The 72089-nt window shown below is 36.7% G+C and overlaps 3 protein-coding genes and 1 long non-coding RNA gene across 5 annotated transcripts; 3 read left to right on the top strand and 1 right to left on the bottom strand.

The window, feature by feature from the left end:
- Positions 1-30607: 30607 nt before the first annotated feature.
- On the top strand, positions 30608-32980 carry LOC132603611 (uncharacterized). The gene is made up of 4 exons (XR_009568432.1): positions 30608-31302; positions 31917-31967; positions 32104-32193; positions 32555-32980. It is a non-coding gene; the product is annotated as an uncharacterized LOC132603611 (long non-coding RNA).
- A 139-nt stretch (positions 32981-33119) lies between these two features.
- LOC132603610 (inositol polyphosphate multikinase alpha-like) lies at positions 33120-37347 on the bottom strand. 2 transcript variants are annotated; one of them, XM_060316743.1, is made up of 2 exons: positions 37094-37347; positions 33120-34520 (listed from the first exon to the last, which is right to left on the bottom strand). In XM_060316743.1, exon 2 carries the CDS (start codon positions 34421-34423, stop codon positions 33341-33343), a length of 1083 nt encoding a protein of 360 aa, XP_060172726.1. In that variant the 5' UTR covers positions 34424-34520; positions 37094-37347; the 3' UTR covers positions 33120-33340. The 2 variants fall into 2 exon arrangements, with proteins under 2 accessions (XP_060172726.1, XP_060172725.1); XM_060316742.1 differs by having other exon boundaries at positions 33120-34442; positions 37094-37343.
- An 18782-nt stretch (positions 37348-56129) lies between these two features.
- On the top strand, positions 56130-56576 carry LOC132601641 (uncharacterized). The gene has a single exon (XM_060314717.1). It carries the CDS (start codon positions 56130-56132, stop codon positions 56574-56576), a length of 447 nt encoding a protein of 148 aa, XP_060170700.1.
- A 9556-nt stretch (positions 56577-66132) lies between these two features.
- LOC132603609 (pentatricopeptide repeat-containing protein At1g31430-like) lies at positions 66133-68854 on the top strand. Its single transcript, XM_060316741.1, has one exon. It carries the CDS (start codon positions 66144-66146, stop codon positions 68073-68075), a length of 1932 nt encoding a protein of 643 aa, XP_060172724.1. The 5' UTR covers positions 66133-66143; the 3' UTR covers positions 68076-68854.
- The last annotated feature ends 3235 nt before the right edge of the window (positions 68855-72089 follow it).

Below are 72089 nucleotides of genomic sequence, written 5' to 3'. Positions count from 1 at the left end.
TTTCTTTTGGAAAATAATCCTCAAACCTAAAAACCTAAAAGAACGTTATTCAACATACTTCTTAAACCTGTAAAATACTAAAAACGGATTACATGGCGAAAAGAGTAATAACATTGTTATAGAAATTTATAGACGTTGATGTAATTTGCCTTGGAAAACGTTAACTGAAGGTATTTTTGAAGGTTAAAAAACTTGGCCATATAATCTTTATCTTTGTATCTACTAATTTCGTTAAAAAGGTGAATCTCTATCTTTATATCTGTTTAATGAGGTTTTTGACAGCAAAAATCGAACTATAAGCTATTTACATTTTGTTTACCTGAAATAAAAAATTTATCTGTCGGTGGATATCGTAAAGTCAGAGGCTTTCAGTTTACCCTCGAACTATCGAAATTAGGTGGCACGTTGGCAGCCACGTCATTATTTCTTTCATGTTAGCAGTTTGTGTGGAGGTTTGTTGAATATAACGGTATATGTTGTCCCAAAATTAGACATCAGGGGTAAAATTGATCCCCAAAACTTAATGAAGGGTAAAAGTGGTCTATTTTCGATAGTTCGAGGGTATTTTTGACCCTTTTCTGTTAATTTTAGTAACATCCCCTTGATGAATAATAAGGTAAAATATTTATATCCTAAAGTCAATTTTAATTTTCATGACAAAAAAATAATTGTTTTTAACTTTTATTAAATAACTAAATATGTAAATTTTGATGAAATATCTGTACTGCGTGTACTACAAGAAAAAAAGGCAAAGTTTTCAATTTATTAGAGCATTAGACAAGCTGAAAAACCACATTATATTGATCGAGTATTTCAAGACGTGCTCAATAGACGATGAAACACTAATGTGTCTATACGAAGATAATTCCAAAGTATCATGTCAAATGATAATTGTTGGAATTGATATCATTAAGCCATTTAATATTAATACTCCTAAAACCTAAAAATCTCGAAGAGCATTCCTAATTGGGTAATACTAAATCCTATTCTACTAGGAACTCAATCCTATTTCTTCCCATTTTAAAAAATACTAATTTATTTCTTTTACAGTTGATATTTATGGACTAAGAGGTAATATTCTTTTGGGTATTTGTATTATATATCTTACTTATTCATTTTTTTTTATTTGGCCTTGCTATTTTATTAATATCAAATTATTTTTAAATAGACCCACAGTGTACTTTTCAACAAACATATTGAAAAGTGGAAAGATTTTTATCAAATACTTGATTCCTTTTGGGATAATACAACATATAATCTTATTGTTTAAAGGATTGTCTTTCCCAGGTCTTTATTTTATTAATATATATTCCATATGTTACATGTTGATAGTTACCGAATACTATTGAGTTGATCAAATAATATTTATGTACCTCATAAAATAAATAATATGTAATGTCAAATAACATTATCTAACATTTGTTATGATTGACAGGAAATAACGTACGAGGCACGTTCATAGAAGATAGTTCTATATATAAGAGGGAATGAGTGTTTTTTGTAGTCCTTACAGGGTTATATTCGTCATTTACCATAGTTCAAAATAGAAATTTGCCATATTTCAATATTTCTATGCTTACACATGGTTACAACAATTACCTATTCCAACTTTTTGGCCTCATTTATTTCTTAATACCACTTCCACTTGGACCCTGCTAATTGGTGACTTGTTTGACTTTTTGTGATCTTTTGTTGAACTTTATTGGGTTATTGTTATGTTATTTGTCCTTAATACAGTAAAATTGCAGAAACTTTACAACAAAAATTTCTTTTCCAATTAGAGATACATTTGTTTCATCATATGTGCTTACATCTGTTATAGAATTAATTTTAGTTATAGTTTTAAAAATCTTTTAATTTATGTGCTTTAATTATTACTTTTTATGTCCCGATTTATATGGCACGGTTGGAATTTCGAGATTCAAACTTCTAAATTTTGATTGTGCATCCGAACATAGAAGTTTTAAATTTTTTTGAAATAAAACTTATATATTTGAAAACTACGTAAAAAATACTATTAACAACAATAATTAACAATTTAAAAAATTTAAAAGGCATATAAACAAATTCCAGTAAAAAAAATGATTGACTCTCGAAATTCCCATAAATTGGACGAAGGGAGTTACTACTCTTATAAAACTATTAAGTAATCCTTTTATATATTACACATGATAAATCTGTCGAGTTCTTATATGATGAGCTTGTTAGTAATGACTTTAGGATGAATAATTAGAGTAGTGAATATAGTTTTGTGTTGTTTATTGATTTCAGCTAAAAATCGATGTTTGTATTTTTTTTTTTATCTCAAATTGTCTAGAAAAAAAAATGAACAAACAAACTTGGTTCCCCGCTTTAGAATGAGTTGAGAGATAATTTAATAGAAGTAAAAATACCCAAAGCGATAAAGAAAAATAGAGAAGAAATCTTGTAGACAAAATGATTTGCTTAGTGCTGTACCTTTTCAATTATTCTTGAATACCAAAATATCTTTCTACGATAATTAAGTTGGTTAGTCAATACTGGTTTAATTCAAAAAAAAAAAAAAGTGAAATTAATCCTGCATATAGTAAAGCTCAAGTCGAATTATTGAAGATTATATTCTTAAAAACTTTTAGTAAAATAAAAAGAATTTTTTTTATATCCTACATTTGCATTTGTTCGAAATAAAATGAAAAAACTCTAAAATAAGAAAAATGTTCATTTTAACTCCCAAATACTTTTGTATGATTAATTTATAGGAGTTTGTAGGAAACTACTCTTTTAACAACTTAATGTCACAAAGAATGGACCAAAAAAATAATTAACAATTTAACTTTTAATGTCGGTAAGCCCGGGCCAAATAACACTAGTGTATATATAAGAGAGGATCTCAAATTTTCAAGTCCTCACATGAATTTTTTGTCTCTATTTATCCCTAATATAAGTCTTAATTACTTGGCAAATTCTCACACATTTTTGTAAATTTTAAGAATGTTAAAGATTTTTATCAATGCCATTAAAAGTGATAATGCATGGAAAAGGTTGTGGCCCCCACAAAGCACACTCATGTATATTGAGTCTTTTATGTGAAAATATTACTGTATTAAATTTACTTTTAAACTATATTTTTCCTTAAGAATTTATTATACACATCTAATAATTTATTATGCCATTCAAATTTTATCATAAAACTGGCTTAATTATAGAGTTAAAATATTATTTATAATATTTTTTATTGATATTTTTTTATCATTTTCCATTCTCTATTTTAAATTTCATTCATCAGATTAAACATATTTTTTTAATTTCTCATGTAATTTTGTGTCGTACATGCTGTCAAATATAAGTAATTTACAAAGATTTCACTAAACGTAGGATTAAGTTTTAAATTTATAAAATAAACACAAATAACTTATATCATTACTGAATACTTTAAAAAGTATAAAAACAGTAAATTATAGTCCCACTGTCTCAATAAAAAATGTTCCAAATTATGGTAGTTAACTAATCAAATTTTATGTGCACACACATTCAACAATAAATTTATCTATAAAATTACTATATTAAAAGAGGAACCATAAATATTATTTCTATATATATTCTGAAAATGTTTGAAAAAACGGTAGTTACTTGTAAAAAGTATATATTCTATTTTTTTTTAATATTAAAATATTCTGCGAAGTATCAGATATTAATATCTTATATAACTTAGGACAACATAGTTAAGTTCGACATGAAAAAGTTATTACAATGTAGATTTCATAAAATCGGTCATTAAATTAAGAAAATGAAAAGAAGAAAAAAAGAAGAAGCTTAAAGTAAGATCAATTTAATTTCATTGACTTTTCAGCAAAAAAAACAAAATGTGTGGTTTAATTTGAAAGAACGTCTACAAAAGTATCTTATAATTATACGAAGACATTTAATTATTTATATTTATTTATAAGTTAACTTTATTGATTTCATCATATAACAATAATTTTTAAAGTATCAAACTGATGTTACAAAAACAGAGAAGCAAGAGCAGAAAAAAATTATATTTACAAATTTAATTTTCACAATTGACACTAGAATAAGGGAGGATCCAAAATTTTTGTAGTCCTCACAAGAATTTTAATCGTATGGTGTTGCTATACATGACTTTATTTTGTCTTTCCCTTGCCTATTAAACTATTATTTTTTGGACTCATTCTTTATCTTAAGTCAATTTTTATGTGGGCATATGTAATTGGTGTATATTAAAAGAAACTTTTTGTGAATTTTTTCTTGCTCTTTAATTCCTTCAGTTCATATTATATGATATTTTTAGATTTTATATTTTATATGAATAAATATTATATATATATATATATATATATATATATATATATATATAATTGAGAAGGTATTAATAGTTTCTTTTTACAAAATTTCTCATTATTTAGTAAAGTGAATTTTTACATAACTAAAAAATTGTAACTATATATAAGGGAGGATGTAATCTGTAGTTCTCAAGAGAACTTTAATCCTATAGTGTTGCTAGACGTGGCTTTATTTTATCTTTTCCTTGCCTATTCTCATTTTTTGGACTCATTCTTTATCTTAAGTCAGTAGTTATGTGCGCTTATGTAATTAGTGTATATTGAATTATAGTACAGGAACTTTTTGTGAATCTTTTCTTGTTCTTTATTAATAGTTTTTCTTTATACCAAATTTTCCATTATTTAGATAAGTGAATTTTTCTATAACCAAAAAATCGTATTAAATAGGTATTATTAATTAAGGTAATTTAGTGAAACGTTTCTTACTTTCTAGCCAAATTTAAAAACACTATATAATATGAACTGAAAGGATTATTAAATTACTCTTTACATTATTTGTTATTATGCATATTAGCCAAATTTAGGCAATCATGGAGCCACATTATCGTTTTGAACTGGAGCATTTATTAGATCTTACTATTTACTCTTGATCCCTGTATTAACTTATGTGTCATTTTTTATTTTTTCAGAGTCAATTTGACTAAGTTATGAAGCTAAATTGAATTAGATCAACTTCATTTTTAAATTAAAAATAGTATAAATTGCAATTTCAACTTAGAATTAATATTTTTAAGCATAAACTATATATGAAGAACTAAATTGATTCTTGGCGTCTAATTAATGAATTTATTGTTTTCCCCTTAATTTCGTCTAAAACTAAGATTAAAGCACCACATTTAGCTAGCACAAACTATCGTTACATGAAATATTATGAGTGAAATTAAAACTTAATATATACCAAAAGAACCATTTCTATCTATAAATACAAAAAATTACATGCTCACAGATTCATAAAAATGTCAATATTTTTCAATTATGATTTTCATCGAGTTGTAATTATTTTACATAATTTAAATTATGTTATTTTACAGAATGTCGAGTCGCTTGAGTCCTTTTGGTATTTGATAATTTTTCTGCCAAACTTCCTATCTCATAAATAATTTTTTAATTTTTAAATTATCTAATAAGTTGACTATAGAACATTAATAATAATGAAGACTTATCAACAATACATATTTAACGTGTCACTGAATTGTTAATTATGCGGTAAGAAAATAGATAATAGATTATATTTTTTAATTAAAATATTACTACATTTATATTTGAGGGCCTCAAGTAACTAGTAAGTTTTATATACACCCAAATTTCCTCAAAGAAATCCACTCAAATATTTCCAACCGAGATTTTAGCCTTTATTTTGGGATTGATTTTGCTTGTTCACGGGTTGCTTATATTTTTGTTAAAAATTCTACGACACCTTTGTGGGAAACTACTAATTAAGTCTAGACTAATGTGATGTTCGATTGCAAATTATGTTCTTTCCTCCAAGAGAATAACTGTGCAAAATCGAGAGTTTAATTGTAAACATAGAGGATGCAAGTGATCAACCCCAACTTTTGATTCCTTACACAATAATTAATATAAAATATTCATACCCCGTTTTATACCAACAAAAAGTGTGCGCTTGTTGTCTTGAAAGATTATTATCCAAAATTTACAATTAATGTTAAAATCTTCCAAATTTTCTTATAGGGAAAATAGTAGTTTTAGTCCCCGAGCTATTGCAATATTGTGATTTTGGTCCCTGTGTTATTCAATCGAGCACATTTAACTTTAATTAAATCAAGTGTGCTAAATTAGTCCTTGAAACTGACTGTTAAGTTTTCCGTCTGTCATGTATTTCTGCATTTCTTGTGACAAACTCCATTAATTGTTAATATTTCTCCTACCAAAACAAAACTGAGAAGAAGAAAAGGCACGATTTTTTCTTTTTAAAATTCTTGAAGAACATGGTCTTCATTTCACCATTTTAATTCTCCTACCAGATTGCTACCAGTCCGTTATCATTGCTCTTTTTACTAATATTGTTATTTTGCTTGTTGCTTTATCCATGTTCAACATTTTGAGCTCATCTTCACCGCCTAATATCCCCTTTTTTTGTCCAATTCCCTTTATATATAAAAATCATAAATATTTTTCTTTTCATTATATATAAGTGCGGTGGGGGTACGAACACAGCTTCCCCCACTTGCACAATGAGCTTCACAAATTGTACACGCATTGAATGTTTGTATCATGAGTTATATAACTTGTACACTTTATTCAATTATTTTTATATCCCACGTAGACATATGTCATAGTACTTAATATTTATTGCCTTCCCATGTATAGACGTATGCAATTCAATTTTAATTCTCCTACACAAATTTATTTCGTCCGTGCACTTTAATATGTTTACTTTTGACTTTTCACATTCTTTAAGAATTAATAAATCTCACGTGGATATATGTCATAGTACTGAATATTTATTCTCTTCTCATGTATACACGTGTGCACTTTTATTTTAATTCTCCGACACATATTTATTTCCTCCGTGCACTTTTACTTGTTCACTTTTGACTTTTACCGTTTTTGCTGAATATTTGTTTTCTTCCCATGAGCTTCACAAATTGTACATGCAATAAATGCTTGTACCATGAACTATATAACTTGTACACTTTATCTAACTATTTTTATATCCCACGTAGACATATGTCATAGTACTTAATATTTATTCCCTTCTCATGTATAGACATATACAACAACAACAACAACAACCCAGTGAAATCCCACAACGTGGGGTCTGGGGAGGGTAGAGTGTACGCAGACCTTACTCCTACCAAGGTAGTATAGACATATGCATTTCAAATTATAATTCTCCTACACAAATTTATTTCGTCCGTGCACTTTAATATGTTCACTTTTGACTTTTCATATTCTTTAAGAATTAATAAATCCCACGTGGATATATGCCATAATACTGAATATTTATTCTCTTCTCATGTGTACACGTGTGCACTTCTATTTTAATTCTCCGACACATTTATTTTTTCCGTGCACTTTTAATTGTTCACTTTTGACTTTTCACGTTTTTGCTGAATATTTATTTTCTTCCCACAAGCTTCACAAATTGTACACGCAATGAATGCTTGTACCATGAGCTATATAACTTGTACACTTTATCCAACTATTTTTATATCCCACGTAGACATATGTCATAGTACTTAATATTTATTCCCTTCTCATGTATAGACGTATGCACTTCAAATTTTAATTCTCCTACACAAATTTATTTCGTCTGTGCACTTTAATATGTTTACTTTTGACTTTTCACATTCTTTAAGAATTAATAAATCCCACGTGAATAGATGTCATAGTACTGAATATTTATTCTCTTCTTATGCATATATGTGTGCACTTCTATTTTAATTCTCAATCACATATTTATCTCCTCCGTGCACTTTACTTGTTTACTTTTGACTTTTCACGTTTTTACTGAATGTTTATTTTCTTCCCATATTTCTATTTCTAATATATATAAGTGGCTTGGGGGTACGAACATAGCTGCCCAAACTTGTACCAAAAGCTTAACAAATTGTACACGCAATGAATGCTTGCACCATAAGCTATATAACTTGTACACTTTACCCAACTATTTTTTAATCCCACATGGACATTTCTAATATGTCATAGTACTTAATATTATTCCATAGACGTATGCACTTCAATTTTAATTCTCCGACACATTTATTTCCTCCGTGCACTTTTACTTGTTCACTCTTGACTTTTCGCGTACTTGAAAAATATAATATGTGTGTGTCCAAATTACTTGTTCATTTATAAAACCAAAATAAAATTAACCCTTTCTAATAAATATTCTTGAAAATAGTCTATTGGAGAGAGACTATGACAAATGTCTAAGTGCGATAAAAAAGTAGTTGGTTAAAGTGTGCAATTTATATAACTTTTGGTACAAATTTGCATTGCTATTATTCGTCCTCTTTTCACGTTTAAAATATTAAGAAAGTTCGTCAATACTTTACTTATCTTACTCTCCCATAGTCTAAGTGGGATAAAAAAATAGTTGATTAAAGTGTGCAATTTATATAACTTTTGGTACAAATTTGCATTGCTATTGTTTGTCCTCTTTTCACATTTAAAGTATTAAGGAAGAAGGAAAACCGTTTTCCTTCTTTGTCAATAGTTTACTCATCTTACTTTCGTTTGCATTCTCTGATTATTGTTTCTTTACATTTATAAAATGTATTACTTTATATTTTTATTTCGGAATTAAAACTTGGTGATTTACGATATAACATATCACATTACTAATATGTCATAATACTTAATATTTATTCCATAGACGTATGCACTTCAATTTTAATTATCCGACACATTTATTTCCTCGTATTTTTTTTAATTAATTTAATAAAAATATTTTATTTGTTTTGCTTTTAAAAAATCCAATATATACAACAATGGTTCTTATGTTTGGATCTGAACAGTTAATTGATTGAGATGGATATCAACTTATCGGTATACATATAAGATATTAAACAATTTAAAAGAAAAAATCTAAAATCAAAACATTAATTTCTCCTCACCTTCTTACTAATTTTTGTTTTTTCACATTGATGAACAACTTTCATTGTCATGACTATGACAAATTTTTAAAAACTATTTACATAATACAAACCTTAAAAACAGGCTAATTAAAGTGAATAAACATGTTCGGCCCGTGCATCGCACGGGCATATATAGCTAGTATATTATTATATTATATTTATTATATATAAGGGAGAAGAGGGTACGAACACTAGATGCACGGGCATATATGACTAGTATATTATTATATTATATTTTATTACTATATATAATAAGTGGCAATGTAATGAATTTTGTAGGCCTTAGTTAGTTCTCAACTTTCTTGTTGGAGAGTTTCCTAACCAAATGGTTTGCAATTTCAATTTTACCCTTGTATTTGATATTTATTGCATATATATTAAAGTATATTTTCAATAAATCTAGACACTTTCAAACTTATTTTGGTAATACATGATCCCTCAAATTAACTTTTTGTTACTATTATATATAAGAGCAAATGTGGGGATTTTTGTAGTCCTCACAATAATTTTTAAATTTTTTAAAAACTTTTTAATTAACTACTTTTAGGTCCTAATCTTATTTATTTAAGTCAATTTTTTTGCTTTTTATTTTTAAGGTCTACTTTTCAAAAGCTATCGAACCTGGAGACTTTTGTAGTCCTCACAATAATTTTTAAAATTTTTAAAACTTTTTAATTAATTACTTTTAGGTCCTAATCTTATTTATGTAAGTCAATTTTTTGTTTTTTGTTTTTAAGGTCTACTTTTCAAAAGCTATCGAACCTCCTACCTCATTTTTCATGTTCTTTGATTTTCTGGTTGGTGCTTGATATCCGCATTTGAGCCCAATTAATCCAAATAATTCGCACTGTATCGCGCTTATTCGGGAGGAGCCTTCCTCCAAAGATTTTTTCCATATCCATGTTCGAACCCCTAATTCCTAATTAAGAGAGAAGCAGCTCCATCCGCTGCAAAAGTTAAAGTATGTATTTGTATTCAAAGTTCATTAACTATGTATAGATTATTTATTTGGAACTAAATAACTTCAGAAAATTAGGATACATAAGTTATAAATGTCAAATTCTGGCTCCACATTTGATTTGAAGTAAATAATTTCATCAAAATGGAAGTTAAAGTATTAAAGGAGTGGAATGAAAAATTTTGCTTTCATATAACTACCCACTTGCGGGACTACAATGGGTATATGGTGGTTGTTGTTGTTGTTGTTGTTGTACACTTGTACTAACACAAATTATATTTCTTTAGTTAAAATATCTACTTTTATATCTTGAGTTTGGGCCCGGGCTCAGCACGGGCCTCACATAACTAGTATTATATATAAGGGAGAAGAGGGTACGAACACTGCACTTTATAATTGAGCCCGGGCCTCACATAACTAGTATTATATATAAGGGAGAAGAGGGTACGAACACTGCACTTTATAATTGTACTGGGAGTAGTATTAATTGTACCATAAACTTGGCCAAATTTCATTGGTCATTGAATTTTTGTGGCTTTTGGACAAACACGCGTACTGTACATGTGTTTCACCAAAGCACTTCTACACACGCAATTTTCAGTTTTCACACTCACAAATTTCCTTCGTTTGCCACGTAAAGCATACATTTTAACCCCCTTTTTTTTTTATCCCACATGGACATATGTCATATTATTGAATATTTATTCTCTTTTTATGTATATACGTATGCACTTTAATTTTAATTCTCCAATACATTTATTTCCTCTGTGCACTTTTACTTGTTCACTTTTGACTTTTCAAGTTCTTTAAGAATTAATAAATGAAGTACTCCCTCCGTCCCATATTACTTCGTCACATTACTATACTACTTTTTTATCCCACATGGACATATGTCATAGTACTGAATATTTATTCTTTTCTCATGTATACACGTATGCACTTCCCATTTTAATTCTCCGACACATACTTATCTCATCCGTGCACTTTTACTTGTTCACTTTTGACTTTTAACGTTCTTTAAGAATTAATAAATAAATTACTCCTTCTATCCCATATTACTTGGCCACATTACTAAAAATATATGCCTAAATTACTTGTTCATTTACAAAATCAAGATAAAATTAATTAAATCTTTCTCATCTTACCCTCTTCGTGCCATATTACTTGGCCACATTACTAAAAATATATGTCAAATTACTTGTTCATTTAAAAAACAAAGATAAAATTATTTAAATCTTTCTCATCTTATCCTCAATAATAAATATTCCTGAAAATAGTCAATTTTGATTAAAATGTATTTATTGAAGATAGACAGGGTTAAGATAGTAAAATATATCTTTTATTTATAATTTTTTAAGGGGCGTGTAAAAGAGAAAGTGACAAGTAATATGGGACGGAGGGAATATATATTTTACCATAATATTCATATTTATTGGTGTAAGTCTCAATAGCCTTCGAAAATGATTTGAAAATGAGTAATTAATGTGAAGGGTAAAATTAATAATAAGAACAAAAATTTATTTCTCTTAATATGTTAACATGGACAAGTAAACGTGAACGGAGGGAGTGACTTTTATCCCCGTTTTCCTTCTTTGTCAATACGTTTGAAGAGAGGACGAACAATAGCAATGCAAATTTGTACCAAAAGTTATATATATTGAACACTTTAACCAACTACTTTTTTAATCTCACTTGGACATATGTCATAGTACTGAGTATTTATTCCCTTTCATAGTACTGAATATTTATTTTCTTCTCATGTATATACGTATGCACTTCAATTTTAATTTTCCTACACATATTTATTTCCTCCGTGCACTTTTACTTGTCCACTTTTGACTTTTTACATTCTCTAAGAATTAATAAATGAATATATATATTTTATCATAATATCTTTTATTTATAATTTGTATATATATTTTATCATAATATCTTTTATTTATAATTTTTTAAGGGGCGTGTAAAAGGGAAAGTGACAAGTAATATGGGACGGAGGGAATATATATTTTACCATAATATTCATATTTATTGGTGTAAGTCTCAATAACCCTGGAAAATGATTTGAAAATGAGTAATTAATGTGAAAGGTAAAATTAATAATAAGAACAAAAATTTCTTTCTCTTAATATGTTAACGTGGACAAGTAAAAGTGAACGGAGGGAGTGACTTTTATCCCCATTTTCCTTCTTTGTCAATACGTTTGAAGAGAAGACGAACAATAGCAATGCAAATTTGTACCAAAAGCTATATATATTGAACACTTTAACCAACTACTTTTTTAATCTCACTTGGACATATGTCATAATACTGAGTATTTATTCCCTTTCATAGTACTGATTATTTATTCTCTTCTCATGTATACATATATGCACTTCAATTTTAATTTTCCTACACATTTATTCCCTCCGTGCACTTTTACTTGTCCACTTTTGACTTTTCACGTTCTCTAAGAATTAATAAATGAAGTATATATTTTATCATAATATCCATATTTATTGGTGTATAGTCTCAATAGCCTTAGAAAATGATTTGAAAATGAGTAATTAATGTGAAAGGTAAAATAATAAGAAGAAAAATTTCTTAAGAAGAAAATTTTCTTTCTCTTGATATGTTAACGTAGACAAGTAAAAGTAAAGAGCGAATGCCTTTTATCCCCGTTTTCCTTCTTTGTCAATACTTTACTTATTTTACTCTCCTATGATTTCTATGATTATTGTTTCTTTATATTTATAAAATGTATTACTTTATATTTTACTTCGGAATTAAAATTTGGTGATTTACGATATAACATATATATTTCTAATTTTGATTTCTTTGTAACAATTCTTTTTATCTATAATTTTTAATATAATAAATTATAATATATATTTTAAGTAATTTAATAAAAATATTTTATTAGTTTTGCTTTTAAAAAATTCAATATATACAACAATGGTTTTTATATTTGGATTTGAACAGTTAATTAATTGAGATGGATATTAACCTATCGCTATACATTTAATATATTAAAGAATTTAACAGAAAAAATTTAGAATTAAAATATTAATTTTCCCTCATATTCTTATTAATTTTCTTTTTCACATTGTTGAACAACTTTCATTGTCATGACAATGAGAAAAAGGTCCGACTCTTTCCATCTCAAAGACTTAATTCCATCATATGCTTTTATTTTTTAAACTCCATTTTTTAATTATAACTAAAGTGATGGTACATAAAATACATATTGTATATGTTGCTATATATAATAACAATTAGAATGTTTTTAAAAGTTATTTTCAAAATTCAAACCTTAAAGACTTGCTAATTAAAGTGAATAAACATGTTCGGCCCGTGCATCGCATGGGCATCTGTTGCTAGTATTATATATAAACGGCTAAGGAGGACTAACACAGCATCACCAACTTGTACCAAAAACTTTACAAATTGTACACGCAATGAATGCTTGTACCATAAGCTATATAACTTGTACACTTTACCCAACTATTTTTTAATCCACGTGGACATATGTCATAGTACTTAATATTTATTCCCTTCTCATGTATAGATGTATGCACTTCAATTTTAATTCTCAGACACATTTATTTCCTCCCTGCACTTTTACTTGTTCACTTTTGACTTTTCACGTTCTTACTGAATATTTATTCTCTTCTCATGTAGACGTATGCAATTCAATTTTAATTCTCCTACACAAATTTATTTCCTCCGTGCACTTTTATTTGTTCATTTTTTACTTTTCACGTTCTTTAAGAATTAATAAATCCCACGTGGATATATGTCATAGTACTGAATATTTATTCTCTTCTCATGTATACACGTATGCATTTCAATTTTAATTCTCCGACACATATTTATTTCCTCCGTGCACTTTTACTTGTTCACTTTTGACTTTTCACGTTCTTGCTGAATATTTATTCTCTTCTTATGTATAAATGTATGCATTTCAGTTTTAATTCTCCGACATATATTTATTTCCTCCGTGCACTTTTACTTGTTCACTTTTGACTTTTCACGTTTTTTAAGAATTAATAAATGAAGTACTCCCTCCGTCCCATATTACTTGGCTTACTTGACTTTTCACGTTGTTTAAGAATTAATAAATGAAGTACTCCCTTCGTCTCATATTACTTGGCCACATTACTATACTTGACTTTTCATGTTCTTTAAGAATTAATAAAAATGAAGTACTCCCTTCGTCCCATATTATTTGGCTACATTACTAAAAATATATGTCTATTTTTCTATTCTATATTTTGCTTCTTCTTATATATAAACGCCCAAGGCAGACGAACACAACAATAATAAGTTGTACAAAAGCAACTGAAATTGTGCTCTAAACAGGGACTCACGTATGTAAATTTCAGAAGTTGAACATTAATTCCACCTCTTGTGTGTTCATTTTTTTAAGTCCCCACAGGTCCATAGTGTCTTAATTGTCCTTTCATTTCCTTCATTTAGTGATACAATCCTACTTGGCACACTTCACTTCAGGACATCCACCCAAGGCCAAGTCATGGAACTTCAAACTCTACAAGCGGCGTGGATGACAAGGATGACATGGAAGGCCTTTGGAGGCTCCTATAAGCCACACAAGATGGCTTATGATGTGTGGAAGGTTTCTTAGGAGTTGATTGAAAAAGAAGCTACTAGAAAGGGGACCAAATGCGCAAAGTGGCCAAACGTGCAAACAGGGACATTTCTGTAAAATTGGCTACACTTGCAAACTTGGACAAGATCGGGAGTTGGCTATTTGTGCAATGAAGGTTATGCTTGCAAGAAGGCCATGCATGCAAGTTTGATTAAAGGGTCATCTATGCAAGGAGAGGCGTGTTTGGCCATTGAAGGCCAATTCTTGAATTAAAGACTATAATAAGAAGACTAGCCAAACCAGGCCCTTACTTCATTAAGGGTAGCATTGTAATTGCCTATTAGTCTTCTTTTTTTGGCTTGTAGATATAGGTTGTCTTTCATTTGATTACTTAGCTTTTGATGAATTGATGAATATTTGAGTGTTTTAGGGTTATCTCTAGAGAGAGAAACTTGTGAGAGGCCTTTGGTAGGCTCTTGTTGATTCTTGATTGTGAGAGGATTGGTTGCTTGGGAATTCAATTCCCTTGAGGTCATCCTAAGAGGTTAGTGCTATCTATAGTGTAATTAGGAGGTCTTGGTTATTGAAGAACCTTGGTTGCCTAATTGTGCCTATTTTTGTGTCAATCTATCTATCTTTCTTTTCCTTTTGTTTATCTTCTTAATTTATCATTTTTGCGTATCCGTTATTGTATCAATTGGTATCAGAGCTTAGGTTAGAGTGTTGTTTCTACAATCCTCAATCCTAGGTTCAGATTTTGAAAATCTCAAAAAAAAAAACAATCTGAAAATTACAAAAACAAAAAACATTCAAAAATTTGTATTGTGTTGTAATTTGAGTGGTTTTTTTTGATAGATTTGAGTTACTAGAGGTCAAATCTACTTGGATCCGAAGTTTGAAGGTGTTTGGGCAAGTTTTGAGAAAATCGCCATTGATGACCTTCAAGCTTTTGAAGTACACAAAGTGGGTCTTAATGAATTAGGGTGCAATTGATTTCAATTTGGAGTGGGCTTTGTTCTCTAGGTTAAGGGGAAGCTAGATCCAAAATTTGGGATCAATTGGAGTTGAAATTAAAGGGGTTGAAAATTTGAATTATTCTTGGTGTTCATAAGGATCTTCATATATTCATCTTGATGAAGAAGTCAAAAAGGCGTGTTGATCCAAAAGTTTTCATCCAAAGTTGTGAAAAAGTGTTATAAGACCCAAAAGAGGAAGTTACTAGGTTAAGTGGGCCTAAGGAAATCTCAAAATTCAGAAAAGTTGCACAAAAATTGAAGAGGAATAAAAAAAATTTGGTAACTCACTGTCACAACTTGTGACTAAGATGCAGTTCGCATAACACATTTCCAGGACCTCACACTACCGCAAGACGTTACCTACGCATGTCCTCTACACCACCTGTGGTGGGCCGTAAGTTGATATTGGTAGCCGCATGTTACACCTGCGAAGCTACAATTGGTTCGCAGATTGTGACGGGAAAAGTGAAATCAGGTTTTTGATTCAATTCTCATTCCATTTCAATTTCTTCTCATTTCTTTGATTCTCCTAGCTAATTAACACTAGTGATTGACCTTACTTAGTTGTTGATTAGTTCTTGAGTCCTTAATTTCCTTCGTGCCAATTCTTTTTAAGCTTTTCTCGTTTTAATATCGTTGAATCTTCTTGGCTCAAGTCCTTTTGCTTTATCGAGTCGTCCGTTCTTCTTGAGTCAACAAGAATCCATTCCGATCTCGAGTAGCAATTGTGCACCTTGTAAGCAACCGAATCCAATCGAGAATCAACATCGGCCAATCCATTTGAGTGGTAAAAGGCAAGAGTGTGTGAGTTCATTTGAGTGATGCTAGCCGAGCACAAACGAGTGTAAACACGAGTGTGGTGAGGTTTCTTTACTACTAACGTGTTTGCTAAATGTTCTTTGCAGGTACTTCTCCATGGATTCTAATTCATGTGGTGGAGATTATGATTGTTATGACGATGATGGTTGTAGTTATGAAAGGGAGGACTATGGGAGCTATCAAGGGTGTGACAATGGGGAATATGAGGGCTATATGGGGAATGGTGATCATGAGAAAGTTCGAGGAGAGAATTACCATTTTGAAGGAGAATATGACGAAAGTGGTACTCATGTGTCTCATGAGGAAGATGGGGACGAAGAAGAACCTGTTATGATTCGTATGGTGAAGCTAATGAAGCTGAAAATTCTTGTGCGATACATCATGAAGATGAAGACGACTCGAGATATGACTCTCCTTCACACGTATCTTATAGGTCTTATGGGGGAATTCCTTATACAAATAGGACTTGTGAAAGGTATGGCTATGAAGATAGTGGGAGTGCTAATGTTGACTATGGAAAGTCTTCTAGTAGACATGCCTATGCTATGCCTTGTAGTACTTCCTATCTGAAGCAAACTGGCATAAGTGGGAATGCGAGTACTAGTTGGAGTCGTCCTATGCTAAAGAAGGTGGTTCCAAAGAGGCGATTCATGGAGATCAAAGTAAACCTGTGTGGTAGAGAGGGAATTCTTGTGCTTGATGCTGATTGTTACACCAACTTCATCACCCCTCGTGCGGTTGAAGAGTTGAGGTTACCTTGTGTGATTAGGCGAAATCCTTATTATGACGAGGGAAGGTATTGGGTTGATAGGAGAGTGATGGTATTCATTTCACTTGGTGAGTACCAAGAGGAAGTTTGGTGTGATGTGCTTCCAATGGATACTTGTCACGTATGTTTACGTGGCCCTTAGTTTCAAAGGCATGAGATCCCATATGAGCAAGAGTGGCATAAGTATGTCGTGGATGAAAGGAGGAAACCTCTATTTCCATACGCACTTCATAGAATGAGTCCAAGTGCAAAAGTGCGAGATACCCATGTGATATGGCCTACCTTGACTAGGGAAGCTAGTGGAGAAGAATATGAGAATGGGAATCCATAATAGATGAAATCTTCGCTAGCTACAACTATTCACAAGAAATGAGGATGGACTTAGCCGTTCAAACTTTTGACTCAAAGCTTGTCAAATATTGGGAGTATGTGAAATGTTGTGGGAGACAAGTGAAGAGTCCAATCAGGACCTGGGAGGATATGAAAAGGATATTGAAAGGCCAATATCCTAAGCCCTATGTGAGAAGAAATGAATCTTTGAAGGGTACCTCTTTTGAGAGAACTCCATGCTTGAAGGCAAGGACGGCGGCCCCAACCATTCCTTCCATTGGTCAAAGGAGCTTACATGAATATCAAGGTAAGATCACTTATCCTTATACTCCTACATCTTTGTGTGATTTTAATGTCAAGTCAAGTATGAAAGTTAGTCTACCTTGCATTAAACCTAATGCTTCTTTGTCGTGTATTGGTAATGCCATTGTTGAAAGTGTTCCCACACTAGTTGATCCTATTGATGACCGAATTGATCCTTTTTGTAAGGTTGATTTGTGTCCACCTAGTGTTGACACTTGTGCTTTGAATGATAGGGCATTATCGAATGAAGGTGCCCAAACACTAGTTGATCATCCGTTAGATGACCAAATTGATTCTTTTTGTAAGATCGATTTGTGTCCACCTAGTGTTGACACTTGTGAATTGAATGGTAGTATAATGTCATGTGGTCATCATGTTAGTAATTCTTGCGAGTTTGACATACTACCAACTCGTGTTGAAACTTGTGTTGATCAGCTTGCTTGTAATGATAATTCACTACCTGAGGATCTTTGTGATATGTTTAATGTACCTCTAGTTAGTGATGATGTTGATATAGTTGGTCAATTGAAAGAATGTAACATCTCACCCTTGTTTGTTTCATGTCAAAATAAGTCTCTTGATCGTACTTTAGTGTCACGTGATAAGACTCCAATTTGTAGTGGTGATATGTGTCATGTAGATAGTCATGTGAGAAAAAATGCATTGAAAGACGACATTGGTTCTTTTGAGAGTGAAATGACATGCTTTGACTCCTCATTGTTCATGGATTACTCTCTTGTAAAGGATAATATTTTATTTGAGGATGACATGACTATTGAGAGTGAAGTACCTAGTGGGATGTTTTGTAATGTTGAAAATGTGGCCACTTTTGGTGACTACATGGTATTTTAAAATCTACTATGGGATGATAACTCTCTTCCCTATGATGGAGATCCTCTCTTGAGGAATTGTGATCCACTTATTGGGAGGGGAAATGTTCAAAAGGAAGGTGAAACTTGTCTGCAAATTGCTAATTCTTCCTTGGGTGTTCCGAATAGTAGTAGTATGATTGACCATGCTTTTGAGTTTAATAGTGAAATTACATTTGAGGACACCCTAGATGAAGTTATTTTGTGTGACACCTTTCTTTATTACTTGTTTGCATATGATGACATTCTTGAGCATATAGGGAGCGCATCTTATGTGGGAGAAGGCTCTTATGATCTAGCCGATTGTGTTCTTGACCATACTAGATGGATGTCCGTTCCCTTTGATCCGGGTGACACCTTGTGTGATTTGAGAGAACTATCTTGGGGGATTCCTTGTTTGAAAAATGAGAGTGTTCTTGTTTGGACATTATGCTATATGTCAAATAGAACTAATATCGAGTTGCATAGTTCGTATTTTGAATCCATTGGTTTTATTACTCTATCCTTATGTCATGAACCTTGGAGGAATCAACTTCTTGATACCTCATGTATGCAAATGTTAGTCATGATTGTCATAGATGTGTGGTTGTACCACAAGTTTGTTCATCCTTGGCATGAATATGTGATTATTGCGTTGTGTGCTAACCCTCAATCCTTGAGAAGTATGTTTTCGTATGTCTTCCCTTGGGTTTTACTAGGTTCGGATTCGAGGACGAATCCGTTTGAAGAAGGGAAGGATGATACGATCCTACTTGGCACACTTCACTTCAAGACATTCACCCAAGGCCAAGTCATGGAACTTCAAACTCTACAAGCGGCGTGGATGACAAGGATGACATGGAAGGCCTTTGGAGGCTCCTATCAGCGACACAAGCTGGCTTATGATGTGTGGAAGGTTGCTTGGGATTTTATTGAAGAAGAAGCTACTAGAAAGGGGACCAAATGAGCAAAATGGCCAAACGTGCAAACAGGGACATTTATGTAAAATTGGCTACACTTGTGATGAGTCTTGAAATTACGCAATATTCGATGCTAATTCCTTAAGTTTTTGCGACTCTTTAAGTACTTTTGTTGTTACTTTTTGTGTTGTTATGTTGTTTTGTAGGAAAAGATGCCCAGAGAGCATAAAAGAGCACAATAGATCAAAATGGACCAAAATGGAACAAAATAGAGCAAAACAAGCCAAGTAGCTGAAATGAGTGATCGGAAGAAACCAAGTGAAAAGAAAGTCAAAAAAAGGCCAAACTGGATATTTTTGCAAAACTGTCAAAACTGGACAGTTTTGCAAAAACGGGACAGATTTGCAAAACTGTCAAAAGTGGACAGTTTTGCAAAAATGGGACAGAACTGCAAAAAACGGGCAGAACTGCAAAAACTGAAAGTTGGGGCATATTTTGTCATTCTTTTGAACTTGGAAGAATTAGAGGAGCTACAAAAAGAGAGCTTGGGGCAAAACATTATCATCTTTGGTCATTTTGCAAGTTTTGGAGGCTAGGGTTTCACCTACACAATTGGAGGAGAAGATTGGAGCACTTTAATGAGATAATTCTTAAACCTTTCTTCAATTCCTTGTTTTGTATTGAATATTTTAGTGTGTAGTATTTCATTTCTAGACTTGAATCTTGTTTATGAAAATATTCTTGATTAAAGTTTGGATTGAAACTCTTGTTTTGCTTATGTATTGAATGATTTTTATTGCTAGTGAAGTGGGTCTTTGTTGATTTAATTAATCTCGTTCTTGAATGTTTCCAAAGGGATTAGCTAACCCTAGGACTCACCCATTTACTTAGATTGAGCTTGAAAAAGGAAATCTAGGTTGGGAAAGATTAATTAACAAGAATTTGGGTCATTAAACTCATCTAATAACTTGAGCTCGGAAGAAGATAGTTACTTGAGGTTAAATTGATTGTGCCTAATATCACACTCCAAGGCTTGGAAAAGCTTAGAGTGAAATTCATTGATTTGGTTGGAAGACTTTCAATGAGATTTTAGATATCATTATCTATCAATACAAACCTGCTCTTAGTTGTAAAATCGTAAAATACGTTGAATCGTTACTTGAGTGTAATCTCCTATTATCCATACTTGTGGCCATTGATCATTTTACTTGCTTTCTAGGTTAGTTTACATTTCCGCATTAGTCATAATCTTTCTCAAAAACCCAAAATATCATTTATCCATTATTTGGCTTTAGCTTAGTTGGTGAAAGTTCCTTACTTTCTTAATCGCCTAGCATATTGTTCCCTGTGGGATCGACCCCGACTCATAGTTGGGTAAATATATTGCATACGACCGTGTACACTTTCTCTTTGAGGAGTGTATTTGGACGTTATCAACTTGCAAACTTGGACAAGATCGGGAGTTGGCTATTTGTGCAATGAAAGTTATGCTTGCAAGAAGGCCATGCATGCAAGGTTGATTAGAGGGTCATCTATGCAAGGAGGGCGTATTTGGCCATTGAAGGCCAATTCTTGAATTGAAGACTATAATAAGAAGACTAGCCAAACAAGGCCCTTACTTCATTAAGGGTAGCATTGTAATTTCCTATTAGTCTTCTTTATTTGGCTTGTATTTATAGGTTGTCTTTCATTTGATTACTTAGTTTTTGATGAATTGATGAATATTTGAGTGTTTTAGGGTTAACTCTAGAGAGAGAAACTTGTGAGAGGCCTTTGGTAGGCTCTTGTTGCTTATTGATTGTGAGAGGATTGGTTGCTTGAGAATTCAATTCCCTTGAGGTCATCCTAAGAGGTTAGTGCTATCTATAGTGTAATTAGGAGGTCTTGGTTATTGAAGAACCTTGGTTGCCTAATTGTGCCTATTTTTGTGTCAATCTATCTATCTTTCTTTTCCTTTTGTTTATCTTCTTAATTTCTCGTTTCCGCGTATCCATTATTGTATCATTTAGCATGTACTCCCTCTGTCTCAATTTAAGTGTCTATGTTTGACTAGTCATGGAGTTTAAGAAATAAAGATAGACTTTCAAATCTTGTGGTTCTAAATTTAAAATGTGTATAATATAATAAAATAACCTTTGAATCTTGTGATTATAAACTTGACATGTAGGATATTTGAATTGTCAACTTACTAAATATAAAAAGAGGCGGACATAACCAAAATAAGACAATTTTTATTTTTATTTTTTAACAACAAACACCCAAGTGGACGAACACAACAACAATAAGTTGTACAAAAAGCAACTGAAATTGTACACTAAGCCAGGACTAACATGTGTACTTTTCAGAAGTTTAACATTAACACTACATCTTCTGTGTTTACTTTTAAGTCTCCACGTGTCCGCAGTGTCTCAATTGTCCTTTTATTTCCTTCATTTGGCATATACTCCCTCTGTCTCAATTTAAGTGGCTACGTTTGACTAGACACGAAATTTAAGAAATAAAGATAGACTATCTTGTGATTCTAAATTAAAAATGTGTATAATATAATAAAATATCCTTTGAATCTTGTGATTATAAATTTGACATGTAGGATATTTGAATTATCAACTTATTAAATATAAAAAGAGGCGTACATAACCAAAATAAGACAAATTTTTAACAACAATTGAGAAATAAAGGGGAAAATAAGACGAAAAGAAAAAAAATATGGCACTCATTAAGGAGAATCGCGGTATTATTTGCAAAATATACAAACCATAAAGACTAACTAAATTGAGTAACTAAATTAATCATGTTCGGCCCCGTGCATCGCACGGGCATAGTTTGCCAGTATACAGTTATATCCCTTACTCTAATAGAAGGTTTAAGCACATTTTGAATAAATCTCTCTACTGAACCCACCATTCAAAAACCTTATTTCCGGCAGCGTCACCGTCCTAAAATCAAGTTGGTTAGATATTTTTCAGCCATCGTTACTGAAAAAAATTGTATTCCCTCCGTCTCAATTTATGTGATATAGTTTGACTGTGCAAGTTTAAGAAATAAAGGAATGTTTTTGAATCTTCTGGTCTAAAATAAGTCAAAGATATTTGTGTGGTTATAGATCACCTCGTTAAGTTTAAAAGGTAAAGTTAAATTATTGCCAAATAAGGAAATGTATCATTATTTTTTGGACAAACTAAAAAAGAAAGTGTATCACATCACTTGAGACAAAGGGATTAATATGGCTATTATTGTTAAATCTATAAATTGAACTAGCAGAGTTGATTTCACTACCTATCCTCTGCTATCAACTGAGCCATCGTCCTCTTAGAGAGCTAGCTCCTTCTTAGCCTTTTCTTGAAGGTGTTGGGAAGGAATTAAGGGAAGTAGATAAACTGGTGGTTGTATTCTAAACTTCTCCTTTTTTTTTCTTTCATATTTCTAAAAAAGATTGACATTTTCATACTAAAAAAAAAAAAAGGAGGTCTATAGTGGGCATTTTGGTAATTGAAAATGGAGAAATACATGGCAGATGGAAAAGTTAACAGCCAGTTAGTTTAAGGACTAATTTAGCACACGTATTCTAATTAAAGGTTAAATGTGCTTAGTTGAATAATACGGGGATCAAAATCACTATATAGCAATAGCTTGAGGACTAAAACTACTGTTTACCATTTCTTATATTAATTACTAGCCTTTTTAATTAATCAAAGTTGATTAATTATTTTCTTGTATAATAACATTATGATCGTAGAGTTTATAAAGAGATATTAGATGAGATACAACATAATATAATATATTGACAAGATATATTTTCAAATTTTAAACTTGCAGACAAATTTCACCCGAAATACTCCATCTACGGTCAACGGTCTGTTCCAATTAAACACCTAAACATAAAACAAAGTGTTTGTACCGACTCAAATTTTATTACACGCATTAACCTCAATAAGACTAAAACCTTAGGCCTATTTCAAATGTGGTGATATATTTTATGTGGTTAACTTAATTGTGTAATAAAGCGGAACTTTTTTTAAAACTGAAAATGTCTAATAAGAACATTTTATAGGTGTTTAAGTGGAACAGCCCGTAGTTCAAGACTCTAAATGAAATTTACTGGCAATTTAAAGGGTTGTCAATATATTCCACCTAACATATTTGTATCTTTAATAATAAAAGGGCAAATGTGCAAACATATCCCTCAACTTTGCGATTTAGAGCAGATATACCCCTCATTACAAAAGTGGTGTATATATACCCCTACCGTTACAAAATGGTGCAAACATACCTCTGTCATTACAAAATGGTGCAAATATACCCCTGCCGTAACAAAATGGTGCAAATATATCCTTTTCGCTGACAAAATTATTTTTTTTAAAATCATTTAGGTTGTTTTTTAATTAAAAAAAATGTCACGTGACTTTAAAAAAAGGGAAGCGGAAAAGGGCCAAAATTACCCCTAAACTTTGAAAAATAGTTCATCCATACCCTTCGTTATACTATACGGCCAATTATACCCTTATCGTTATACCATGGGATCAATTATACTCTTATGTTAAAAAGGCTGCCACGTGGCATCATCCCAGACCTTCAAAATTATTTTCCCCTCAAATAATTTTTTACCCACTAAAATAACCCAACCCGACCCGAATTTATTTTTTTCCAGCCAAACTTATACGGACACAACCCATTTACCCCTAAATACTTATACGATAGAGAGAGAGCGCGCATATCAGTGATTATTATACCTGAAAATACATTAAATGAGGGATGGGGGTGTTTGGTAACAAAAGTGGAAAACTTCATTAAGAGGAATGCAGAGAAAAAGGGAGCACTTATTACAACAGGGGAACTAAATCCTAATACAATCATTGGGAAGGGGAATTACAAAGAAGCTCTACATAAAAGTAAATGGAGTCGGAAAGAAATAGTAGTAATTAAGGAAGATGCGATGCTGAAGACTTCCTCAAACATTGATAACAGGAGCCTTTTCAGCAGATGTCTTATTGAGAGGTTCTGTGGAGGAGAAGATGCGCCAGTTCGCAATGATGTTCGAAATTGGGCCCAACAGACATGGAAGGTGGCTCAGAATGTTCAGGTGTATGAAATGAATGGATTTCTTTTTCTATTCAAATTTCAAACAAGGAAGGTTGTAGAACATGTTATCATGGGTGAATGGAGATGACAACGCTCGATCCTAAAAATCGACTGGTGGTCACCGACCAAAGAAGCTTACCCAGAAGAAACAAAGTTTGACTGGTTCTGGATAAGAGTGTTAGGGCTTCTATTGCAGCTCTGGAACAAAGAGGTGATGAAGAAGATATGTGATAATTGTGGGGGTTGGCTAGAAAATGAAGAGGTGACAGAACTCAAAAATCACTTGAGATGGGCAAGAATCAAAGTTAAAGGACCGAAGGAGAAGATCCCGACGGAAGTAGAGATAGTTGATAATGGGTTGATTTACTCTCTTCCAATATGGTGTGATTTGCCGACAACTTACAGACCGGCGATGGGGGATGAAACCTTTTCTCGAGATAACAACGTAGATGAAAAAGTTGAGGCAGAGGTCAATTTGGCTGGGGGAAATGATTTTAGGGGTAAATGTGTTGGGTCCGCATAAGTTTGGCTGGAAAAAATAAATCCGAGTCGGGTTGGGTTATTTTAGTGGGTAAAAATTATTTGAGGGGAAAATAATTTTGAAGGTCTCGGATGATGCCATGTGGCAACCGTTTAACATAAGGGTATAATTGATCCCATAGTATAATGGTAAGGGTATAATTGGCCCTATAGTATAACGAAGGGTATGAATGAACTATTTCCCAAAGTTCAGGGGTAATTTTGGCCCTTTTCCGTTTAAAAAAAGTCTATTCTTTTTAGTAGACATATTTTTCTAAAGCCAAACAATAATTTTTTTTTCTGGTGTATCACGTATGGATGTTAAAAAACAATATCTCTGTGACTTAAAAAAAAACGTCTACCCATTCTTTTAAACGAACCAGACCCGACCTACCAAAAAAAAAATTACTATGTGGCTTTAGAAAAGTATGTCTACTAAAAAGAGGAGTAGACTTTTTTTTTAATGTCACGTGGCATTTTTTAAATTGAAAAACAATGTAATGATTTTTTTTAAAAAATCTCGTCAGCGAAAAGAGTATATTTGCACCATTTTGTAACGGTAGGGATATATTTGCACCGTTTTGTAACGGCATGGGTATATATAACACCACTTTTGTAACAAGGGATATATCTGCTCTAAATCGCAAAGTTAAGGGATATATTTTACAAATCCTATATAACTAATTCAACTAAGTGTTCAAAAATATTAAGTTCAATCGTAATATCAATATAATAACATTCATGTTCATTTTTTAAATAAATGTAACATTTAGTGTAACATCAATAGCTATTTTTTTAAAAAATTGCTCTTCTTATCGTTTTAATTAATTGGCACAATGCACACGTGCAAAGAACGTACACTAGAACTAGTACTAATATATATTGTAAGAAAAAAATCAACGTTTAAAGCAAGCAAAACTCTTTTTTTTCCCCCTTTTTTTTTTCTCGTATTTTGGAGATAAATCCTATCTCGTAGTAGAGTACATAAATTCTTATATGATTAGAACTTGGTTTAATCTTAGGACATAAATGAAAATTTGGTTTAAACTTGGCAAGGCTCTATGGGTTTGCCCAACACTGTTCCGGTTGGTCCAGGAAATCAGAGGTCTATCTTGCATTCTAGGTAGGGGTTCAATTTATGTGTAAAAAATTACTAAAAGTGTAATAAATAGTAGTTATTGAATCCATAATTTTAAAAATATAATAGGTTCAATGCTAAGAATCTTAAGATTGAACCCATAGAATAAAGGAGAAATTTCAGAAATATACAATTTGCTCACTTACATTGCAAAAAAATAGCCCAAAACTTACATTGCAAAGCTTTAGCCCAAAAACACTTTTATACAGTGTTATACAGTGTTATACAAAAGACAGATATATTATGTATATAAGTGTTTGAAGGTGTATGTGTAGGTATATACACTAAAAAATATAATTATACAATATTATACACGAAATTACGCACGCATACACATTTATACACAATTATACAATATTGTATAAGTAGGTATAAAACATAGATCTGAACTGGTTACATTGTGTATATGGGTGTATAAACATGTATAATAGTGTATAAGAGGTGTGTATACACCCATATACGATATTATACACTCACTACCCCTGCACCTACCGGTTTCTCCACCTCCGGCGACATCCCCACCGTCGGCGCGGCCCGAGATTTCTCGTCGGAACTCATCATCGGAGCTCTGTCGTACAACAACCACAACGCCGCCACCGCTGCTCCATCTCCGGCCAAACAACTTGGACCAAACCCAATGCCAGCGGTGGTTCTTGTAGGAAATCAATCCGTGATGTGTATTGATGTCTGAAAGTCATTATATACAAAGTAGGTATCTCACTAGCAGCATAATACTAGGCTAAATTATAGGACCTAATTACTATACATAAAGAAGAGAATATTTACAATATTTACGTTATTACATAGTCTATCACACCCCTCGATGTCGAAGCGGGAGGTTGTCGTACGCTTAGACTGTCCCTGAAATCATCAAAGAGCACGCGCGGAAGACCTTTAGTGAAGATGTCTGCGATCTGGTAACGGGACGGGACGTGAAGAACACGGACTTCTCCACGGGCAACTTTCTCACGTACGAAATGTATGTCCATCTCAATATGTTTAGTGCGTTGGTGCTGAACTGGGTTACCTGATAGGTATATGGCACTAACATTATCACAATAAACCAATGTAGCTGTCCGGATGGGACAACGGAGCTCCAACAGAAGGTTGCGAAGCCAACAGGACTCAGAGACGACATTAGCGACACCACGGTATTCGGCCTCGGCACTGGACTTAGACATAGTAGGTTGCCGTTTCGATGACTATGAGAGGAGATTATCGCTAAGGAAAACACAGTAACCGGATGTGGATCGGCGAGTGTCCGGACAACCACCCCAATCTGCATCTGTATAAGAGACAAGAGAGGCAATTGAGGATTTATACAGATGGAGACCAATCTCAATAGTACCTTGAATGTATCGGATTATGCATTTGAGAGAATGCATATGTGCAACCTTTGGATCATGCATGTGAAGGCATACTTGTTGAACCGCATAAGAGATGTCTGGTCTTGTGAATGTAAGGTACTGCAACGCGCCGGCCAACTTACGATATTGTGTGGAATCATCACAAGAAGGTCCGGCCGTGGCACCAAGTTTGGCTTTGGTGTCGACCGGTGTCTGACTCGGCTTACAGGCAATCATGCCCGCACGCTCTATAATATCTGCTGCATAATTTTTCTGAGAGAGAAACATGCCGTGTGAAGTCCGGGTAACAGCAATACCCAGAAAATAGCTTAAAGGACCCAAATCCTTCATAGCAAATTCGGCACTAATTTTGGAGCATGCAAGACATTTTTGAGACGTAATTGGGGATTAGGTGGGGGTAGGGATGTATGACCATAGCCTCGAATTGGAATAGTGCTACTATTACCAACAATGATTCCAGAATTATTGCTCAAATTAAAAATAAGACGTAAGAGTACCTGAGTTGGCAGTCATGTGGGAAGTCGCTCCGGTGTCCACGTACCAATTATCATCCGGTTGATGCATGGACAGAGTGTGCATGGCTGCCTCCACGTCTGTCGGAGTGTACCCAGAATAGGACGGACCATGCATGGAATAGGCCTGCTGAGGTCGTGGACCCGCACCGAGAATGCCACTGCCGGGTCGTGGCGTCGTGAGACGCTGCTGCCACGGCCTTGTAGGATATGGGCAGGGGGGAAGTGGCCACTGCTGTAGCGTCCAAGCACGCCAGTAGTAGCCCCCTGCCGGTGGCTGTCCCGTCGGCCACTGGCCGTGACTGCTCTGTCCGCCGCCGCCACCGCCGGATTTCCCGCGGTTGTTGTTGTTGTTCCCCTTTCCCTTGTTCCTGTTGGAATTCCTGCCACGATTATTATCACGACGGTTAGTTGAATTATTAGTGCCGCCAGGTAGCTGGGAGGGAGTATCATTATCAAGGGAATCGCGGGCCTTCCTTGGCTGCGGCGTCTTCGAGCTTGAGTCTGGAGCACACTTCAGAGAAAGAGGGCAGCACATCCTTCTGCTGGATGGTGGTGACAAAGTGTGCATAGGTCTCCGGTAAGCCTGCAAGGAGGCGCAATACCATACGTTGGTCGGACACCGGCGACCCTACGTTGGCAAGCTGATCCGCGAGTGACTTTAGCCTATTATAATAGGCCATAACCGAGCCGAAATCGGCCATTTTTGTGGTGGTGAATTCATTTTCAAGGTATGCTGCCCTTGAGTGCTTGTTATCTTGGAAAAGTTGAGCAACTCGATTCCAAGCCTTCTCCGCAACATCATCCGCCACGAGAATAGAGGTAAGAATATCATGGGATACGGTGGCGTATATCCATTGAAGGACCACCGCATCTAGCCGTTTCTAGAGCGTAAGATTAGCCGCCTTCGTTGCGTTGTACGCGGTGAGTTCAGTGGTGTCAGTTGGTGGTATGATGTGCTCAAGTACGGAGTGGACACGGGCTAGAACTTTAAATAGTGTCGCCCATTCGTGATAATGGCCGGTCTCCATGTCTAGAGTGATTGGTATTAAATATTTCACATTTGTGACGGTTAAAGCAGAGTGGAAATTTTTGTTGTCAGCCATTGAAGAGAGAAGAGGGAGGAGGAAGGAGGAAGGAGGGGGGGAGTGGGCGGCTACGGCTAGGGTTAGGAGAGAGAGGAGGGGACGACTAGGGTTTTGGATGCTAGGGTTTTTAGGAGAAACCTAGTCTGATACCATGTAGGAAATCAATCCGTGATGTGTATTGATGTCTGAAAGTCATTATATACAAAGTAGGTATCTCACTAGCAGCATAATACTAGGCTAAATTATAGGACCTAATTACTATACATAAGGAAGAGAATATTTACAATATTTACGTTATTACATAGTCTATCAGTTCTCGTACATCGTCAATGGCTGTTTCCCAGTGACGTAGTGGTGGTCGGAGGTTGCGAGAGAGAGAAAGCGCGCGAGAGAGAGAGAGGAGCAGAGTGGATTATTTTTTGTAAGATTTGAAAATATGAGTCAATTTTGGTAGCAATGTTACCCTAATTAACATAGGGTGTAATTTTCTCTAGAATTTAAATCCTCACTTTTCAAATGATGTAGATATTTCTGATTGTAGTGCTAAGTAAGTGACGTTAACTAGAGCTTCAATATGGTGACATCCAAATTTACTCAAATTTACTAGAAAATATTGCAGAATGTGTCTCTTATAATTTACTCAACTAAGAAAATTCAGTAAACTGTCCTAAACTTGGATAGAAGTTCTCTTTCTTTTCCTGTCAAAAGCTGTGGAATCAGAACAACAAGTGGAGGTGTTCCAATGTCTCTAACTTCCCGAATCAGTGTAGTTGCAAAACAGCACCTAATGGTTGTACTATATATGTTGGGTTTAATTGATAAGTTGAATGGGAAATGGAGGGAAAAAAAAAGTGGAGGGAAAAAAAAAATGAATTATTCCCTCTTGCTTTATGAAATAAGCATTTGTCCCTCATAGGTAGTGGAAAGAAAAGTTCTCCTACTTAAAAGTAGAAGCACTCCTTCGTGTTGCTAAAGGGTCAAGAAGAGGGTCTCCCCTCGCGCCATCGTCGTCGCTCGGCTCGGCTTCGGATTTGGTCAAATGATTGATTGATAATCTTTTTGGACCAAATTTCCTTTAATTTTAATTATTAATTAATTAATTAATTAATTAATTGAAAATCCTGACCCGTGACCCGACCCGTTTCTTTCTTTCCCGGATTAATTTTAAACATTTCCCTCCGTTTTTTCCAACGGAATTTTCTGAAAGGTTGCAACCTTTTCTGAAAAGTTGCAAACCTTTTCCCAAACAGGCTATATATTTCTATTGATCCTCAGAATTGTTCCTTACGAAAAATTTCTGATATTCATCTTCTTCTTTTCTGCACTTCTTAAAAATCTCGTGTGATAATACTACCTTTGAGTGGTTCGCAGTCACCTTAATTTGTTGTACCGCTATTTTGGTGAGTAAATCATTCTATCCTGGGAGGAAAGATTCCAAAACCTCAGGTACATTGAGGGGGATAATTTCCTTAAAGACACACTGTGCATTCAGTGGGCTCGATTTTTGTTCTTACATATTTTCCAGACACTGTTCTTAGTTTTCCAGTTTCTATTTTATATTTTCAGAAATTATTGATACTGTTTTAACGTTTTTTTTATAGTACAGATTAATAACAATCTTATAACACTATAGTCTACAGACGAGGCACTTAATAGCAAAAAGGAAGCAGCATCCTTGCTTTTTAATTGTATCATCCAACTGATAAGTCCATCTAAAAAGTTGGTGGCTATGTTTTTTCTTTTTACATTTTGGCATGTTGGAACTTTAGTCATTTAAATTAAGTCCAAACTATGTCATGTATTGTGGTCGTTTTCCTTTTCTTTCTTTCTTTTTTTTTTTTTTTTTTTGGCAGGTGTGGGCGGGAGAGAGAAGAAATTAGATGGTTATTTAAAGTAGCTGTGACTTGAGCTGAAGAGATCTCGTTTTCTTGATAGGAGAGAATAGAAGCAAGTAATGTGTTTGCATCGCAAGAAGCTGAAGAACTAACTAGAGGCATCTGCAAAGACTTTTGTACCTGCTGATGTTCCAGCACCTCTTGAGGTGCCAAACGAAGATCAAACACCTAAACCAGTTGGTCTTACACGAGAGCAAATTATAGCAATTAAGGTAAAATATTTCATTTATAGGCTTTCCTCCTTTTACAGATTTCCCTTCTCCCTCAAGGCGGTATACATGTCAGGGTGGAGCTATGAATGAGGCTGTTTCTATTGTGAAATGTGTGTATTTCAATCTATTCGTTGTCTAAAGGAAAATTACTCAGTAATAGACTACATACTCTTTTCTTATACTTCCTCTCCACTGCGACACTCTAGCTGTACAAGCAATAAAAAAGAAGTTTCTAACCCTGCCAAGTTACATTTCAATTAGTTTCAGCCACAAAAACTAACATAATATGAATAAGTTAGTGAAAAGATATGAGGTTACACAAGCCCCTCGGGCTTAGTTCAAGTGGCACTGACTTGTGACTTAGGTCACAGGTTTTAGCTCTGTGGTATGCGAACTAAGTCTGGTATCTAAGTGGAAAAGGGAAGAAGGGTGAGCCCATTATCCTCGAGTTTTGAAAGCTATGGTTGGTACTAAGGGTTGGCTCCATATGGATTTCTCGGTCATGAAAAAAAAATACGAGGTTGCACAAGCATTCTTCATTATACTAGGTTTTGGCCCCTAATAGAGCTGAAAAACAGATGTATATACGTTTTATTTAATGTTTTTTTGTGTAGGCTGCCATTGTGAATTCCCAAGCTCTCGAGGAGGTGGCCAGACTTGAACAGGTAATACATATATAGCTTTTTTAATTCCGTTTTACCTGTAATATCATTTTCTTATGAAGACCTTCATTAATTTTACTTTCTTTGTCTCATAGTGTCTAATGTCAATTAAACAAACTGATGATATAAATGTGTGTAGGCTTTGAAGTAAGGCCAGCTTCCTGCGGATCTCAATGTTGGTGATTATGATGTTTTTGCTAAAAAGGAAGATGCTACAGAAGATAAGATGGTATAGAAATTCTACCATTGAGCTACCACAAGGAAAACTGAATTCATTATGAAAATTATACACTCATAGTTGCTTTAGTCCCTACTAATCAAATTTGAAAGAACATGTAGTAATTTGTCTCTATGGCAATTGCCAATTCCTAACTTTTGGAGTCAATCCATCATATATCAATAGGGTCACAACGATTGCTCATCACAGTTTAATTCGTAAACTTCCTAAATGCATGTGTGGATGCACCACCAGACGTGTTTACTTGTTATTGTTTATCTTAATTGTGCTTTCCACAAACTGCAATTGTATCTTCAACTGTTAATTAACCATCTCGCTACGAAATTCTGCTGCCCATTTCTTGTACTTTCAGGAGTAGACATCTGGGGTGATTCAGTATGCGCGTTGGTTTGAGATGGATCATTCATATGCCCTCACTGTCCGGTCATAGACAGGATGAAATTCTGTGGAGGAGGAGGTTTATCTTTTGGAAGCAGAATTAATTAATGCATGTAATTGAAGCCAATGCCCTCCATTTTATCATTAAGAACTGTTCTTTGCCTCCCGGACTACAAAAGAGAGAGTTTAGAACACGAATAGCTTAATAGCATCAGGTGACAGCTGAGCTAAGGTATGTAGCATTGAAGTTGAATCAGAGACTGAAAAATAGAATTTTTATGCTTATCTCAAACCTTTTTGCTGTTTTGTTTTCCTCTGGTAAACTAAATGAAACGCCTATTGTTTCCAGGCCATTTGATTTGAAATCTAAAGTTGAGTTCCAGTCTCTCCCAACCCGAAATGAAGACTTCAAATTATAAATACAAGGGGAGTTCTCTGTAGTATTTCAAGCATCTCACTTTCCTGGTGGTTATGGGGGTGTTAAATTTCTGCTCTTTGCTGTTTAGGATACCTGAAATCTTCAAATCTGCAAAAACTGATTAGACAAAGAATAATTATCGAATTATGTTTGCAACATCAATCAAATCATAAATTTTGCTTGTCTTTACACTTCAGAAAAATCTTAAAGAACGCGTGTAAGCACTGCATAGGGCTCCTAATTGCACAATTCAAGCAAATTATCTGCAGCATGGTGGAATATCGTGGCATCATTGGAATACAGGCTGCTAAATGGTTCCAACAAGAGTTTCAGTTGTATCAGCTAATTACCACTAACATAGTTGGTAAAGTTCTTTTGATCAACTACAACACCATTATCAGAGTCAGTAAGGTTCTTCTGATCAGCTACAACACCATTATCAGAGTCGGTAACGTTCTTCTGATCAGCTACAACACCATTATCAGAGTCGGTAACGTTCTTCTGATCAGCTACGACACCATTATCAGAGTCGGTAACATTCTTCTGATCAGCTTTTGCAGAAACTTCTATTTTGCACTCACTAGGAGCAGTAAGAATTTCAGAAATAAACTTTATCAACGAGCAGAGACCGCCCAAGAAGTTATGATCAATGACACCTCGTCCTTCGTAAACATGAGCAAAGTCAATCAGCTTGATTTGTGCACCTGGATTCTTTCCTTCCAATGCCAACTCTTTTTCAAAGCTCACCAGAACAGAGCAAGAATACAAATGGTATAGAGTTTGATCCTCAAACCATGCTTTCAGCTCCAGTAACTGAGATAAAATGCCGGTAGAGCCGCCATAAACAGTTGATGCGAAAGCGCAGTCTGGTTTCAAATCCAAATCATTCAATGTGTTCGAAGAAATAAACCTTCTGAGGACTAATTTGACATCCTCTGCAGAGAGTTTCTGAGCAGCTTTCTTTCCGGGCTTCCAGAACCCTAATTCTTTGCTCCTATAGATTTGCAACCCCGATATCCTGAATCCTAAAGGAAGGCTTGACGATTCTCGATCTTTCTTTAAGCATTTCTCGATGTATTTCTCAGATGATTCGGGTGCCCAGGTTCTTGAACCAATCTTAATGTCCATAATTGACGGATTGGCACGACCTAGAGCAAGATCTTCCAAGACCAAGTGAGGCAGCAAGCCAGATCCATCAGATGCTTCGACGTTCTGAGTGCCATAAAATCTGGGAAAAAATCTTGTGATGTGTTCCGGGATTTCGCTGTTAGTAGACAATGAATTATAGAATGCAACCTCATTGAACCCTCGTTCGTCACCTTGCAGAGGCTTGTAGAAGCGCCCTGATTCATCCACGAGGGGACCCAGATTCCCAATGCCCGCCGCTTCATGTCCTGCCACTTGATGCTGAGAGGCCTTAAGCATCTTCGCAGAAAGTGAAGCACTTAAGAAAACAAAAAAAGAAGCGCAATTAGCAATCAAAGTCTCCGATGCAATCAAAGTCTCCAATACAAAGTCTTTCCTGTGAAATTGAGACCAAATCACAACTCATTCAGCCTCATGGGAAAGCAAAAAATTCAACCTGAGTTAAAGAATGGGAAATCTCTGAAGTTCCTAGTACTTGCAAAATGAAGGAATTCAAGTAAAATTGAATCCAACTCTGTTTTTTTTTTTGTTTGGGTTGCAACATCATATGATATAATATGAATTAACTTTCAACATGATCATCATTATTAATTCCAGACCAAAGAGATCTTTAAGAAAAAGAAAAAAAAATAGAAAAGGAGAACATACAAGCTCTCATACACAGACTTAGTTATGTTTTTAACTCTAGGGTATCACTGAGGGGCTACTATGTTTGTTCCCATATGGTCAGAGTGGTCAAGACTTACACAGTCTCTTAGTTGGGCTCTGTGTGGTATAGCCAAGAGTAACAAAGGGCGTGGTTTTTTCTCTCTTTCTTTTTTTGTTTGGTGGGTGCACGGAGGGGTTAAGTTGAACAAAGGCCTATTTGCGCTGATTCTCTGTTCAGCTTGCACAATAAAACAATGGTGTTCCGTTATCTAAAGAGTAACAAAAGTTCATAGAGGCATTTAGTTAGGATTGCCTCTGGAACCAAGTTGTTACTTGGACAGAATAATAAAGACTCTAACCACCAAGAACAACATGAGTGACCAACAAATAACATCATTTCTTGGAAACACAATTGTGACACATCGAGCATATTCACTTCCTTTCTATTATTTCCCCCCAATCTTGTGCTTAAACTAGCTGAAGAAACTACCTGAGGAAACTAACTTGCACAAAATGATACCAAACATGGCACAGATTTAAGGACATACTACATAGCAAATCAAGGTTGATCATCTAAGATATGATATGTTATCTTCTTTAGCTGTTCCCATCTGTCAGTACTCAAACTCTTTAAACAAGACATGATCGATAAGACAATAACCCAAACTTCTTGCTGAAAGCCATTTTATTCATGAGGTGGACTCTATCCTGACTGGCATGCCGAAGCTTACATAGATGGATGGATGGATTTTAAAATTAGTATCTACAAGGACAACCACAAAGTGCCATTTCCATTTTGGATAATTAATTTCCAGGACAAACAACACATAGTGAACCTCTAGTAAATCTATAACAGGATTATTAAATTATTGGTTAAGGAAAAAGAACAGGAAACAAGATAGAACTATGAGATGCCAGCAAGCTTGAAGCCACGTTCTTGTAGAATAACATGAGTTATTCGCACAAATATGTCTAGTATATTCCCCCTAATGAATAAGTTGGCATATGCCAATCAAGTAACCTGAATCCCAAAATAGTTGGGAGTCTACTATATGAATCATTTGTATCCATCCTACTCCAATGAATAAGTCAACATAAATCAATCAAGTACACATCAATTTCTAATGAGTTAAACTCAGCTATGAAACATCTGTATCCATTTTGCTCTAGTGTACAAGTGGATTATGATAGAAAACCGTGAAAGAGGTCGTATCAAGAACATAACTTTTCATGAGCATATGAGTACAAGCTCAAAACTCGATCATGAAAGCACTAGCTATTTTTGCATTTGGGTTGGTAAAAGGTAGTCATGTAATTTTTCTGGGCCGGGAAAAACTTAAACCACTTCTAGTACTAGTAAAGGGTTGTACTAAGTTTCCCATTCCAAATAGTTGCAGAGGTAGATCCAGCACGACCTCAAACTTGGACAATACATATATATGGAAAACTTCAAGAAAAAAATCAAAACTGGTGTGGTTGGTATGAAGGAAAATGTTTTCCTAGAAAATAAATGGGTTTCTTACTTATTTCTAGTGTTTAGTAAGTAAGCAAGAAAATATTACTCCAAGAGCATTTATGTGTATGGGGGTGAGGAGTGGGGTGGGATGGTCAAGATGTGGGGGTTGGGGGCGTTGAGTAGGTGGTTATTTTCCGAAAATGTTTTCCTAAACTTTTTGACCAACCAAATATGAGAAAATAAATATTTAATGGTACATCCCCTGCTTTTAGATCTTCAATTGACCTCTTAAGAGCTGCATAGGTAGATCACAGGTAAAAGATTGCGGATCACTGGGATTTGAACAAATGAAAAAAAAAAATTGTAACTTTAAGATTAAGCAGATTTAGGAATCTCATTTTTATCAAAAACAGATGCAAGATTCAGCAGTATACTTAGAAACAAATTAAATCGAATCTACCAAAAGTAAGAGCAAAAAGTGGTCAGAGTAAGTTCTTTTTACGATACAAAACATACAAGTAAAGTAGAAAACAAGACCAGCTTTACCCATGTGCTAGGAGGAACAACAAGAAAGATACAAACAACAGATTGAAAAATAAACCATAGAGACCAAAGATTGCAACATTATGTACGTATTTGTTTCTCCTTTAATGCTAAAATAGAAGCAAAAATACATCAACTTTCTGAATCACTGCCAAAGAATTAAACATTCTTGAAAAATAAAGAGCCATGTTTTTTATTTTTTATATTAACAATATTTACACAGAAAAACAAAATCGAAATTCAAAAAAGAAAATTAAATCTTCATAATGGAACAACAAGAATTAGAAAGTGCAAATAATTACCTCTCTTTAACGTCAGTCAAATGTTTCCAACAAGAGAGATTTTAATTGGAGATTTTTTCGGAAAGAACAAGGTTTAAATAGAAGAAGGTAAATAGGGTTGGCTACTGCCTGGTTAATTAAGTTGGTGACGTGGAAGATTCTTGTTCAGACACGTAGTCCCTCTAGTTCAGTGTAAAATTATTTTCTAAGTTTAAGGGAAAAAAAAAAAAAACTTTTAAGCCGTCAAATGAATAACCTGTACTTAGTGACCGGTAAAGAAATAGGTACACACCATTTAAAACCGAAGGGAGTATTATTTTTGGTGACTAGCTAAAGCAATTGTAGTGGTACTTTCATTGTTGGAAGCTTGTAGAGAATTAAAACCGTTTAAAAGTACTGTAAGTAGTATTAGATTCCAGCTTCTAAAAGAGAATTCGCGTTTACAATTCCGCATGGCGCACACAGGATGATCGTATTAAATTAATCGTCAGTCGAAGAAGTTTCTGCTATTTTATTTTCAATGAAATGTGTATACGGTAAAAATCGGATTAATTTGTGTCCGATGGGAACCGGAGTAAAAGATAGAGGCGACCGAAATAAGATTTAAAGTGAGTAAGGTCGTAACCACCAGTGGGAATGAAAACCGAGGGGTCGCGAACACATTCAACTCTGCCTCAACACCGAGGGTATCTTGCCGGACACAGAAAACCCGAGCCTAAAACGAGCACACTCGATGTAGGCTCGGATAATCAGTTATGGAGCAGGCCACGCGTCATCTAACCATTCTACCACTTGCGCTGACGACAGTGCGGGTATCAGACCGTACGGACCAGCCTTATCCTTTTTAGGGTGTTTTAGAAAGGCTTTTTCTACATTGTACTAGGGCCCATTTATGGTTACATATAAATAGAGGGCTATCCCTTCCTTTTTTAGGTTAGCTTTTACTATCCAACAGATTGTAATCAGCAAAGTAGCATAAATATTTCCTCAAGTATTTTGGCTCGGTTATAAGAAGCTTCTCCCAGACCGGACCAATTCGCAGCATTTGTCAACTTTTCTTCTCTAGTTTCCATTGCTATTACTTACTAATATATATCATTACATATTCGCTAAACCTTATATTATCAGCTAAATCTATCCACATATCCTATCCACCACTTACAAATTTAATTGTTATCCACTATTTGGGGGTAAACAGTTTGGCGCCCACCGTGGGGGCATAGGATAATAGTGGTGTTAAATCTTTTGCTACTTCTTTTTTCACTCGTTGTTTGAAAGTTTGCAGATTTGCAGAAAATATTACGTTCGAAATGGCAAGCAGCGGTCATTCCGGGCATGTGAACAATAACGAGATAGTTGCTGAAAACGAAAACAACAGTGGGTTATGGAACCCGCCTGCGGATCCAGCCGACCCAAATGCTGTTAACTCAAGAGAAGGCCTCAACCGGCAGAATACCGTCAATCAGGAGAATGCCGCCATTCCGGCCACAGATCCTTTGAATAGCCATAACTCAATTACTTTGCCTTGGGCTCAAGCCTAGAAAATACCGAATATACCGGATGAGACTAACTTACGTTTAATGTTTGAAATGCTGCAGGAACAAGGGATTGCTATAGCCGAACAAGGGGTTGCTATAGCTCAGCTTCAGAGAAAAGACGATAAAGTAGCTTTGGCAAAACCAAAAGGGGTTACTGAACCAAGGCGAGAGGAAGCACAGATAGTCGAGAGCAGCGGGTCCAGAGCCGGTTCGTCTACCGAAGTTTTGAAGATGCTCGAAACTTTGACAAAACGGGTTGATTCAACGGAGAAAAGGATGGAAACATATAACTCTCGGGTGGATCAGATCCCGGAAGCACCCCCGATCTTGAAGGGACCAGATTCAAAGAGATACATTCAATGGCCTTTTCCTCCGAGTGAGGCCCCAAAGTTAATCCCGAAGAGGTTCAAGATGCCGAATATTCCAAATATGATGGGACAACAGGCCCACAAGAGCACGTGACCTGATACATGTGCCATAAAAGGCAACGATGTCGAGGAGGATGAAATAGAGTCGGTATTGCTAAAAAAGTTTGGTGAAACATTGTCCAAAAGGGCATTGACTTGGTACGACCATCTGCCCTAGCATTCCATCAATTCCTTCGAGATGCTCGCAGATGCATTTATCAAAGCCCATGACGGGGCCAAGAAGGTACAGGCCAGAAAGGCGGATATTTTTAGAATCACCCAAAGAGAAAATGAGCTGCTACGTGAATTCGTGAATCGGTTCCAAAGGGAACGGATGGAACTTCCCCCGATCCCGGAAGAATGGGCAGCACAAGCTTTCACTAAGGGGCTCAATCCCCAAAGCTCAACTGCCTCATTCAAATGAAAAGAGAACTTGTTGGAATACGAGGCAGTAACTTAGGCAGATGTCCATAACAGGTATGAGTCCAAGATTCGGGTAGAGGATGATCAACTCGAACTCCCCCCCCCCCCCCCCCCCGATCCAGTAAATGGAAGCAGGAACTCTGAAAGGTCAAAGAGAAATTATGAACCGGAGACACGACCATCGAGGGAAAGGTACCAACCATATTCTCAACCGGAGAAATCCAGCTTTAGGTCGAATAAAGGAAGAAGCGGCCCCAGCCATTTCTCGAGTAAAGGCGATAAGTGAGCTGATCGTGGGTCAAACAGCCGAGGGTTGTTATTTAGAAGCGATGTCGGTAGTTCAGCCAGCAATGGAGATATACCGAGGTTATCAGAATACATCTTCAACATCAACACATCAGACCTTGTCTCGGCTATCGGTCGTATCACATAAGCCAGGAGGCCAAGACCGTTGAGATCTGACCCAGCTCAAAGGGATTCGAGCGTGATGTGTGAGTATCATGAGACTCATGGTCATAGAACCGAGGACTATCGCCAATTAAGGGAAAAAGTGGCTCGATTGTTGAAAAACGGTCACCTTCGAGAATTCCTGAGTGAGCGAGCCAAAAGCCACTATAAAGGAAGGGAAAATCACAAACAGGCAGAGCCCGTGGAACCATAACATATGATCAATATGATAATCGGAGGAACGAATACTCCACGAGAGCCAATGATGAAAAGAACCAAGGTTTCGATTACACGAGAAAAATGAACCAAGGATTACGTGCCCGAAGGGTCTATATCCTTCAACAATGAGGATGCAGAAGGATCAAATCATTCCGGTAGCTCGAGTACTCAGCGGATTCAATATGGCAAGTGAAACCACGAAGGGTGAAATTTCTTTGCCGGTCAATATCGACGGAACCATTCAGCAGACAGTCTGTGTCATCGAGGGGGAGATTAAGTATAATGATTTACTCGGCAGACCATGGATTCATAGCATGAGGGCGATGCGGTCAACATGACATTAGATGTTGAAGTTCCCAAATCCGAAAGGGATAAAAACTATCCGTGGTGAACAACCCGCAGCAAGGGAAATGTTCGCGGTCGAGGAAGCCCCCTCGTTTTGAAGAAACCGTTTCAAATGGATGATGAGCCAATCAAAGGAAAGAACACCAAATAGCAATTAAAGAATACAGACTCGAATGAAGAGCAGAAGGAAATGAGCTCGGATTTCGAAGAGGATGATTTCAGTGTGCCCAGATCATTCATATTTTCGGATAATTCGGACGCAACCAAATCTACCGTGGAGGAGCTGGAGTAGATCATCTTGTTCGTGCACTTACCGGATAGAAAGGTATACCTTGGCACGGGGTTAACCTCGGAGCTCAGGAACAAGTTAATTAAATTTCTTCAAGCTAATGTCGATTGTTTTGCATGGTCCCATATAGACATGACAGATGTGCCACTGGAGATGACAACGCATAAGCTCATCCTCGATAAAATATTCACTCCGGTCAAACAGAAAAGAAGACCGATGGCCGAATCAAAACATGCCTTCGTCAAAGACGAGGTAAAAAAGCTTTTAAAAATAGGCTCTATCCGGGAGGTTAAATACCCGGACTGGTTGGCTAATGTCGTCGTTGTGCAAAAGAAAGGTAACAAATTTAGAATGTGCTTTGATTATAAAGATCTAAACAAAGAATGCCTGAAGGAGTCGTTCTCTATGCCTCACATCGATCGAATGATTGATGTGACGGCCGGGCATGAGATGTTAAGTTTTTTTTATGCCTATTCCGGGTACAACCAGATTCGGATGCACCCAGAAGATCAAAAGAGAACTTCTTTTATAACCCGATATGGGACTTATTGCTACAATGTCATGCCATTCGGATTAAAAAAATGCCGGAGCAACTTATCAACACCTAGTTAACAAGATGTTCGAAGAGCAGATGGGTGAAACAATGGAGATTTACATTGATGACATATTAGTCAAGTCCCTGGAAACAGAGGACCATTTAAAACATTTGCAGGATACCTTCGATACATTTCGCAAAATAAACATGAAGCTCAACCCGGAGAAATGTGCCTTCGGGGTCAGATCTGGCAAATTCTTAGGCTTCATGGTATCAAACCGAGGAATTGAAATTAACCCGAACAAAATTAAAGCCAAACAATGTGAAGGCAATACAAAGGCTGACCGGAAAGATAGCAGCTCTGAGCCGATTCATCTTGAGGTCATCATATAAAAGTCACCGTTTCTTCTCTCTGCTAAGGAAGAAGAATGACTTCGTTTGGACACCAGAATGCCAAAAGGCCTTGCAAGAATTGAAGCGGTACTTGTCGAGCCCGCCCTTGCTGTACATACCAAAGGCAGATGAGCAACTGTTTCAATATCTAGCGGTATCCGAGGTGGCGGTAAGTGGCGTCTTAGTCAGAAAAGAAGGAGGTACGCAATTTCCAATCTATTATGTGAGTAAAACATTAGGAGATGTGGAGACCTGTTATCCGCACCTCGAAAAATTAGCTTTGGCACTAGTAAGTGCTTCAAGAAAGCTAAAACCTTATTTTCAGTGCCACCTCATATGTGTAGTAACTACTTACTTGTTATAAAATGTCATGCACAAACCGGAACTATCGGGTAGATTGACCAAATGGGCCGTAGAAATTAGCGGTTATGATATCGAGTATAAGCCTAGAACGACTATTAAATCTCAAATCTTAGCTGATTTTGTAGCAGATTTTACTCCCGCCATGATTCCCGAGATAGAGAAAGAGCTCTTGTTAACTTCGGAAAAGGCTTCAGGTATCTGGACCCTATATACGGATGGGGCATCGAACCTAAAAGGAACAGGGATGAGTACTGTTCTTAAGGCCTCCGTAGGTGACGTTATTAGACAATCAATCAGAACTGTGAAATTAACTAACAATGAAGTCGAGTATGAGGCTATGATTGCAGGTCCGGGATTGGCTCGGAGTTTACGAGCTAAAGTCATCGAAGCTAAGTGCGACTCTCTTCTGGTCGTGAATCAAGTCAATGGTGTCTACGAGGTCAAGGATGAATGAATGCAAAGATACTTGGAAAAAGCTCAAGTATTATTGCATCGGTTTAAGGAATAGACCATGCAACATGTACCGAGGGAGCAGAACAACGAGGCAGATGCATTGACCAACTTAGGCTCATCGGTTGAAGCTGAAGAGTTCAATTCTGGCACAGTCGTCCAATTGATGAACTCGGCAGTGGAAAATGGTCACACTGAGATAAATGCAATAGGTCTGACATAGGATTGGCGCAACAAATACATCGATTACTTGCGTGAGGGAAAACTCCCAAACGACCCAAAAGAATCAAGGTCTCTTCGAACCAAAGCGGCTCAATTTTGCTTGATCGACGATCAGTTATACCGTCAGTCTTTCTACGGGCCTTTGGCTAAGTGCTTAGGACCCGGAGAAACAAATTATGTGATGAGGTAAGTCCATGAAGGAACCTGTGGAAACTATTCCGGTGCCAAAGCCTTGGTTCGGAAGATAATCAGAGCAAGATATTACTGGAACCAGATGGAAGAGGACGCAAAAAACTTTTGTCCGTAGATGTGATGGATGCCAAAAGCACGCACCAATAATACACCAATCGGGGGAGTTACTGCACCCGGTCCTGTCCCCATGGCCGTTTATGAAATAGGGAATAGATATCATCGGTCCTCTACTATGGGCCCCAGGTACGACTCGTTTTATCTTATTTGTGACTGATTACTTTTCAAAATGGGTTGAAGCGCAGGATTTTGAGAAAGTTAGAGAGAAGAAGGTTATTAACTTTATATGGGACCATATCTTTTGTCGGTTCGGCATCCCAGCCGAGATAAGTTGCAATAACGGTCGTCAGTCCATTGGTAATAAAGTAAATAACTTCCTCGAAGGATTGAAGATCAAAAAGATTATGTCGACTCTATACCACCCAAGTGCAAATGGACAGGCGAAATCAACGAACAAAACCATAATTCAAAATCTAAGGAAACAGTTATAGACATCAAAACACAAATGGAAAGAGGTGTTACCGGAGGTATTATGGGCCTACAGAACGACATCAAAATCAAGTACGGGAGAAATTCCATTTTCCCTGGTCTATGGAGTTGAGGTTTTAATCCTCGTAGAAATTGGCGAGCCAAGTCTAAGATTCCGGTATGCCACGAATGAGTCAAACGAAGAGGCTATGGCCGTAAAGCTTCACTTAACAGACAAACTACGTGAGAATGCACTGGTCCGTTTAGTAGCTCAAAAGCAACGAATGGGAAGATGCTACAATCGAAGGACGAACCTTCGACATTTCCAAGTAGGGGACTTAGTGCTTCGGAAGATTACCCTGCACACTAATAACCCTGATGATGGAAAGTTGTGACCGAACTGGGAAGGACCGTATAAAGTAACCGGAATAACTGGCAAAGGATCGTACCAGTTAGAAACCGAAGATGGCCAACAGCTGCACAACAACTGGAATGTGGCACACTTGAAGAAATACTATTGCTAAGGTATGACTCGTTGACCCTTTTGATTATTCTAAATATTCTCACCTATCTTTTTACAGTGTCGTACCGAAATAAATTATGAAGATGTTAGAATTAGGTCTGAAAACACGTGTTGCACTATTTTCCTTAGCCCAATTTTGTCCCGAAGTGGGTTTTCCGGTGAGGTTTTTAACGAGGCAACAAGTACAACGTGTTACCCTAAGAAGACGAGGCTAAGTGCCCATAAGCTCGAAGAATAGCTGAGTACTGGGGACTGGATAATTGACAGCATCGTTTTTTGAATAGTTTTTCCCCACTCATACTTCACGGACAAACACTAGGGGACTACTATACCCCCACCAAGATCGAAGAAGAGCTCATCGAAGCAAAATAAGAAATGGCGTCAGCATTGAAACAATTTTTGAAATTTGTGTTTTTGTAGCTACCCGGACCTTCTGCATTAGGTTTCAATGTAAGGGCCAAACGATCGAACAAATCGTGCCCAGATAGTGTTGCTACGGCAAGGGCAGTAAGGGTTTAATGAAATCCTTAGTTTTGTATGAGATAAAAATTTGAGAATATGAAGAGAAATACTTTTGAAAAGTATGTTTTATATACGCTCTTTTACTAATATAACCCTCGACTGGGGACTGTCGTCATAAAATCGACAAAGGCGCAAAGGCTAGAGCTAACCGAGCCCAATTCACTAAACTCGAACAGTCAGAAGAGGGTCTAATAATTAAAGACCTCGACTCAAATGCCCAAAGTGGTTCGGAGACGTCTGAATTCACAAAGCATAAAAAGGCTTCGCGGGCAAGCCAGCTATAGTCATCGGTCAATATGAAACCGAACAAAATAAAGCCCACAACCAATGAGTAAAGGTTGGCTCGATTATTCGAGAAGAACGGTTAAAAGGCTCAGGATCGAACCTCAACCATTCTTTATGAAGCAAACATTAAAAGACTAGTCGAAAAAAGTCCCCTACTTAAAGATCGAAGAAAATGATGGCAAAAGGAAATACGAATTTCATATATGACTAAGTAAGCCGAAGATTTACATTTGTGTTTTCATAGATCAAAAATATAAACAAAAAGGCTCGTATAGGCCCTATTTTGCTTCGTATGAAAAGAACCCGAGTTCTCAGAACGGTCTCTTCAGAATCATCTTCGGAGCTATCTTTGAGTGCTTTCTTAGTCCTATCCTAGATCATCTTCGCATCGAGTATGCGAGACAGAATGTCCTTCATACCCCGTTCAACCTGCTCGAGTGTAATCCTCCGGGATTTTCACCGCTCATATTCAACTAAAAGGGTAGAGCAAGCCTCGGTGACCTCTACATCTTTACAAGTTTCCTCCATGTCAGCCTGAGCTTTCTTTAGTTTCTCCTCTAGCTCGGACCTCATGTCACTCAGAGCGACCTGAATCGCGTTGACAGATGCCAGTTCAGTTTGAAGAGCATCGTTGACTAGAACAGCGGCCTCGAGCTCATCACTGATCTAGTCTCCTGTCTCGGCCTTTTCTTTAATTATCCTCAACTTCTCTTTCTCGGCGGCTCTCTCAGCCTCGAGCTGCTTGAACTTTTTTTTTTTTTTCAGTATCGACCTTGACAGAATAAAGTTCCTTCCCTTAGTTGGGGATAGTAGCTTCAAACTCACCAAGTTTGGTGGAAAAATCAGCATTCTGTCGGCTGAGGTTTTTATTATCCCCCTCTAGGAGTTTGTTCTTTTCAACTACGTCATCGAGTTCAGTTTTTAGCCGGAGATTCTCCCTTTTTACCGCCTCGAGCTCAGATCGGAGATTTGGGGGAGCAGTGACCCGGCTCAGCTGATCCTCTTTTTCTAGCAAGAGAAGTTTGAACTTCTCCGTCTCTCGGCCTTGAGTATCTATAAAGTCGACAGACCTTGGTGGAATCGGAGCTTGGATATACTCGGATATCGGAGGAAAAGGAACTTCAGCCTCCCCACCTGTGATTGGGATCGAAATAGCGGTTTCATCCTCGGTAGATGCAGCAACGGAAGGTCCCAACACGACTCTTGCAATCACAATATCGGCCTCGGGTTCATCCCTCAGGCCCCAAACATCATCCCTCGACCTTTTATTTTATTTTTGGCCCTTGGTCGAGGGTTTTCTCATTTTCTTTTCAGCAGCAGCAATAAGCCGAGCTGACCCTAATATGTCAAAATTCGAGCCCCGTGTTGCGGGCTCATCTGCTGGTGCGGGTCGTGGGTTCACAAAACCTTTGCCCAAACCTGGGTATCGAAAGGTTAAATAAAGGTAAGTTGGAACGTAAAAGGTGTGACAAGGATTAAAGGAAATGAAAGATTATCGTGATTCTGCGCAACCCATCGATCACGGGACAAGTCTGCCTATGTCTGGTCTTCATGCAGGTGTTGGCTGGTGATTGCTTCAATCTAGTTGGCAAAACCCGGAATGGCATTAGGAATCCATGTTTCGGCTGTAACATTGGAAAAGTTAAAAAAGAGAAGAAAAAAGGGGAGAAGAAACGCTAGAAGATACGTAAAGGAGGAAAATCTAAGAAACTTACGTTTGTCATTCCATTTTCAGGAAAAGGCATATAGTATGCCGGTATAATGTCCGCGGTCCTAACCCGGACAAAACGTTCTAGCCAGCCTCGGTCCATGTCCTCATCAACACTAGAAAGAATTAGATTTTTGCCTCGGTCGGAGACCTTTATCACGCCCCCGCGAAAGATCCTCGGGCAATATAACCGAATGAAGTGTGCCAACATAAAATCTTTGTTGACGTTATTCGCCAAAAGACGAAGGCAGGCCACGATCCTCTAGATATTCGGGCCAATCGGGGCAACGCACACATTATACGTTCGACACATTTCAAGAATGACCGGATCAATCGGAGGGTTGAGCTTGAGAGTAAATGGATACGTGTAAATGTACAGAAACCCTTCTTTGTAATCGGTGACAGATTCGTCATCATCGGGAGCAAAAATTTGTATTGGGGGGGGGGGGGGGTTCCCAGACACACTCGGCCCAAACTTGAGAAAGACACTCTTCTTTGATCGACGAGGGGTAACGTCTCACATCGTAACCCCGGCCAGAAGTCTGCACGGCTTTTTCAACAGCGAATTCGTGGTTAAAGTTGGGCTTCGAGGGTATTATGTCTTTGGCCATCGGCTAACAAGATACTTGTGTTTTATCCCAGGGGTTGGTAGCAGGTTCAGCAGTCGGAGAAAAAACTGATGGCACGTTCTTGGAAGGAGAGTCGGTATTCGTTGACATTTTGAGTTTAAAAGATCAAATATGAAGATATGAAGATCAGATATAGAGATACGAAGGTTTAAGATCAAGATATGAAGGTTTGGTTTGAAGGTATGAAGATTTGAAGACCTGCAATATGAAGATATGAAGATTTCGAGGCAAAACAATGGGGTTAGCAGAAATTCGAGAATATTTGCTGGAAAATGAAGAAGATTTTGAGATCCCGAAGCAAATAAAGCAAAGAGCAGAACTAAATTAACGGTGAAAGTGAAAATTGAAAGGTGAAAAAATGACTGTAACTCCCTTATATAGGCAAATCTCTGCGACGGTTACCGAAACCGACTAACCGAGAAAGGACACGTGTCCGAAATTTAATGAGACGTGACTTGAAGCGACGTGACCCAGAGGCGGTTACCGAAGCTGGCCAACTGAAAGGTGACACGAGGCCGAAGTCAGAAGGACGCAAGATGAAGAGACGTTTCAGTTCCCGCTTATTTTCAAGGAAATAATAAACTTACTGGAGAAGTCATCGGAAGAATTTTTTCCACTTCCCGTCACTTCGTTATAACTTTGGTCCGGAAGGTGTGGGGACTACATGTATACGGTAAAAATAGGATCAACTTGTGTCCGATGGGAACCGGAGTAAAAGATAGAGCCGACCGAAATAATATTTAAAGCGGGTATGTTACACCTCGGAAAATTTTCCGTTAATTCATAGTAAATAGACTAACGAAGGGTATGAAGTACAAAATATTTCTATAAGTGAGAAATGACATTTGATGGCCCCAATTAAGATTTCAAAGACATTCGAGACAAGGGAAGAAAGCTGCCGAAGAAAGGCAAGGTATATGTTATGTATCGAAAAGGATTTACGAGTACCAAGTTAACGATGATTTAATGATGCTTTGGAGAAGAGTTATAGCGTCCCTTAGAGTGTTAATGAGGTGATAAACAAGTGCTAAGAAGGTTCCCTGAGGATTGGAGATCAAACGAAGTGACAAGAAAAAGATCAGAGAAAAGATGGGTTCCACGGATGATTATACGGTCCGTATAAAGTTATACGGTCCGTATAATGGTCCGCAGAATTTTCAGAGTGAAGTCCCTCACTGGTGAGATTATACGGTCACTTATACAGACCGTATAAAGTTATACAACCCGTATAATGTGCTGTATAATGGTCATAGAGGCAAGGTGTTGAAAAGGTGATTTTACGATCACTTATACGGACCGTATAAAATTATACGGCCCGTATAAAGTGTTGTCAAATGGTCACAGAATCGAGTGGTTAAAGGGGCGATTTCACGGTCACTTATACGGACCGTATAAGTTTATACAGACCGTATAAGTGTCCGTATAATTTCCCGACGGATCAGATTTGGGTATTAATAAGGGACCAAGTCTCATTTCATTTCATTTCCCTTTCACACCCCTTCTCTCTAAAACATCTCTCTACACTTCTCCCATAAGAATTCAAGAGATATTAGTGATCAAATACATCAAACTAAGTGAATCAAGTGTCAGAAACCCATTAAAGTTCATCCAAGGTAAGGAATCCAAGTGAAGGTGAAACTAGGGTTTTACTCAAGTGAGGAGTTTTCACCCAAGGTTCATTCCTACACCATCTAAGGTAAGATTTATGGTATTTCCATGTTGTTTAAGGTATTTGAAAGTTGAAACACTTGGATTGTAGAAGGATATAGAAAAATGGGTCATGAATGTGGGAATAGTGTCTTTTGGAGTAATAGCTTGGGTTGAGTAATGATTCTTGATATGTTATGAATATAATCATATTATAAATGATATTGAGAACATGGGATAGACCTTGTATATGAATGAATGTAATCGTGTGTTATGACCATGGATACGGATGATTGGAAGTGAATTGAGAAATATGGATAATGTGGATGAATAAAGACTATTGTTATGATATTGTGAATGTATTATTGACTTTTGGGAGTTGATGTATGAGATGGAGGATCGTATAAATAAAGGAGATGTTGTCCAATTTTCTCTAGCTTTAGTATGTATGCTAGCTATCGATTTTCTAATGATAGTGTAACTCTAATGAAGGTAGAAACGTGAGCATTGAAGGAGAACGTGCAAGTGATAGAATAGTTGATTCAGAGCTGCAACTTTTTGGTATTGATTCTTTTGTGTATATTGTATGGGCATAGCGGGGTCCTGTCCCGCCTATATGATATGACATAATTTTCTTAGAGGCTCGTAGACATGTGTTTATGGTTAGATGTGTTTGGCCGTGTCGGCCTATATTTTGGATATCATTTTATTAGCCTCGTCGGCTTATGTACACTGATATGGGCATAACTGCAAATGATAATATAAATGTATTGTTGTTCGATGGAATTAGTATGGATAATGGATAGAAAGTATGATTTGATTATGTGGCCCACCTACACGTAAATGTGAAAGTATGTTAAGAGGTGTCCGGGTGGGTTAGAACCGGGTGCCCGTCGCGGCCCTCCGGTTGGGTCGTGACAGGGTAAGGTCGTAACTACCGGCGGCGACGAAAATCGAGGGGTCGCGAACACATTCAACTCTGCCTCAACACCGAGGGTATCTTGCCGGACACAGAAAACCCGAGCCTAAAAAGAGCACACTCGATGTAGGCTCGGATAATCAGTTATGGAGCAGGCCACGCGTCATCTAACCATTCTACCACTTGCGCTGACGACAGTGCGGGTGTCAGACCGTACGAACCAGCCTTATCCATTTTAAGGTTTTTTAGAAAGGCTTTTTCTACATTGTACTAAGGCCCATTTATTGTTATTTATAAATAGAGGGCTATCCCTTCCTTTTTTAGGTTAGCTTTTACTATCCAACAGATTGTAATCAGCAAAGTAGCATAAACATTTCCTCAAGTATTTTGGCGCGGTTATAAGAAGCTTCCCCCAGACCGAACCAATTCGCAGCATTTGTCAACTTTTCTTCTCTAGTTTCCATTGCTATTACTTACTAATATATGTCATTACATATTCGCTAAACCTTATATTATCAGCTAAATCTATCCACATATCCTATTCACCACTTACAAATTTAATTGTTATCCGCTATTTAGGGGTAAACAAAATGATTTACCGTCACATAAATATTTATGATTTATTTTAGACAATAAACTTTTACTCTCTTCATTCCAGAAAGATTGTCTTTGTTTGATTTGACAGAAATTTAAAAAATAATAGAAATTTTTATAATGTGTGGTCCAAAACTATTACTATTAGATATTTGTGTAGTTGAAAATAATTTCATTAAGCTAAATTATTTATAAATATAGTCATTTCATTAAGCTAAATTATTTATAAATGTGTCAATCTTTTTTAGACAAACTAACAAGAAAGTAAGACAAGTTTTTATAGACGGAGGGAATACAAAATTTTCGTGTCAAATCAGACTCATATAAATTGGGACGAATGGACTATTTAAATCCGAAATTCTAAAAGGGATCTCGCTTTTCAGATTCAGCATGGCACTGGCACACACATGGTGGGCGTATTAAATTAAACATCAGTCAAAGAAGTTCTCCCTATTCCTATAAATGTATGTATTCTTTTCCTTTTTATTTTTTTCTTCTGTTTTTGGCATTCTGAATATTGAAGATAGCCCCATGAAATATTCTCACTTTTGGCTTGCTTTTGACATTGTCCAAAAGTTAACTTTCTATAGAACTTTTTCAAAAATAGATGTAACCTTGAGGTAAAGTTTAGGGAATAAAACCAGGATCACTAAGAGTGTGATGGATCATGGATGGATGAATTATGAAGAAAGAGATGTATACAACTGTTGAATTACTATCACTAAGAGTGTGATGGATGGATGAATTCTTCCATCACCCTTAATTAGATTCATGCCATGGTTCACGAAGGAATTTTTTAGTACGTAGGAAATATTTCCCTTTTAATGAACTCTAAAAATCTGAATTAATCTGGCTAAAGCCTACCAACTACCAGATGATTATTCAAAAAAACTCTTAAATTGAGAATCTATTAAATATTTTCTGGTATCTTTATTTATGTGTCAATTTTCTTCTATTACATAAGAGAGGGGATTATCTAGAAAAGAGGGAATAGAAAGGAGAATTTTTGAACTAAATTATTTTTATCGAATGGAAAATTCTTACTTCTTAGTATCACTAGACTATAATTTCTAATTCTTTAAAAGTTTAGGCTCATGTAAGATTCAGCTTATTGCAATCACCTTAGATGTTCTTCATAACTGGATAGTATCAAGTATTTAACGAAACCTATCAATAAATAAAATTATGTGTTTGATATGGGATAAGATCCATCGACTTTTTATCTCTAATTAATTCTTTTGTTAAAAAAGAGTCGATATAGTGAAAGAAGAAAGAATCAAGAGATGATAAAGGATAGATATACATTTAAAGGGATTTCTATTCTATTCCTCTTAAATATCTCGTTCATCTATTGTTTATTTATCATTCATTTTCAAATTAGACTTACGTTTTGATATTCAAAGCCCCAAATAAGATGAATCACGATCCAAATATATGCAAGAGTTTGCATTTCAGTGACAGGCCTAAGGTCACTGTGCCCAATTGGGTATTCTTTATCACCAAAAATAAAATAAAAAGAGGGCGCACGATAACTAGGCTTGGCTAACGTACATCGACTGACCAAACTAAAGAAAATGACGACCACCTCCGGCAAGGTGGCTCTCTCGGAGACAAAACTTGTAAATCCACACGATGGTGAGAGTTATAGACTTCCATCCCTCACTTTTGGTAGCTTTCTTCCTCCCCAATTCCAATCGATTGCGGAGGAGGAGATTGAACACGATTTTGACTCAGACTCGCAGAAATCATTTCACCTAGAACCCTATGGTAGGGCATCTAATACAACACAATCGGCGGCACGGCAGCTTCAATTTTCTGAGGCTGGCACCTCCACTCAACAAACCCCGGTGGTGAAAATGAATTTAAGGAAAATCGGCTAGCTCAAAAAGATATGCCACTGTCCTATGTCCCTCCTAGAGCTAGAAATGGGAAGGTCTGTGTTACTATTGTGGATGAGGACTTGACGGAATTGAAAGAGTATTGGAAGTCTGCGTTGATTGGTTTTGTGATTGGGGACACTCCTTATGTTAAAATGATGGATAGTTACATATAGAATACTTAGAATTTTTTTAAGAAGCCCCAGATACTACAACATGATGAAGGGTATTTCGTTTTGATACTGTTGAGAATTGTGACAAAGTTCTTGAAGCTGGACCATACACTTTCCCCAATAACCCCTTTGTTATCGAGCATTGGGAGCTAAACTTTGAGTTTGACCCAGGCTGTATTACCACCATTCCTCTGTAGGTTACCTTCCCTGGGTTACCTATAGGGTACTGGTCTGCTGATGCGTTGGGGAAGCTAGAAAGTGCAGTAGGGAGACCATTATACACAGATAAGTTCACTGCAGCAAAAGACAAGATATCTTTTGCCAGGATACTCATTGAAGCTGATGTATCACAACCCTTAATTGTATCTATTGAGCTGATCACTCCAACTGGTTCTTGTCAGCAGCAAGTAGATTATGAATGGCAACCAAAATTCTGTACCAAGTGTATGAAGTTTGGGCACCTAGAACAAGACTGTTGGAGCACTGAGGAGGCTGGACAAAGGCCCAGCACCTTCCAAAAGGTGAGAAGGAGAAGAAGGAGGAGGAATAGGTAGAGAACTACTTAACAAAGACAAGGTTGGCAAGCAAGAGGGGTGGCGAATGTGGTACCTCAGCATACTGATAAGGAGGTTGAAAACGACCCTATTGCTAATGATAATCCTAAATCCTCTCAAATAGTCCCAGAAGCTATTGATCCAGGTGTGAATCCAACAAATAGTGAGACTGAAAACCATCCTATTGGAACTGATAAACCAGATACACCTCACCTACAAGTTGATAATCCAAGTATGTATCTAGCTACAAATGAGGCGTCTGTTGCTAGTAGAAGAGTCAGTGAAAGGGGAATGACTGCTCAGGCAAACATTCAGACAACAAATGCCTATAGTGTACTCCGAGATGATGGCACTGTACAATTGAGGGATCCTGGGGTTCTAAAAGACCCTACATGATTGTCACAACTAAGAATATAAGAGGGCTGAACCAGCCCTTAAAGCAGAAGGAACTGAAACTCTTTCTGCAGAAGAATAAGATGGATATTATGGGTGTTATTGAGACAAGAGTAAAGGAACAAAAATCGGAGAATATTCTAAGGAAAGTGGCTCTAGGCTGGTCACATTGTTGTAATTACCGTCATGCTTACAATGGCAGGATATGGTTGTTGTGGAAATCTCCTATTCAACTACATGTGGAGATTGTCCATGAGCAATTCATACACTGCAAAGTAGAGGATGCTACTAGTCAATTCTCCACTTATGTACCAATTATATATGCCAAGAATGAACTGCAGCATAGGGACCTACTATGGAATGAATTGATACTAGTAGGTAATGGCATATAGGGGCCTTGGCTTTTAAGTGGGGATTTCAATAATATCTTGACTACAGTTGACAGAATTGGGTAACCCGTGTTACTAACTGAAACACAGGGTTTCCAAAACTGCATTAGTACTCTAAAATTAACTGCATTGAGGTCTAAGGGCTGCTTCTTTACCTTCTGTAATAAACATAATCTTGGAACAAGAGTCTATTCTAAAATTGATTGGGCTCTTGGGAACCTTGCCTGGATAGCATCACATGGACAGGTTGAAGCTGATTTCTTGACACCAAGGGTATTTGATCACTCTCCCATAGTGATTCAAGTGTGCCCTCAGCCCCCATCCAAGCCAAAACCCTTCAAACTATATAAAACAGTATTATTCCACCCTGATTTTGGTGGGATCCTAGATTCAGTTTAGGCTGTGAGATATCATCGTACAAAAATGCATCAGTTCTAGCTTAAACTAAAAGCACTCAAGGTAGGGCTCAAAGGGTTAAATACTTACATGGCTTCCTAAGCTCAGAGATTACACACAGCAAGGCAAAGGCTGGAGATAACTCAAGCTCAAATCATTGCACAACCTTTATGTCTCGCCTTGATGGACCAAGAGAAGGAATTACTAAATGAAGTGAAGAAATGTAGTGATATAGAGGAGCAAGTACTTAGGCAAAAATCTAGAGCACTGTGGATTTCTTGTGGGGATGCTAATACACAATATTTCCATGCTCAATTGAAGATTAGAACCAGTAGAAACACTATCACATCAGTGTATGATGACATGGGGACTAAGGTGCAGGATCCCCACCTTGTGGAGGCTGAATTTATCAACTTCTTTTCTAAACTAATGGGGTCAGCTGCTGAGATACTGCCATGCCCAAATGTAGAGGTTATCAGAAGTGGTCCTTGCCTCACACACCAGCAGAAATGACACCTGATCCAACCTGTAACTGCTTAGGAGATTCTTCATGCTATCAAAGGCATGCCACATGACAAATCCCCAGGAATTGATGGCTTTCCAATTGAGTTTTTCACATCTCACTGGAATCTAGAATGATATTGTCAGTGTTGTCCAAGAATTCTTTGTTACTGGGAAGTTACTTAGAGCTGTGAGTTGCACTGCTATTACACTCATACCTAAGATACCATCCCCAACTCATGTAAAGGACTACTGACCTATTGCCTGTTGTACTACTATTTACAAGATCATAACCAAGATCTTAACAAACAGGATGGAGGAGGTCATTAGCCATATAGTAAGCCCTTCACAATCTGCATTTATAGAAGGGAGGAGCATAATTGATAATATCTTAATTATTCATAAGGTATTGAAATGGTGCTCTAGGAAGGGCCTACCCCCAGGTGTGTTATGAAAGTGGATATCAGAAAATCTTATGACTTTATTAAATGGAGTTTTCTAAAACAATTACTGCCGGAGTTGGGATTTCCTTTCAGGTTTATCTCATGGGTGATAAAATGTATATCAACAGGGCCATGCTCTCTTATGTTGAATGGTAGTCTAAGTACACCATTCCAAGGGAAGAGGGGGATAAGACAAGGGGACCCTATGTTCCCTTTACTTATTTGTGATTGCAATGAAGTATCTACAAAGGGAGTTATCATTATTGAAATAGCACAAGCAATTTAAATTCCACCCAAGGTGCAAAAAGATGGGAATGACACATATTTGCTTTGCAGATGATCTCCTAATGTTCTGCAAGACAGATACGAGGTCCATTTAATTGATGCAGGATGCTTTTCAAAGATTGTCAAATGCTTTAGGCCTGGCAGCAAATGTGGAAAAAGCTCAATCTATTTGTCTAGTGTTTCTCCTTCTTTGAAGCAAGACATTCTGAGTATACTGGGTACAGAGAAGGGGAACTTCCCTTTAAATGTTTGGGGGTTTCCCTATCCTCTAAAAAACTCATAATTGCACAGTGCATGCCTTTAGTGGAGAAAATCACAATAAGAATTAAGTATTGATCAGCTAAACTTTTGTCTTATGCAGGGAGGGTTCAACTGATCAAATCTGTGGTGTTTGGGATCCAAACTTATTGGGCCCAATTATTCATTTTACCTAAAGAATCCTCAAGATGATTGACAGCATTTGTAGATCATTCTTTTGGACAGGTGCAGCTTGCAACTCAAGGAAATCACTTGTTGCTTGGACCAAACTGTGCACCCTAAGGGCTGTTGGTGGCCAAAACATCCTCAACCTGTCTAGATGGAACCACTTTGCTATCATTAAACAACTCTGGGCAATCACTGAGAAGAAAGACTGTCTTTGGGTCAAATGGATTCATGAATACTATTTACACAATGCAAAAGTGGAAGAGTGTGTTATTCCAGCAAATGCAACTTGGGTAATCAGGAAAATCTTGGCGTCTAAGAAGCACTTGAATTTGGCAAACTCTCCACCAGGCAACCTCTCAAATATCCTTAACTCGATTGTGATCCAGGGAAAATTCTGAATCAAGAAGCTCTATCTTCATCTTATGCCTACCTACCAAAGAGTGCCATGGAAGAGTATTGCACTTCAGCAGAATATACACCAAGGCACAAATTTACCCTTTGGCTAGCTACTTGGAGAAGGTTAGCAACAGTAGACAGATTGCAAAGAATTGGGATCCATGTTCCAATGGACTGTATATTTTGTGACAGTGCAGTTGAGACATTAGATCACCTCTTATTTCTGTGTCCTGTTACTCATGCTCTTTGGAATAGACTGCTGGTCTGGTTAGGTATTCAAAGGAATATTGCGAGTTGGCAGGAGGAGGTGCATTGGGCGTGTAAATGGGCTAGGAAAAAGACAAGGAGAGGGGCAATAATATGCTGTGTTTTTGCTATGGTTGTCTCCATCATTGGAGGGAAAGGAACAACATGCGATTCCAGTCAGGCCACTTCCATTGTGACAGGATTTACAGGGAGATTGCCATCCACATCCATATCAGAGGCAAGGACTTGAAGAAGTGGAGCACTACACTGGACAACTTGAATAGCATGCCATAGAAGATCTTTTTTGGAATCTTATTTACTGCTATTTGTTATCTTTTGTAGTTTTGACCATTTGTAATACTTGTAAGTATTGATAGTATTCTGGATAGCAGCTAGGTACATTTAGGAAAACCATTATGGAAGCTGTAGTTTCTGTTAAATTTTGAGAGGTAGATGGTCAGCTTCTACTTGGTATTGTAACTATTACTTTGTATCAATAAAATCAATTGTTTACCAAAAAAAAAAAAAAAAAAAGAGACACACACAAATTATATTCTTCTTCAACTTATTTATTTTGTTTGAAAAACTATTTGGTATCTAATAAGATGCTAACGACTTTAATATCCTCCCTCTATTCATTTTTACTTGTCACGTTTTCCTTCTCGAAAGTCAAATTACAAGGATTTTGACCAACATCTTAAGATTTTTTTTTTTTAAAATCATATTAATATGAGAAGAGAAGTGCAACTTATAGTATTGTATGTTTTTGAACATCTAAATTATAATTTTAAAATATTAAATTTTATAATCTAATTCAATTTAGCTTGAAGACTAATCAATTTGACTCTCGAGAGGCGAAACGTGACAACTGACAAGTAAAAGTGAACGTAGCGAGTACTAATTTTCTCCTATATAAAAACTTCTAAAGTGTGTTTGGCGATTTTTGTATTGCATGGTTTTCCCTTCAAATTGGCTGGTCTTTAATTTTTGTCCTTCAAAATCGAACTTATGCATAGCGAGACATACGTTTTTTAAGGACGCTGACATAACTTGTGGATATTATGATGCGTAATTTGTGCCCTTTTAGACATAAGTTTATTTTGAAGGGCAAAAATTAAGACCAGCACAAAATAGGGGAAAAGTGCAAATGACTCGATTTAGAAAGATATGATCCAGAACCCGCATATTGCACTATATTTGGTCTAGAACCCGTATATTGCATTATATTCGGTCCTCCAAAATGTGTTAGGGGGTTCTTTAGAAAGATAAGATCCTTTTCGAATAAATTAGACCAATAGTTCTACCATAAGCCCAAGGAGAAGATATTGCACTTTCTCTGTAGCTTTTTCTGATGTCCAAAGGATCAAATCTGTTGTATCATTGCTTTTCGTTATAGGCCCCTCTTCATGGAAATCTTAAATGGTCTAGACTTGCCCCTCTTCGTGGAAATCTTAAATGGTCTAAAGTAGACTTTAGTGCAGTATCATACCTCTAAGCAGGGGTGTCAAATGAGCCTAATCAAAATAGGCTGAGGTAATAAATAGCTCATTTTTTTGCGCGGATTGCCCTTCTTTTAGGGTGGTCTTTAAATTTTGCCCCTCATATTTGTGGTCTTTAAATTATGCCCCTCATATTGCTGGTCTTTAATTTTTACCCTTCGCATTGCAACTCTGAGCGTTCATGCAGAAATCATGAGGTTCTGAGTTCGAACCCCCGCTCAAGCATAAATTAAAAACAAAATTGCAAGGCAAGGTTTGGGTCGCGTGTATGCCGGACCCGGCATACACTTGTTAAGGAATTACCAAATTTATGTCGGACCCGGCATACTCATGCCTTATGGGCAGACTTGGCATAAGTATGCTGGATCCGACATAACTTTAGTAATTCCTTAACAAGTTTATGCCGGTGGGGGCATACTTTTAATGGGCAAACTTTTATGCCGGACCCGACATAAACTTGTGAAGGAATTACCAAAGTTATGCCGGACCCGACATACTTATGCCAAGTCTGCCCATAAGGCATAAGTATGTCGGGTCCGGCATAAGTTTGGTAATTCCTTAACAAGTTTATGCCGGTGGGGGCATATTTTTAATGGGCAAACTTTTATGCCGGACCCGGCATAAACTTGTGAAGGAATTACTAAAGTTATGCCGGACCCGACATACTTATGCCAAGTCTGCCCATAAGGCATAAGTATGCCGGGTTCGACATAACTTTGGTAATTCCTTCACAAGTGTATGCCGGTGGGGGCATAGCGAAATTTAAACTCTGTCTTGCGATTATTTTTTAAAATTTTGACTGTGCGGGGTTCGAATCTGGAACCCATGGGGTTTAGCCGAAGGGCAAAATTTAAAGATTTCAAATATGAGGGGCAAAATTTAAAGACCACCCCAAAAGAAGGGCAATTCGTAGATTGGGCTAACATTGACCAAAAAGTTACTTGGCTGAAATGGGCTGGGTGATGACCCACCCAACTTGACCATTTTTTTTAAGGGTCTATTTTCTAGAAAAGTATTTTTTGTGAAAAATATTTTCTAGAAATACATTTTTTTGTAAAAAAAAATTCTTAAAAAATATTTTCGCGAATTTTTCGTGGAAAATATTTTTGAGTTTCATGGAAAATATTTTTAAGTTTCGTGAAAAATATTTTCCTTCATATCAAACACACCACAAACTTAGATACATGATACAAGAAAAGTGAAAATACATAGAGAAAAATAAAGTAAATCTCAAGCAATATACCCAAATTTAAATAAATCTTAAAAATGAGTTAGTATTGGCCTAAGTTGGAGATCACTTGAAAATGGACTATATTGGGTTGAATTGGAATCAGCCCAATACAAAATTATTTTGAGCCCAACCCATAAAATTTTGGCCGGGTTGGGCCGGCCACCATCTTTTGGGTCATATTTGACACCCCTACCTCTAACACTATCGACTTTTGATTCTTTTTATTTTTATTTAAAAAAATTATTATACATTGAGGGAGGGGCAGAAAAAATACCAAAATAGAAAGGGAATTACAAAGTGAAAATTAAACTCCCACAAAAAAGTAAAATTTTAGGCAAGTCTTTTGAGTCCTTTAAGGGTCCTTGACACTGGTTTACAAAAAATATTGACAAATCAAGAATTTTTTAAAAAGAATGAAGAAGAAACTGTGTGTGTCCATATATATATACATACTAATTTCTTTATATGTACGTTGTGAGTGAGTCCATCTCAATCATTACAATTTTTTCAAAATAACGTCAATATTGTCAACACATGTGTGTTTGATGAGTCCAATACCCGACTTGACAAATGTATATAAAATGAGTAGTTATTCAACTTGCATATGTAATTAGGTAGCTAGATCCTATGTATAATGAGATTAATTCATATGTACAAGGTAAGGATCATGTCAAACCCCCCAACATATCATGCTTACTGACCAAAAGTGTGATTGGCTTAAAAAAAATCATATGTTATTAGATTATACCAAGTCTGTCACGCCTCAAACCTGGGTGAGGCGGATCGGCACCCGATATCTTAACTTGACCTAGCGAATCCACCTGTAACATTTCATAGCCTATCATATAATCTTGAGCTATCTAAGGAAAGGAGATAACAAGATACTCTGATAAACATCTATCTGTATAACTGAAACATAACATTTATACATAGGCGAATCCAACATTTCAAGAGGATGAGTTCACCATTTTATAGTGACATCAATTTCGCGAGCAAAACTTTTAAAGGCTGCTTAGAATTTTTCTTTTTAAAAAAGACACAAAAATGCATTTAGCGGGTTCGATCCGGCAACCTTAAGGGATTAAACCCAACACTTAACTAGTGCTCCATTCGGTGTTGTTTGACCATGTGTTCCTTCGGTTAATATTAGCTATATCTTAAGAATTATATACATGATATATCGAGTTTTGTCAAGTGACCATGGGTTCACGTGACCCATTTTTCTATATAAATTCGCCCCTACATCTATACATAAATGAAAGTGACCACATGCGTCTATAAAGCCTCTAAAATAACTAAAACTGAATAACTGACATAATGTCGAGACAGGATCTCGACCTACCCGTAATCTCTATACATCAATGAGAACACTAAACCCAACTTAGCACTAGATAGAAATGGAGCTTAAAACACATCCGTTGCATGTCTGCAAATATCTAGCGAGGAAGTCTATCGTTCTGTAGTCAGAACTTGCAATATGAACATAGTGTCCCCCCACAAAAGACACGTGAGTACTATAGAAAACATTGTTCTCGCATATTTACCTACTCTCAATTTGTATATCGACTATTTAAATCAGGAGATGATTGTATACGGTAAAAACCGGATGCGAGGCAAACCGGTGGAGCGAGGGGGCCGACTGATCTGCCTTCTTCGTCATTGGAACGACCAAGCTCGGTGACCCGAGCATTCGCGGCTGTTGGTCCGTGTGCCGTTGGTCCGAGTAGCCGTTGGTCCGGGTGGCCGTTGCACGCGGGTCAAGCGCCAGTAACGTCCTGTCCTGGTCAACTACCCACCATGCGTGTGTCAGACGGCGCCGTCAGTCTAATCCCACCAAATCCGTGCAGAGTTGTCCTTATTGCTATTATTTTATTAGCTCACATCATATGAGACCCATGGAGGTCACACTATAAATAGAGCACATCCCCCTCCTTTGTAAGGGCTGGCTCCCTGGGTTCAACAACATTTTTGTACTAGAAGATATATAAAAATCCCTCTCTCAATATTAGATTTTGGTCCGGAATCATTGTGTTCATCTCTATTACTTGTTCAAACAAATAATACTTATATGTTAGTAGATGTATAAATCCACAGTGGTTCTCTAAGCATCATCGTTTTCTTCACATCTTAACCATACGAATCTTGTATCCATCAAATATATCGAGATTCAAACACATATCCTATACCCGCGTACAAATTCAATTGATTTACCAAATTCGGGGTAAACAGTTTGGCGCCCACCGTGGGGCTAGGATAATAGTGGTCTTTGATCTTGATCTCTATCTTACCCATCAAAATCGGAAACATCTGCTGTCCGTCTCGGAAGAAACGGACCAAATGGCTAACAGTGGGCAATCTGGTCACGTCAACAACAACGAGATCGTGGCCGAAAATGAAGGCAGCGGGCCGCGAGGATTGCCAAACCCCACTGACCCTTTAAATACCAACAATTCGATTACTTTGTCCGGGACACAAGTCCGGAAAGAACCGGATACCCCGAATGATAATATTGACTTGCGTTTAATTTTTGAAATGTTGCAGGAACAGAGAGCGGAGATTACTGAACAGGGAATCGCAATAGCCCGGTTGCAAAATGGAGGAGATGAAGCGACCCCGGGGAAGACGAAGGGTGTTTTCGAAATCGGAAGAAACGAGCCACGGATGGTCGAGAGTAACGGTTCCGGAGCCGGTTCCTCCACCGAGGTTCTAAAGATGCTCGAAACTTTGGCAAAACGGGTAGACTCAACCGAAAAGAGGGTCGAGACGTATAACTCCCGGGTGGATCAAATACTGGGGGCTCCAACTTTGCTAAAAGGGCCAAACTCGAAAAGGTACATTCAAAGGCCTTTTCCTCCGAGTGCGGCCCCGAAATTGATCCCGAAGAGGTTCAAAATGCCGGATATCCAAAAATATGATGGCACAACGGACCCTTGCGAACACGTGACCTCATACACTTGTGCTATAAAAGGCAATGATATGGAAGAGGATGAAATCGAATCCGTGTTGCTGAAAAAATTCGGGGAAACTCTGGCAAAAGGAGCATTGACTTGGTACGATCATCTGCCCGAGCATTCAATCACTTCTTTCGAAACGCTCGCCGATGCCTTCATAAAAGCACACGCCGGAGCAAAAAAGGTGCAGGCTCGGAAGGCGGATATTTTCCGAATTGCCCAAAGAAACGATGAGTTACTGCGTGAATTTGTCAGCCGGTTCCAAAGGGAACGAATGGAGCTTCCCCCGGTTCCGGAGGAATGGGCTGCACAAGCTTTCACAAAAGGGCTCAATGTTCGGAGCTCGACGACTTCGTTCAAATTAAAGGAAAGCTTGGTGGAATACGAGGCTGTGACATGGGCAGATGTCCATAACCGGTACGAGTCGAAGATTCGGGTGGAGGATGACCAACTCGAGCTTCCCCCGGGGCCCATAAATATGAACAAAAGTTTGGAGAGACCAAAGAAGAATTACGAACCGGAGGCCAGATCGTCGAGGGAGAGGTACCAGCCATATTCTCATCCGGAGAAACCAAGCTTCAGGTCGGACTAAGGTATGGACTCCTCGTGTTTTTCTATTGACCTCTTTCTTTTTTTGCAGGAAGTCAAGTACCGGATAAAGTTAGAATCTAGGTCTGAAAACACGTGTTGCACTCTTTTCCTTAGTACGGTTTTGTCCCAAAATGGGTTTTCCGACTAGGTTTTTAATGAGACAACAAGTACAACGTGTTACTCAACAAAGATAAGGGACCAGCACCCGGAAACTCGAGGTCACACCCTCCGAAGTGGGGGCTTGATAGCACTCACCCAACCTCGCAGCTCGGATAAATACTAGGGGACTTATACCCACATCGAGGTTTACCCCGGTTAGTGAAAAACGGAGGGGCTCAACAAGTCAAGACCGGACCAAACGATCATAATAAATCGTGTCCCATTCAACATTTGCTACGGCAAAACTAAGGCCCGGCCACCGGCCACAACCTCCGATGTAAGGACCAAACGATCATAATGAATCGTGTCCCATTCAACATTTGCTACGGCAAAACTACGGCCCGGCCACCGGCCATAGCCTCCGATATAAGGACCAAACGATCATAATGAATCGTGTCCCATTTTTCATTTACTACAACAAGGCAGAAGGAATTAAAATTCTCATATGTACAAACATTTTGCAAACACAAAGTCATCAAAGGCTGGTATAACAAAATCTTGGGTGTCTTTCTGTTAAAAAGACTTCGCCCCGATGGTAACCGCCATATTCCGGCACTGCCCAACTCACATACTCTATATCGAGGATTGTGCCCGAAATTCGACAAAGGCGACAAGGTCACAATGACCCAAGCCAAAGCTCGGCAAATTCTCCCAAAACGGGGATTGCTACATCAAAAACTTTGCCAAGGTTGAAAAAATACCGACCCTGAAGAAAATGCCTATCGTAATTCGGAGACATCTGAACTTATGAAGCATCGGATAAGTCCCACGGGCACGGTGAATTAACGACTATGAGTCGACCTGTCCTAAAACGGACCAACGACCATGACCAAAATAATGGCAAACATTCAAAAATAAGAAATAAGAAGGTAACGGCGAGCTGACAGGGCCAACGGCTTCAGAAGTTATCCACTCCCGTTACTCCGATAGATCGGAGATCCGGGAAGTGTGGGGCTATCTGTATACGGTAAAAACCGGATGCGAGGCAAACCGGTGGAGCGAGGGGGCCGACTGATCTGCCTTCTTCGTCATTGGAACGACCAAGCTCGGTGACCCGAGCATTCGCGGCTGTTGGTCCGTGTGCCGTTGGTCCGAGTAGCCGTTGGTCCGTGTGGCCGTTGGTCCGAGTAGCCGTTGGTCCGGGTGGCCGTTGCACGCGGGTCAAGCGCCAGTAATGTCCTATCCTGGTCAACTACCCACCATGCGTGTGTCAGACGGCGCCGTCAGTCTAATCCCACCAAATTCGTGCAGAGTTGTCCTTATTGCTATTATTTTATTAGCTCACATCATATGAGACCCATGGAGGTCACACTATAAATAGAGCACATCCCCCTCCTTTGTAAGGGCTGACTCCCTGGGATCAACAACATTTTTGTACTAGAAGATATATAAAAATCCCTCTCTCAATATTAGATTTTGGTCCGGAATCATTGTGTTCATCTCTATTACTTGTTCAAACAAATAATACTTATATGTTAGTAGATGTATAAATCCACAGTCGTCCTCTAAGCATCATCGTTTTCTTCACATCTTAACCATACGAATCTTGTATCCATCAAATATATCGAGATTCAAACACATATCCTATACCCGCGTACAAATTCAATTGATTTACCAAATTCGGGGTAAACAATGATGATTCAATAAAGCAAGCTATTTTATAGGAAACTCTTCTACATAATTTTCTCTCAAACCTTTTTAGCTGCCATATTTTCGTATTTTCTTGCTCTCTGTCTTTTCTATTGATTCTGTCCCTATATTTTACATTTGTCCGGGTCTCCAATAGTACTACTTCCATCAATACTCAATTCAACTATTGGAAATTCAGCTCTCTTCCCACACTACTTATAGTTACTTGAAATTTTTGCTTGGTATTTTTATTATTATACAAGTATTATAGCAGATCAGGTCATAGGCAGGTGATAGGCCACTTATTTTCAAAATCTCAAAATCCGTTTGTTTTGAAAATTGCTTTTTGTTAGAACTATTTTTGAAAAGTGTTTTGAAGAATAGTAGTTTATATTTGACTAATCAATTTGAAAAATACTTTTTTAATATTAGAATAGTACTTCATGTTTGGTCAATGTTCTAAAAATATTTCCAGGGAAAAACTACTTTTGCTTTGTTAATAGAGATAAGGGTCAAAAACACACCTTAATTATCACTGTTTTTTGAGTTTCATACCTAAACTATCAAAAGGTTGAGAAAACTACCTAAACTATCACTATCTAGTTTGTAAAACACACCTAAACTAAATGTGTGGACTTACTCTCCAAAAGACAAGTGAAGTTGAAATTTTCTCAAGAAAATTGTCCACATGGAATAAGTAATGCTATGGTGGCACCTACATGGAAATTAAAAAATATATTATTTTTTTTTATAAAAAAGCTGTTTTTTTTTAAATCAACATTTAAAAAAAAAGAATCTGGATTTAAAAAAAAAATTGTAAAAGATATATCAAAATATTTAGAAAATTAGAAAAAAAATGATTTAAAAAATGGAAAAGTTGATTTTTGTTTTAAAAATGTGAAAACTAAATAATCAGTTTTCTTATTTTTTTTTAAAAAAATAATTATTCCATTTTTTAAACTATTTTTTTTATTTTCTATAATTTTTGATATTGTTTTACAAATATTATATTTCAATTTGTTTTTTAAAACAAATAGTTTTTTTTTTAATTTCCATGTAGGTAACATTATGACATTATTTATCCACGTGCACGACACTTGGCAATATTTTTATATAAAATGTATAGTGTAGATCACATGCCATTCAAGAATAATTTGAGGTGTGTTTTGCAAATTAGATAGTGATAGTTTAAGTAGTTTTCTCAACCTTTTGATAGTTTAGGTATGAAACTAAAAAAAAAAAGTGATAGTTGGGGTGTGTTTTTGACCCTTATCTCTTGTTAATACTCAAAAAACACTTTTTCTCCCAAAAACTTGATCAAACACCTCAACTTTCTAAAATAAGTACAATATTTTTTAATTAAAAAAATACTTCTAACTTCTTAGAAGCTTGGCCAAATAGGCTATTAATCTCTAGAAATTCCAGCTCAAGTACATTAATCATAGTCGCAATGATATGATGCTTTGAGTTCAAGGCACAATTAATTATTTTTTCCATTTTACCCTTGATAAAAATGTTCATTAATGAAGATGAAACATAAATAGAGTAAACATTTAAAGAAGAGATATTATAAATTAGAGATAAATAAGGATAATGTCAGTCAAATACACCTATTTGATATATTTCTTAAGGGATGTAAAATAAAAAGCGACAAATAATTTTTCTTAAGAGGCGTGTAAAATAAAAAGCGACAAATATTTTTGAGACGGAGGGACTAGATTCTACTCATGCCAAACTTGCCTTTGCAAACTCCCTTTATGCACTCCACTATCAAATGTAAGTTATGCAACCAAATGCTGACTCTTCCCTCCAAAGTACTCAAACCTCCAAAACCCAAAACCTTAATCTCACTTCTTACATCTCAAACTCCAAAAACATCACCTAACTATCACACATCATTCTCTTTATTATCTCTTCTCCAAACCTATAAACTCTTCAACCATTTCACTCAAATCCTCTCATATGCCTTTACATCAGGCCACTTCACTAACCCTTACATTTCTAGCCAACTCCTCAACCATTCTCTTACAAATCCCAACTTTACCCTCACATTTTCACACACCCTTTTTACTCAAATCCCAAACCCAAATGTCTTTTCTTGTAATTTCCTCATTCGTGCGTATTCCCATAGTGAATTACCCGAAAAAAGCATTGATCTTTATAATCAAATGATCAAGAAAAGTATGGTTCTTGATAATTTTACTTTCCCTTTTGTGCTAAAAGCTTGTGGTAGGTTAGGTAGTTTTCATAAGGGTGTTGAAGTGCATTGTGTTAGTTTGAAAATGGGGTTTGAATTCGATGTTTTCGTGCAAAATTCGTTGATTTATATGTATTTTCAATGTGGGGTTGTTGAGTTTGCATATAAGGTGTTTGATTTTATGCCTGAGTCGGTTCGCGATGTTGTCACGTGGAATAGCGTGATTTCGGGGTTTTTACAATGTGGGTGTTGTCGTAAAGCAGTGTATATGTTTGGAAAATTGTTGCGCGAAAGTGATGTGAGGTTGAATGGTGTGAGTATTGTGAGTGCACTTACAGCTTGTGCGAGAATCGGGTTTCTTGATTTGGGGAAAAAGATTCACGGGCTGATTTTGGTCTATGGATTTGTTATGGATGTGTTTTTAGGTTCTTCTTTGGTTGATATGTACACAAAATGTGGGTGTTTAGAGGATGCTAAGAAGGTTTTCGACAGATTATTAGATAAAAATATGGTCTGTTGGACTTCTATGATTGCAGGTTATTTAAAATCTGATATGTGTAAGGAAGCAATTGAGTTATTTAGAGAGATGTTGGTGGCTGGGGTAAAGGCCGAACCTGCCACGATTGCTTGTGTTGTTTCTGCTTGTGGTCATTCAGGTGCATTGGATCTTGGAAGGTGGGTGCATAATTATAGCGAAAGGAGTGGAATAGAAATGAACGTTATAGTGAAGAATTCTTTGATTGATATGTACTCTAAATGTGGACTAGTTGATAAAGCTCTCGAAGTTTTTGATTCGTTAACTAATAAGGATATTTATTCGTGGAGTATGATAATTTCTGGGCTAGCTATGAACGCAAGGTCCAAAGAGGCTTTGCAATTATTTTCATTAATGGAAGAATCGAGTGAAGTAAGTCCAAATGAAGTAACATTTCTTGGGATCTTATCTGCCTGTAGTCATGGTGGATTTGTTGATGAAGGGTTTTACTATTTTGAGAAAATGACTAGGCAATACAAATTTTCCCCCGGGGTTGAGCACTATGGCTGCCTGGTTGATCTTTTGGGCCGTGCAAATCTTCTGGTTGAGGCAATGGGGTTCATTGGTTCCATGCCCATTCAGCCGGATGCTGTCATTTGGCGATCCTTGCTTTTTGCTTGTAGTAGACATGGGAATGTAGAGTTGGCCGAGGTTGCTGCCAAAAAGATTAAACAATTGGAGCCAGAGAAGTGTGGTGCACATGTACTTTTGTCTAATGTTTATGCCTCTGCATGTAGGTGGAAGGATGTGAAGATGGTAAGGAGGAATATGGGTGCTGAGGGAATCCAAAAGCAACCTGGATGCTCTTTTATTGAAATAGATGGTTTTGTTCATGAATTTCTTGTTGCTGATAGAGCGCACTGTCAGATTGACATCATATGTGATACACTTCTGGCAATGAATTTAGTTCTAAAATCAAGAGCACCTGAGCTTGCTTTCCTGGATTTCAAACATTAATATGAGAACATCCCCATTATTGCATGATATCATTCCCACATGTAAGCCCGCTGGCTCTTTCTTCAGATATAAATGGCTAAGACCAGAGGTAATTTGTGCTAATATCTGCATCAGATTAGAAGCTGGTGTCTTGAGCTCTCTGTATTGTGTTACTAATTTGACATTCTTCTGGGGAGAATGAGAAGAGTAGTATCTGTGGCTATTACATGTAAATCGGTTGAAGAGAGACATAGATGATTCTTACTAAAAGAATACTGCGTGTATTCTTTTAGTAAGAATACAAAAAGAAACCCTGCATATGTTGGTCCCAGGTTGGATGTTACCTTCCAGGAACTGTTGAAAATCTCCGGAAAATCTGGCACTGCAGAATTCAAGGCTAAATCTCTTGAGTTTGATCTAAGATTGTTTTTCTTTCATCTATACCTTCATTTAAGCTCCTCAGGGAGTGGTTATTTGCAACCAAGACACCCAAGAATCCTGTACAGGACCACTCAAAGAGAACGAGTAGGTATCTGCTTTACATGATCACTCGAAATGTGGAAATTTTTGAGCATTGATACAATGTGGATAATGTTTACAATTCAGTTCGAAGTTCTGTTATCTGAGACGAGCACACAGGATAAGGAAGATACTTAAATTACCCAAATCCTCAACCACCTCTGTATTACCTTGCTATATTCTGATAATCTGGTGACATCCAGGACAAGGACTCATACTTGTAATTTTCTCGAACAACCTTGAATGTAATGACCAAAATAAAATTCCAAACGCTTTATATGCTGGTAGCCTAGTACTGCTAAAATATGAACTTGGAAAATAATCCGTGTTTGTGAAGTTAACTGGCGTAAATTTGCCAGCATGAAAGGCAAGAAAAACCAGAAGCGCTCCTAAGCCAAGTGAATCATTCATTGCTATAAGTATTCACAACTTCTACTCCATACAATTTCATATGTTAAATTTCTAATAAAAAATCCGTACAAAAAAGACGTAACTGAAAATCTTACATGGAATTTATAGGAAATAAAAGATATCAACTCTGGGTTTTATTCCTTAATTCTATATAATTGTATGTTATTTTACAATAAAAGTTGAAACTCTACGATACAACCAAACCATAGTGCCATATTACAGCTTTGAGTCCACTCCAATAGTTCCCAACGTCTCCAAACGCGGCTCCCTGCAAAACTAATTTTTTACATGGTGAAATTCCTCCTTTTTGTTCAACAAAAAAAGAAATGAACGACAGAAAACAGAGTGATCACTGCTTGTGCAGACGAAACTAGAAAGAGTTTAATTTTTATACACAAATAATGTAAAGTTTGCGTATACTCTACCCTCCCCAGACTCCACTTGTGGATTACACTAGGTATGTTGTTGTTGTAATGTAAAAGAATATTTACACTAATCAATTAAAAGACGACAAAATTAGTACTAACCAGAAACACAAAGATTACGTGCTAGCATAGGTTAAAGTACACTAAGAAACGTCCAGTATGGTGTATTAGAAGAAATAATCATGGTATTAAGTTTTGTACTTGATTATCCAGTGTTTGGTATAATTTTTCAATTTCTGCAACCAATATAGGATCTCATCCAACATTGATAGCACCATGTACATATTTGAAATAGTGACAGAATTAATGTTTAGCTGCAAAATGGCCCTTGGCTGAAAAAAGAAAAGGTTCATATATGCTAAAATAGTATTGTATTATTGGATGGTTTCAATGTTCCATTCCCTTTAGCTTGACTATAATCTTTTTTTTTCCACGAGATGTTCGGAATTCATTTTGGGGTTCTGGCTAATATGGATTCGAATCATGTAAGACCCAGGCGAAACTAGTGCTTCCTACCAAGAATTTTTTCATTCACAAGGCTCGAACCCGAGACTCTGGTTAAGGGTGGAGGGATCCTATACATCCCTCCAGCCGGTATCCAGTACCCGCATAGATTCAACATACATAGGAGTATCAAATGTGCGGGTTGGGTTGGTCCGTATCAAAATTGGTTGAGTTAATAACTTGACGGGTCAAAAGTTACTTGAGTTGAAATGAGCCGGGCTGAAATAGGGTGAAAACCGGACCATAACTCAACCCGTGCAATTTTACTAAGTTTCAAATTCTTCATTTGATTTCTTATAATTTGTTTAAGTATGTAATAGAACTTTTTTTTAGTTATATATATAACATGTCAAATGAAAAATATAATGTCTTCTTTTCTCATAGATTAGTGTGGGTTGTATATCAACCTAATTTTTGAACATTTTTTTGTGTGGATTGCCCTTCAAAAGCACTGGTCTTTAAGTTTTCCCCTTTAAATTGGTGGTTTTTAAGTTTTACCCTTCCCTAGAAGCCTCTTGATTCCGGGTTTGAACCCTTACTCAGTCAAAAAATTTTAAAAACATTCGCAAGGCAGAGTTTTGCATGCCTCAGGCAAAATTTTGAATGCAAACTCTACCTGCAGGCATACAAAACTCTACCTACAGGCAGAATTTGCAAAACTCTACCTGAGGAAGAGTTTTGCATGTAGGTGGAGTTTTGCATTCAAAACTATGCCTGCAGGCAGAGTTTGCAACTCTACCCGCAGGCATACAAAACTCTACCTGTAGGTAGAGTTTGAAACTCTGCCTGAGGTAGAGTTTGGCCCGAATAGGCCTAACATGCTACAAATTCTACCTTGCGGTTTTTTTTTATTGATTGAGCCGGGGTTCGAACCCCAAACCATATGGTATTAGGCGAAGGGAAAATATTAAAGACCACCAATTTAATAGGCAAAAATTAAAGACCACCCAAAATAAGGGCATTCCTGCAAATTATCCCATTTTAAAATGGGATAATTACTTGGCATAGCTACCTCTAAGAAGTAATTATTGATAATAACTACCTTTTAATTTATTTATATTTAGTAGCTACAATGATTTTGCAAATTACTATTCATGTTTATACCAAAATACATTAGGTTTATGACTTGTGTTTCTCCCTCGTTCCTCTTTTCTCCCTCACCTCTCTCTCTCTTTCTCTTCGTTCCTCTTTCCGGCCAAGTACTTTTCCCTCTCTCTGGTTCCTCTCTCTTTTCTCCCTTGGCCGCCGCCGTCTCCTCTGTCTCCTTCGTCTCTGCGGCTAAATACCAAATCTCTGGCCAAGTTAGCTTTCAAACGTATTGTTGCTTCAATGGTGGCCACATCTCCCCCTCCGCCTCTTCCTCTTCCATGACGACACAATCAGATCTGAGAAACGCCACTGCCTCATCCACTGCCATTACACTTCTTAGATTTGACGGATACCGGAATTCATGGCTTCTTCTCCTTGTTGTATCTTAGATCTAATTGTATTTGAAATTTTGCATCTGAAAATTTGTTAAAATACAGTAAAATACAGTCATTGGCTGATTGTGTTTTGGGGGGCAAACTAGATGTATTTGACTGTATGTGTTGGTTAAATGATCTATGTACATATGTTTGTATACAATATTTCGAGTAAATACAGTGTATTTGAAATTTTGCGTCTGATATATTCAAATATAGTTGTTGGCTGATTGTATTTTGGCTGCAAATTAGATGTATTTGATTGTATGTGTTGTTTGAATGATCTATATATATGTTTGTATACAATTTTTCGAGTAAATACAGCGTATTTGAATTTTTTTTGAAATACATTCAAATACAGTCGAATACATTCAACTACACCAAAACAAAAGAATACATTAATATATAAACACACTAAAATACACAGCCCCATCGTGTATTTAAATGTACTTATATACATAATTTTGAATACAGATGTATTCAGGGAAATTAAGGTTGCATATATCCAAATACATGTGACATCAGATAAGATTGGATACAATTGAACAATGTATTCAAATATACTGAAATACAGTCAAATAGAGCGAAAATGCCTAAATGTAGCTACGAATTGTAAATAACAAAAAGGTAACTATGGATTGAAAACAAACATTAAAAGGTAGTTATTTATGTAAGTTGTCCTTTTTAAATAGGCTGACTAGGACGGGTCATGA

The sequence above is a fragment of the Lycium barbarum genome, chromosome 7 (assembly GCF_019175385.1).
Source record: "Lycium barbarum isolate Lr01 chromosome 7, ASM1917538v2, whole genome shotgun sequence".
NCBI classification, from domain to species: domain Eukaryota; kingdom Viridiplantae; phylum Streptophyta; class Magnoliopsida; order Solanales; family Solanaceae; genus Lycium; species Lycium barbarum.
The sequence above is the reverse complement of the archived record's forward strand: the minus strand, read 5'-3'. Positions and strand labels throughout refer to the sequence as shown.

What these genes read in the sequence shown, in the direction of transcription:
- LOC132603610 (XM_060316743.1), bottom strand. Translation starts at nt 34,423, where the DNA reads ATGCTTAAGGCCTCTCAGCATCAAGTGGCAGGACATGAAGCGGCGGGC.
- LOC132601641 (XM_060314717.1), top strand. Translation starts at nt 56,130, where the DNA reads ATGGAAGAGTATTGCACTTCAGCAGAATATACACCAAGGCACAAATTT.
- LOC132603609 (XM_060316741.1), top strand. Translation starts at nt 66,144, where the DNA reads ATGCACTCCACTATCAAATGTAAGTTATGCAACCAAATGCTGACTCTT.